Source organism: Perna viridis, chromosome 8, assembly GCF_037379345.1.
Source record: "Perna viridis isolate PV_CMFRI_1.1 ecotype Kerala chromosome 8, ASM3737934v1, whole genome shotgun sequence".
NCBI lineage: Eukaryota > Metazoa > Mollusca > Bivalvia > Mytilida > Mytilidae > Perna > Perna viridis.
The window spans coordinates 43,567,979-43,628,926 of record NC_142452.1 but is presented as its reverse complement, the minus strand read 5'-3'; the positions used below and the strand labels follow the sequence as shown (position 1 = coordinate 43,628,926).

Below are 60,948 nucleotides of genomic sequence, written 5' to 3'. Positions count from 1 at the left end.
ACCTTTAACACAGCTCCGATGTATTGATTTGATTCTGTATTTGTGCACTTATAAACAACACTACATGTTGTATATTCAATTTATCCATTGTACGGCTGCATTTGATGTAGTACAAGCTACCCAATCATGTTTTCATGTTGATACATGTGCTTTTTAGTGTCTTTCTCACATACGAAACTGATACTGATGTATTTATGTTTCACGTTATCCTTAACTGTGTCGTATGTAATATAGACGTCGCTAAGAACAACCAAAGTAAGCCCATCAATAGCGTCCTGTATTACCCTTAAAAACACAGCTATAGTATTTTATTTTAATTTGCCTGGCTTAAACTGTTTTACACAACACCAACAAAACTACTAGTATTACGTTTTAAATTCGCGTTGTGTTATTATTATTACTTATTTGATCTATCGGAATATCGGATGACAGAATGAAAAATTAACGGATGTAACGTAAATAGTAATAAGAATACAGCACAGTTATAGTTCTTTTCACATATTAATGTCTAAACATAGACAAGTTTGAGATCCTTGAGTCCGAAATTTTGATCCGATTTACTCCCCTTTCGTTAGTTTCTTCAAATACTTTAGTTTGCAGCTTGCGTCAGAGTTCCAGCTATTTGTATTTAACAAAATTACAAAGTTCAGCCGATATGGAACCTACTGAGACAAGTATGAATATTCAATACTTTAACTTAATAGAGCATATACAGAGTAGTATAGGTATGCAACATGTTGCACGTACTTGATAACGCCATTTATTTTTTTTATTACCGAGTATGAGTATTTGCACTGAAATATAATACGACTTTTTTGGTGTATTTTTAGGATACAATCATTACCAATTTTCCTTTAATCATCACAATAGTCATCCTTTTTTCTAAATAATACTGGCCCCGTGCAGGTCCGGGTGTTAAAAGAATAGGCCTGCAGCACCGCTAAGCTTGTCGTAAAAGGCGACTAAATAGTGCTCAAAACCCTAGCCGGGGGCTAGGGCGCTCTGCCCACAGAGCAACTGGGTTGTGTGCTCCATGTGGTGGAATGGGGTACCCCTGGCGTGTTGCATGCTGGGGTAGTCAGGCTATGATACGGAAAACCTGACCGCAAACCATAGTGGTGCACCGTGTTGGGAAAGATGCCACGTTCCTCGCACGTTAAAGAACCCTGCTGCGGTATTCTCCCGGAGTAGGAACCAAAGGGCTCCGCCACAGGAGGCTAAATTGCCCGACCCAACTCACCTCTCCCTATTTCAAGTGACAATCAAAATTTTCGACCCCATTATCATTTTGTCCCATCTCTTTTTCATTTCATCATCATTTCATGTTAATTTTATCATCAAATTCATGTTCATCGTCTGAATATAGCTGAAATATTGCTGCTCGGACGTTAAACCCCAACCAACAAACAAACAAACTAAATAATTCTGAATGTTTCATGAAACTCTATCACTTACCAAAACGTCTGAGTTTTGATGAAAACTGATTTGTTCAACGAGTCATAGTAATTCGGCGGGTGTTTCGAGAAAAGCAGATGACTCTTACACTTCTGGTGCACCTTGTCTATGCTCCCAGTTTTTAGTGGAGTCCGAGTTGCTCGTTTACTTTTGTTACTTTTATGTATTGTTTTGCTTATTTTATGTTCTTTGCTGTGTTTTCTATTTTCCATGTTTGGTCTTTGTCCCTGGATTATATTTTTTTATATTTCCGCTAGAATCTTGGTCCCATTGACTATTCTTCCTAAAAATATAGTTCCACTACACAATGAAATGAAAGTTTTTTTGGTTTTTTTTTTGTTTATTTGTTTTTTTGTTTTTGTTTTTTTGTTTGTTTCTTTTTTGGCTTGCAAAAACCAAACAAAGAAACAAACTAACTAACAAACAACACCAAACAAAAACAAACTAAGAGCAAATCAATTAGGATACAATTATGCACTGTTTCGTTTTGTGCAAATAAATCAACTTTGGTCAATAACGAAGTGTTTTTTATTTTTGCTATTTTCGTTGAAATTGCATTTATTGCATTATTGGTATTGTCTATTTACAAAGTTAATTCATGCAACAATCTGATAGTTTTCGTTGTAGCCAGGACATGTTCAGGGGTGTTCTTTTGAGTTGGTAATATTCCATGTTTATCACAAATTGTGTCACGAACTGAGATGGTTACAATGTACATACAACTCAGGCGTTCTAAACAATTTTGATTAGTATTAAATGTTTTTATTTTATAAATATACAAAATTTTCCCACAATGGAATAAATTGGAACTTATATTTGAATGCAATAAAAAATGACACATTCTAAGCAGTTATTTAAGTAGAAAAATCTATATTGAACAGAAATGTTAGATATTAAAAACTTCTTATGGTATCTTGTAATATTTACTGCCTAATGATATATTTCGATACCTCAAAGGTCAAGGTCGGCCTTCCATTTCGGACTCTTAAAATTGGAATATTTTTACTATATTCCTATTGATTTTTGTATGAAATGGAATTTGAGCTGATCTGATTTAAAACGTTTGGAATTTCTCTTACCAGAAAAAAGGAAGTCATCCAAACATGATATAACATTTTTTTCATTAAAATTATGATTGACATTTAACCCCATTTGTTCATCGATATTTAATTTAGCCGTATTATAGTCAGGTGCGTTTTCAAAAATCGATAGTCTGCTATCCTACTATTAATAAGTTAACAACCTATGAGCTTTTAGAACATACTCAAAAGATGTCATACACAAAGTTTATTGCACTTATGTTTCATAACTGTGGATAATATTAATGTCAAATATATTCAACTTGCTTGCAGGAGAGAATCATCTTTATTTATACACAAACCTGCCACATAGACTTGTTGAGTTTTATATTCTTGTGAGTTCCATATGCAGACACTTAAGTTGTAAAATGTAGGGAAATTCCCTCTTCAATGACGTCACAGGGTAATTAGTGTACTTTTGGGAAAAATTCCGGAATAAAAATATGGTAAAAATTACAGATCCCTAAAAATCATTTTTAGCCCTTGCAAATAGTATATATCTCAATGAAAAAGTTATTGTAAAAGAAGATATGAATTACAAAATGTGCCCTGGAAATTTTATTTGTTGTAAATATTCGTAGGCATAGCAGTTTTCTTATGGGCACAATAACAGAAATTTCAGAAACATAAAGGTCGGAAACATCCATTGGGCTTATCAAGCTGGATTTTTATTTTCACATTTTACAAAGCGCACAGGAGATCAATTTCGAAAATCGGATCTGGATTCGGTATGACTACGATACAGGACAAATGTGCATATCCGGCAATATCAAAATATGTTAAATAAATCTATACGTTATAAAAGTTTTATTTAATACGGATATAAAATCTATATTTTTTATCAAGCAGATGTACTTTGTGTTGACGTTATTCAATAAAAAATAAATATACATAGTTTATTTCGATTTAAATATATAACGCCTATTTATTTTATTACACGGAAAAGAACGAAAATTAAAGTAAAATAAAATGATATAGAAAAACAAAAGTAAAAATGAAATAATTTATATGATCATAAAACACGTGATTAAGTCTCATTATTCCATGAATAATACTCCAAATGTTAGTTTGAAATACTCACCATTCGAAATCGTTTTTGGAACAAGACCACAATTTCCAATTTCATTGTACATTTCGGACACTGACCTAACTTCTTTGTCGAAAGATTGCCATAGCTATATTACGCGTCATTTCGAGAAATTGAACATCATTCGTCAGGAAGTCGAGAAAAATGCACGAAACAACCAGGTAAAAATGTCTAGGGAAATGGAGTTTGTGCAGGCGGTGTTGCCATAGATGTCACAGCGGTACGAGTTCGAGTCCGCTGAAGGAACGATCAAAAATTTGCAAATTTGACAGTTCGAGCAAAGTTGGGAATTTTTAGACCTAGAAAGTTTACAATATCTTCCCTGTATCAATTTGGACTGCTGTTCACCGTTAATCTCATGAGAATGGTCAATTGGACTGCTGCTGACCCTTGAGGTCATAAGAATGATCAATTGGAACACTGAAACAAATTTGGATTTTAGCCCCCTTAACTTCGTACGGTCAGCAGGAATCGTGTGGAATTTAGTCCATTTGAAATAATTATTCTTACAACGTATTGCATCTTCTTTGATTATTTTGTAGTTAATTAGAAATAAACTATAAAAGGAATTTAAAATAAATGTGTGGATTGTTCAGAAGTAATAAGCCAATTAATTGCGATACATAGAAAACAAGTTTATTGAAGCTTTACTAGCTATGTCACATAGTATCAATTAACAACAGATATTTCCTTTTGAATTGCGTGTGAAAATTATACAGTAACAGAATTATTTTTTTAGATAACAGTTAAAACAGTTGATCTTTATAGTAAGAAAAGTACATTTAACAAACCACCAGGTTTTATAAGCACAGAAATATAAGATACTAAAAAAATAAATATTTTTACATTTGTTTCTGTATTGCTTCTCTATGAAGTGAGTTAAGATTGAATACATACTAAAACTTAGGTTAAGTTTTATTCAAAGAAAATTTCACGATATTAAAGATACAAATATGAAAAATGACCCTCATTCGTTGTCTCTAGCACGACCCTGAAAAATTGAAACTGAGAAGGAAAAATGAAACAAATAACATCAATTACACCGTTAGTCTCGATGGAAGGCTCATAAACTGATGTCGATTGTCATTTCCACATTGTTTGATATAAAGACTTATTGTATAAAGAAAATGCATATACATTTAGAATGTGTGTGAAGTGGATTTCTTTATAAGAATTATTTGATCAAATTGCATATAATTTGTGATATTGTTTGATATAAGGGTAGCTTAATATAATTGCATTTAGAATGTTTGCAGAGTGGTTGGATATAAGAATTATTTAATAAAATTTCATGTAGAATTTGAGTGCAGAAATTTCGTATAAGAATATGTTTTTTGTTAAAAAAAAGTGCCACATTCTTGAAAGAACTGATTCATTTGAAAATCGAATATTTAACAAGAAAGATATTCCGCATTATTTCTTATTCTATCTATATTAAATTCTGGTGAGGAAAGGGAGGTCTCAAAGTTTAAAATTAACTGTAAGTTCTATAGGCGAATGATTACTGGACATAAACTGATAAAACTTGAAGATTTACTTAAGTTGTAGGTAATATTTTTGTAAAGATTAATGACTTGTCGGGTGAGGTGAGAGAAATCAAAGTACTGTTTCGCCATACATACAACATTTAATTGGATATTCTTTTTTCCCTTTTATTTTCTGCCAGACTTATTTTTAAATTTTTGTCTTGTTTCTTTCAATCTTTTCCTTAACCTCTATATCCCGTTTCTTGATACTCTCGCCTATTGCAATGTCAATATGATATACATGTGTGAAGAAATTTCAAAATAAAGCCATACTCGGATGTCATAAATACAGTACAGTGTGTCAAAATTACGACATAAAGTGTAGTAATTACTAAATTACGACAAACAATATCGTAATTTCGATATCATGTGTTGAAATGAATTATGATTTACTGTGTCGTTATTTCGACATACGATGTCGTGATTACAACAAAAGTTGATTGTACTTGGAACATTCGATTACATTCACAACACAGTACATAAAGTAGCTAAAATCATACATATAAAGTAACTAAAGCAAATTGTTGTGACATGAATACTCCATACCCAGGTGTTGAAGGGATGTTGCCACAGATTAAAGGAAAGTTGACGATTCTGAATAAAAAGGTCATCACGTTTGTTGTAAAATTTTGTCAATAGTTTTCCTTTACCATCGATTTTCAAGATATGAGGCTGACTGTGTATATAGTATCCTTTATCTCAAGTTCTTTGGGGTAGATGCGATGTATCAAATCCCCGAAATTAGGATTGTTTAAAGATAATACGTCATCTATATACAGGAAACTGAGATTTAAGGATCTAGCCAAACGATATTCCCTCTATTGGATCAGATCAGCTATAAAGTCAGCCTCATAAGAGTGAAGGAAAAGGTCAGCAAGTAAAGGAGAACATTTTGTACCCATTGGAATGCCGACCGTTTGTTGAAAAAACATGTCCACCACTGGACAAATATGGTGTCGATTAACAATTCCAGCATTTTGTAAACATCTTTTTCTGTATATTTGGAAAATGATTTCGGATTATTTCGTACAATTTATGGGCAATCTCTACCAAGAACTATATATTTGTATCTAGGTGTACCATCATTTTTTTGGAAAAAAACAACGATGTATAATTTCTTTGAGTCGGGATTTTAACTGAGTATGGAAAATAGAAGTATAACAGTGTTGAAAAATCATAGGTTTTGATGCTATTATATTCAGATAATAGTCTCGATTGTTTCCAAAAAATCTTTCGAATTTTTCCGGATTCATATTGAATTAATACCACTACGGGAGTAACAAGTGTTGTGGTAGGACTGCAGACCCTTTTTGACAGTTGTGAGTACAGAAGTTAAAAGTTCTGAAAGTGGTTTGGTGGTACATTTTGCAGATCCAGCTATGTAAGATTGATGGTGTGGATTCTTGTGTTGTTTAGGAATCCAGTACGTAGTAAATCACAATCATCGTCCTTGGTACAGACCAACAAGAGGATAGCACAGATTTATGGTTTTCACAATCACAGTTGGAGAGTGTGATAGCAGTATAGGTCTTATCACTGCTATTATTTTCTACGTCTACCTCTGATAATAAACATTGGATGTAAAACGTTTTGCAGACAAAAACAATGTTATTTGGGGCTTTGTCTGCTGATACGACAACATGTTTTTCATGTATAGTAGACAATATTTTAGCTACATCGGCGTTTTTGAAAACTGATGTAGCCTTGGCACTTATTGACCTACTTAAAACTTTCATTCGTTTCAAAAGTAAAGACCTCACGGTCTTTAACCACTCTGACAGAGAATCAATGTCTTCTTGTTCTCGTTTAATCCATTTTCTTGCATAGTCTTCGACGGCATCCATAAGAACTTTAAAGTTATAACTCTAATTTATGGAGCATGGTTCACGGTACTTGGGACCTTTTAGAAAGGATATTACGCAGAAATTCGTTTTCTTCCGTAACGACGTGACCAGAAGGACCATATTTGAATGGAGAGTTTTTGCAAGAACAGTCAGGTGGTTTAGTCTTAAAGTCCTCAATCTCGAGGTTCTGCAATAGTCTTTTATAATTGATAATTATGGATTCAGTGGGTGAAGTATAGGAATATAAAATAACTGGTATGGATTTGTCTTTGGAATATGGGGGAATTTAGTTTGTAACGTTTTTGTGATGGAGGATGTTAGCCAAATGTATTGCATATATACCTTTGTTGACAAACGGTAGTGGAAGAAATGATCGTTTTTCTTCATCTTGACTTTTCACACAAACTGTTTTAAAGAGTTTGTGGAAACCAATATCCAAAATGATAGCAACAAGTCTGTATAATGATAAGGTGGTGCCAGTACCAGGAGTGTCAAGACCTGTTTTGTAAAGGGAGTGTAGTAAAGGGAGAGGAATAGAATAAGTTTGGTTTTAATATGATGAAGTCAAAGAGGTTTTTGTACTGAAGAAAGGAGACCATTTATGGAGACATCATGTAACTTAGGTGACGTACAGTGGCGATGGCCATGACTCCTTTCCCGTCTTGGATTTTTGTCAAATAAATTCATCACATTTATGCTATATTTATATTGGCTTGAAAGGTTTCCTATACTTTTGATGTTGTCATTGCATCCGTAAGGTATTGCAGTACCTAGTATGCGTAGTCTGTTGTTTCGTTTTCAATTTCGGCTTACTACGTATCAATGGAGTATATATGGGCTACTTTTTACTTAACCTGTTTATAATATTGTTTTTGGGCTAACTGTACCCTGTCCTATGGTGTAAAGGTTTCTTCGTCGTTCATTGCAGACCCATTTATGACTTTGAGTTTAACTGTTCACCCCTAAAGGTTGTTGTCTCGATCCTAGACATATTCAACACCTTCATTTTCGTTATATCAAAAAGTACACATAGCATTTGGGACAACATAATGTGTCAATTGGTGAAGGGGTGGATCTAGGATTTCTGGTAATGGACATAAATAGGGCGAAGCAATGCCCGAAAGTTTGTGGATAGAATGTGTGAAATTTCAATATTTCATACAAAACAAATTCTTTTTAGGGGTAGGGAGGTCGTATGCTTTGAATCCACGCCCGGGTTTGGTTATAAAATTAAACTATTGCTGTGGACTCAGTCTTATTATATCCTGTCTGTCTGTCTGTCTGTCTGTCTGTCTGTCCACCTGTCCAATTTTTTTTTCAAATAGACAGTTTTGTTACGAGACTTTGAAGTATGTAACATAACAACATGGTTACACATACTTGGACAAAACATGTCGAAATGACGGCTCTTGAACTTACGCGTTTTTAAGGCATGTTATCATGCGTTGTCCGCAAATCCTCCTCAACGACTTGCAAGATGTTGTGTCAAAAATGCTTAGTCCATCTGCCATAAATTCATTGTGTCCAATATGAATCATTATGCATACAGTGGTTCCTAAATGTAACGGGTTCATCAGGCTTCTTCGGAGGATATAAGTCAAGTAAAAGGCGATGTCCAGTTATTGATACTTACACTTTAATATGTTAAAGGCCTGAACAAATTATTGAGATCCCTACTAACTCACTATGTATAATGTTGTTCTTAGTTCTGATTGTCCTTTAGACATTTTGGTTCCTTGGACTCAGCATAATATATATATAAGGTGTTAAACAATGCAAACTGACGTACCAGTGAAGAGGTTTCTGTAGATTTGACATAAAAGACCTAAATTGAGACAACGATATAAGTACCCATTCAAATGAAACATGATATTAACTTGAACAGGTATGCTTTTGTCCTTATAAAAAAAATAATCATCAAGTTATCAAATTCTTAACCACTTAGGTTTTTTTGAAAAATCAAATGTCAGGTCTTCTATTTGTATATATGATGATTCACTTTAAGGTTTTTGATAGTTTAAAATAATGAGGAAAGCAAGATGAAAAAAAACAACATAAAAACAAAAGAAAAGTTTCACTGATCATTAACCTAAACTTACCAAAAATAGTTGATGAATTACCTGTAAGAAATACCTTTTCTGTCATGAAAATATACATGTTATAAACGTGCAAATTGTAAGTCATTAGAACAAAATTGAGGTTGCAATGTTGACTTTCTTTTGGATCTTATCAAATCTTCTTCTGCCTGTAGCTATTGAAAGCAAATTGACAATCCTTGGCAACGATGAAATTTCTGTTTCACTCTAACAAGCATTGGAGCAGTTAAATGAAATATCTGGTGCTAAAGGTACAGTTTGATTAAAATACATAAGGAAACCTCTTTTTAATTTCAATTTGAATTAAATAACATCATGTACATTCATTCAATTAAAAAAACTATGATCAAATAACATTTGAAAGAATCTGTTTTAAAACAATATTATTAAGGTAAGCCGTTATTTTTTAATTAATATTTTGAGAAGTATACACTCAACAATTAGTCCAAAATTATCTAACAAATTTTGTGTAAAGGATAGATGAACAGATTAAGCTTTCAACGAATAGTTTTATATAATGATTTTAAAATCTTGTAAATCAAAATAGACTAATCATTTCTTCATATAAAGACATATGTAAAGCTAAGATAAATGCTTTCAGGAAAACGATAAATTGTAAACGTTTATTTAACAACGAACAACAATTAAATGACTGGAAGCCATTAACTGTATTACTCAGTTGCATGTTATATAACGTTGAACTGGTTCCAAATTTTCTGAAGTCTCCTATCGTAGAATACATTTTTGAAGACCAATGCATTTCCAGTTTTAAAACTTTGTAAATAGGATTTGATGTTTCCACTGAGTTTGTCAAAAGCTATATGTATTAAAATCTGCTCATTACATTACGGAATATTATGTAATGCATTATGGTATACATTTTTTTTTAGTTTTATGAGATATTTGAGAAAATGTAATAAACATTACCGAAAATCGACATTTAAATCACTTTAAATCTTCATTAATCGATCTTTATACTAAACCCTATAATCTTAATATCAGTTTGTTTTTTCTGCGAATATTGTTTTAGATTTCTTTTTAATTTGTTTTTCTTTTTTTCGAATGCATCTTATAACGTTAACGCGATGTCGCGGAATTTCCGTTCAAGAACGTGGTCGACGTTTAGGTCAGACTGTTTATCAAAAATGAAAATGATATACCAAAGGATATTATTAAGACTAGTATCCAACTTGAACCGCTGATTGTAATTTTGAGACAAAATATTTCCCATTATTGATCAAAAGGAAAAAGTGTGCAATTAAGAATACGCGTATCTAATGAAAATATAAAATGGTTTGCATTCAACGTACATTAATAGCTTAATTTAAAACGATGGTTGGGTCCAAAAACGGACGTGTCGTGATTACGCACCCTCTAAAAGCAGGAGAAAATTATTTTGCATGAAATTTTGATTTTTATCCAAATTAACCCTAAAATTTATTCTCGATTCGCTTCCCTCGGCACCTATTTTTTTTGTTATCTACGACACATTAACCTGAAATCATGGGTCCATTCCTATACGATTTTATTATTTTCATACACTTTTGCTGTAAATTTCGTAAATTAGAGAGAGAAAAAAAACATTTTATTGACATAAAAAAATATTTGATCGAAAATTTACTATTCCGATGTCTGTCTTTATGTATTTTTAAAGAAATTTCCGTATGAAAGTGTATAAAGTTGGTGTAACACGGTTCCTAACCGAAGCTCACGAATGTAAATACTATCTCTCCGATGGGTTTAAAGGCCACAGTTTTCCTAAAAGAAAAATTTAAATGAGTTTTTTTTCTGGCCACAATCTAACATGGCAATTCAGACAACTAACAAACAGATGAATAGGGGCTGCCATAGTTTTCCTGTCCATTAAGTAATCTTTATATAGTAATGGCAAGTATCTTTTTCATTAAATGAGTGACCATACATATTTATATCTTGATAGTAGAATTATGCAACTCTATTATTCGTTATAGATGAAATGAGTTTTTGTTGTCATATATTTGCGATGAAAAAGGTTTACATATACAGATTCGAGTAAGAATAACTTATAGAAAACAATTTTTGCCAACACTGTCATTTCATTTTTATCAATGACTTATAATTGTTTCATATGCCGAACTCGGAGCTAGCTGTGAAAAATGTCCAGAAAATAATGTTAGGGCTAATCTATTTACTCTGTGCACTAGAAACATTGTGATTAAAATGACGTCATACAGTTGCTATCACTACTAACCTGTCTTTGATTATGTCAGGGCTCGCTGTCGTAGAACAGTTCAGAAACTGTTCTTACTCACGACACATCTTATCAGAATCTTTCAGGGCTTAGGAAAAACTCTGTCATGATATGTCTTGGGTCGTGATACTCCCCTGCCATGATCCATTGTAGGTAGAACAGTTACTGTGACGTGGATTAGAAGACTTCCTGGCACACCCTGACAGATTTTGACGGTCACCGGCTCGAAAATATTTCTCTGACATGTACGTGATTCAGAAAAAAGAGGCATAGCACCCGAATTCCGATTTTTAGGACTTGTTTTTTTTTTTTTTTTTATTTTTGACCAGACGTTTATGTACGGCATGCAGTACCGACAAAATCTATGGATACAGCCCTAGGTACCTTACCTGCCGTACCATTCGGGAATGCGCTAACCACCTAACTAAAAAGAAATTTGATTGAAATTTATGTGTCGTAATCCAAAGTATGTTATAGAGTACTTATATTGACAATTTTTAGCATTTTATACAAAATTTTTCAGACCTGATTGAAATTTTAAAATGTTCACACTCATATATTTTGCAAGAAAATGACATTTTAGGTTGATAGTTATGTAGGAGAATTTAGCATTTTAGTCATTATTTTTATCCATATTGAAACTAAATGCGCTTGCACTCATACGTTTTGCAAAAAATATGTCAATATTTAGAATTGAATTGAAATATATGTATAGCAGTAACCACTATGATATTACGCTTACACTTATTACATTTTATGCAATAAATTAATACCCTGTGGGATTTTAAAAGGTGCTCGCACTCATACATTTTGCAAGAATATGACACTTATGAAGAGTTTTGACTGAAGTATATGTTTTGCAGTCACTCACTTGATAGTTAAGTGGCAGAATTTAGCATTTAAGTCATTAATTTAATACCCTTATGGATATTAAAAGTGCTCGACTCCTATATTTTGCAAGAATGTGACATTTTTTAAAGAATTTTGAGTCAAATTTATGTGTTGCAGCCACTGACATGATTGTAATATGGAATAAAAATTAGTATTTAAGTCATTAATTTTAGACTCTTATGGAAATTAAAAGTGCTCACACCCATACATTTTGCAATAATATGAAATTGTAAATTTTGACTGAAATATATGTACATGTATCCCAGTCATCCACATGATAGTTATATGCATTTTAGTCAATAATTTTAGACCCTTATGGAAATTAAAAATGCTCGCACTTATACATTTTGCAAGAATATGCCTTTTTTTAAGTATGTCGCAGTCAGATGACACGATACATTAATGAAAAAAATGCATTTTAGTCATTATTAAATTTAGACCCTTATAGCGTTAAAAGTGCTCGCACTCATACATTTCGAAATAATATGACATTTTAATTTTTTTAAAGAATTTTGACTGATATATATGTACTACAGTCATCCACATGATAATTGCATTATAGTAATTTTAGACCCTTATTGAAATTAAAAGTGATGGCACTCATAAAAATTGCAAAAACATGTCACTTTTAAGCATTTTAATTGGAATATATGTGTCACAGTTACCAGTATCATTTTTGTATTGACAACTTTTACATTTCATACAATAATTAAAGACTCTTATCGATATCGAATTTAAAAGTGCTAGCACTCATACATTTTGCAAGAATATGAAGTTTTCAAAGAATTTTGACTCAAATGTATTTGTCGCATTCACCCACATGGTTGTATCGAAAATGTAGCATTTTCAGCATTAATTGTTTAACCTTATGGAAATTAGAACTTCTCGCACTCATCCATTTTGCAGAAATATGTCATTTTTCAGCATTTTGACTGAAATACATGTGACATAGTCCTAATATGAAACTAATATTTACAATTTCTACATTGATTCACGACAATTTGGTGAATTGGAAGTGCTCACACTAATATTTTTGCTACAAAATGGCATTTTAAAGAATTTTGACAGAAATATATAGATAGCAGTCATCCCTTGCAGTTAATGCTAAAAATATCGATTTCATATTTAAATTACCAAATATCTGAACGTTATCGGTTACCGTTATTTCACTGAGAACAGAATCATAGACTTGTAATTAAATGAATAAAATTTGATTACGGGTCTATGACAAAATGTATGAAAAGTATGAAATTATATATGTACATGTAAACAATGATAATTTTGAGCCACGAGCGCTGATTTTCTTGAAAAATGAACCACGATCGAATGATTGTGTCCGATGATTATATATAATCGGAAATTTTAATCAGTCAACGAAAATTTTGAGATCAAGATTTTATTCTAATCCGATTTGCTAATTTACATTTCACTGTACATCACACAGTTTCCATATTTGCATGCAAATTCGGTACAATGTGATACACCAAAAAAAAATAGGTTACGGTTTTTTTTTTATTATGTAGCTTTATATGTCTATATGATGAAATGTATAATTATTCGTTCCAATCTGTTTTCTGTTGTATTTTAGTGTCATTTATAGAGTTATCTCCCTTAATGTTGAATTCTACTGTACATTCTATATAGTTTTATCTCCTATAAACAAAGGTTATATGAAAAACCACACGTAACTCTTTGTTTACTATGACATTTTAAACAAAATACCATGAATCACATTTTGCATGATTCTTATATGGAGTGCTACTTATTTAAATTGCGTCACGCAGAATATATACATTTAATGTCAAGAACTGTTCAGGGATATGACAGTTTAGAACAGCCTTTCGTTTTTCTTTGTCACGACCCAGGACAGTTTCTTTCTGGATCTGTCATAGCGTAGGGCAAAATGTGTCCTGACCCAGGACAGCCTGTGTCAGACCTGATAGGATTTCTGTTCTATCTGCTGTCGCAGAACAGTTTTCCTGACAGATTCTTACAGAATTTAAGAAAGGTTAAAAGTAATCGCAACTGTCACTCTTTGAATAGGACTTTTACCCTTTATTTATAATAACATTTAATGACAGAAGAAATATTTTCAAAAACATTAACACATATCAAAAAGATATTATTGGAAGATGAAAATAAAAGAATCACCTAAACAGATTGGCGAGTAATCAGGGGATCGAATATTTGAGCGAAAATCAAAAGCAATTATTCCAAAGAAAGGATTAGGACTTGATATGGAAAACAAACACACACAACAAAGAACATGGTATAACCAAAATAACAAGTACAAAAAAAACATAAGTTAGAGAGACCCGGCCTCCATAAAATATTGAGAGCAAGGACCAGGTTTACCGGTATGGTAAGCAATCTCAGTTTTTCTAGTATTAAAAATATTTATATAAGACTAAGATGCTTTTTCAGTCGTAATATTTCATTTTAAATGTTTTGAATAGTAAATAAAAAAACATAATTAATTACTATGTAAAGCTTGTCTATACATTTTTGTAATATAGTTGGGTTATGTGAATGATTAGTACAGCCAAACACCAAAGTCGTTGATATTATTGTGTAATATAATTGATGGTTTTTCTGTTTATTTTAACAAGAAAATCACACAATTTGTTTTTGAAATGTTGAATAATATTATGGAAATATTAAGAATTTGTTCAGCAAAACATTGCATATCAATCCGACGTTCGGAAGATCCGATAACATGCAATTTACCATGATAATTGAAGATAATGTCAGATGTGGTTTTAAAAGAAAATATGCAATGTTTCTTTTCGTTTGTTATTATGATAATTGATGCATTGTATTCGAATGCTCACTTAGTCGATTAATCATAATGTTGAAAAAGGTGTATACATATTTTTTACATGTTTGAGCTTGTGAATAAAACAGTGTATTTCAGACATTCCCTGTTATAACTTGCTTGTCAAAATTCTTGTGATAATGTAAAATATACCTGCATCTGGATAGTTTAAATCACAGCTCTTACATTATACTAAGCCTACCGAAGCCACAGGAATGGATTTGTCCATGCTTATTGTCTTACAAGTAAGCTCTTAGAGCAAGATTCATGTAATAAGTTATTAGCTACAAAATTCATCACTTTAAAAGTTCAACGGTCGATATCGTGTTTGCCATCTTTTCCATGAGGACTTCTATATTACACGGATTTTAAACCACGTGATAAACTCGGTTTTACCAGAAATTATGTTCGGTAAAGGAAGAACAATATTGTTTTGTCTGCAAAATGTTTTACATCCAATGTTTATTATCAGAGGTAGACGTAGAAAATAATAGCTGTGATAAGACCTATACTGCTACCACACTCTCCAAAGAAGAGATTGTGGAAAACCATAAATCTATGCTGTCCTTTTTTGGTCTCTCTACCAAGGACGATGATTGTGATTTACCGTCTATGTACTGAATTCCTAAACAACACAAGAATCCACACCATCAATGTTACATAGCTGGATCTGCAAAATGTACCACCAAACCTCTTTCAAAGCATTTAACTTCTATACTCACAACTGTCAAAGAGGGTCTGCAGTCCTACCACAACACTTGTTACTCCCGTAGTGGTATTAATTCAATATGGAGCCGGAAAAATTCGAAAGATATTTTGGAGACAATCAGTTTAAGACTATTATCTGAATATAACAGTATTAAAACCTATGATTTTTCAACACTGTATACTTCTTGTCCCATATTCAGTTAAAATTCAGATTCAAAAACTTTATACATCGTTGTATTTCTAAAAAAAAATGGTAAACCTAGATATAAATATATAGTCCTCATACTTTGTAAAATAAAATTCCAAATCATCTTCCAAACATACAGAAGAATATGTTTACAAAATGCTGGAATTTTTAATCGACAACATAATTGTCCAGTGTTGTGGACGCGTTTTTCAACAAACGGTCGGCATTCCAATGGGAACAATTGTGCTCCTCTACTTGCTGACCTATTCCTTCACTCTTATGAGGCTGACTTTATAGCTGATTTGATCAGAAAGAAAAAATATTGTTTAGCTAGATCCTTTAATCTCAGTTTCCGCTATATATATGACGTATTATCTTTAAACAATCATAATTTCGGGGATTTGATACATCGCATCAACCCCAAAGAAGATGAGATAAAGGATACTACAGACACTGTGAAGTCAGCATCATATCTTGACCTACACTTAGAAATCGATGGTAAAGGAAAACTATTGACCACATTTTACGACAAACGTGATGACTTTCATTCAGAATTGTCGACTTTCCTTTCATCTGTGGCAACACCCCTTCAGCACCTGCTTATGGTGTGTTCATATCACAACTCATACGTTATGCCAGAGCTTGCCGAAACTACGCAGACGTATTGTATCGCGCTAGACTTCTAACAAATAGGCTTCTGGAACAGGGTTATGTTGCTACAAGATTGATGTCATCACTACAGGTCGTCATCATAAACTCGTGGATCGCTATACTGTATCCTTCTGCGCCATAAAAACTAATTTGTTAATCGTGTCATATTTTCGTCTTTCCTCTTTCGTCTACCCTGGATATGACTTTTTATGAACAACTCGGCGGGTGTATCTAGAAAAAGCAGAGGCCGCTTACCCTACCGATGCACCTGGTCCATGCTCCCAGTTTTTAGTGGAGTGGCCCATTTGCTTTTGTTACTTTGTATGTATAATTTTAGTTACTATATGTTCTTTGTTGTGTATGCCTGTTTTCCATGTCTGGTCTTTGTCCCTGGATTACATTCTTTTGATTACCGCTGCAACCTTGGTTCCCTTGATTACTCTCAAACATTTTTACGATTTAAGAGTTTGATGTTTTGATTTTTTGGGGTTTGCTTGTTTGCTTTTTTTTAAATCTGATTATACATCATTGTTTTGTATTTTTTTCAGTTCAGATTCAAATTATTTTCTTCTTACATAGATTCCTTTGTAAGAATACATTCAAGCGATCCACAGGATAAAAAAGTACGTCCATCATTATTGATGATTATTGATAAAAAACATACACAAAATCATTCCTTAAAAAACAAATATATTATAAATGAAACAAAAGGGAGGGTCTGTCGGTCACAATTTATGGAATATTACCATCTTTTGTCATTAATCCGCTTATTTATATATCATTTTGTAATGCGTTTTATCTACATAATTTCAACTGTTTCCTTTCAATTAGGATTTGCTGCAAGTTCTGGTACAAGCATACCAGAAAATAGCCCTGCTGGTTACCATGCTCTCTTTAGCAAGTTAGACAACTCCAATTCCAAGGTAGCTGAATATGGTTTTGCTGGCGAGGTAGTGGCCAGAACAGCCAGATTATTTGCAGAAAGGTATGATGAATGTTGAATGAACATAAAAATAAGTTAAAAATCGTATTTCTGTAAATCGGTATTAAATAGTATCTACTCAAGTACACCATATCAATTCCTAATAGCTCATATACATATATAAAGAACAGATCAGTTCCAACCTCCAAGACAAATAGTCGGAACAGACAGTTCTTGGGCAGGTCTAAAAGTGTCATAGAGCAGTTCTATATCCGGTTCTTCTGACAGTTCTAGTAGTGCTAGCTCTCATTCTTTTCTCGTAGAGCCAGCTCTGCGGTAACTGTTCTATTATAGCTAGACCTTCTCAGCGATAAATGCTCTACATCTAACGCAAGCTCTACAAAAAATGTGCTACTAATAGGAATGCAGGGGTAGCCAGCTCCGCCAAAGATATTTTCCTATAATCATCTCTACAGGAACTTTCAGAAAAAAAATCTTCTTACGAAGAAGTGTTTTATTTCTAGAACCAACTAGTACAAGAACTGTTCTTCGAGGTCCAGCTTTACGAGAACCGGCTCTGTTATGTATGTCAGGAAGGCTGACCCTAGAAGTATCCTAGAACAGTTCTATATCTGTCATAGGACTGTTCTGACAACTCTGAGACCGTTTGTGAGAGGTTAGAACTGATCACATCACTAATGTATAACTTTGCCAAATACAATATTTTTCATCTAAAACCAAAGTTTGCAATGTTCTTTATAGCATTACGTAGATATTAATTGTATTTGAATATTATCATATTAAACGTTATCTTTGAACTCTTGAGCTATGCCTAAAAATATCAATTTTACTACATTACGTTAAAGTTGTTCATGATATAGTAAACTATATGAATAAAGGGAAAATAATAGTTTTTGGCTTTAGTTCATTGTAATGATCTCAAAACGGTACCACGATGTTAAGCCATTTAGCAAAAAACTCCTTAGAATTGTAAATTTTGTTGTTTTTCTTTCGGGTATATTTACATCAAAAAATAAATATGTCCAAACCAAAGAAAGGACTACATATTTTTACATTTGATGAACAATGTAATGATAAATGTATTAATTAAATATGAAGTAGTTTCTTGGGTGTGGACGACACCATTTCCTTGCCAAAAATATGAAAAAAAAATACCCAAAAATAACAGATTTTGACAGAATATCTGAATATTTGTAAATTCAAGAATTTTTTTCTGTCGTTTAAATGCAAGAATAATCAGACGTCTTTATGTTTCCCCATTTGTTATGGATTCAAGTCTCTAAATTCACAATTAAATCATTCAACACTTTATGATTTATTTTCATTCGAATTTTAAGTCAATGTTTCCCTTTTTCGCCCCTTCTCCTTAATTATGTTTCGAATCAAATTTAGCACATCCTTTCCCATATTTAAATAATTGTTTCTATCGTCCCATTTGCAGCCCTCTTTCCAACCTTCATATAGTATTCTTTTAGGAATGAACTCTTTATAAAGTAGAAAACATATTAGAAAAAAAAACAAACTAATGCATCCAAAATCTAGTGAAAGGAATGATACTCTTTTAATATTGTTTCTCTATATTTTAAACCTAATATGTATGTTGTAACAGTATACACCAATTATTTCATTAATACAAATACATGTAACATTTTGATTTTTTCCAACATTAAAGTAAGAAATGCAAGCAATATAGTTGATACCTAATTATGCGTTTCTAATTTGTAAGGAATGGTGGACGATCCCTGGACCCAGTTGATTTAAGTAATCGTGTCATTCACATTTGTCCAAATTCTGCTGTAAAATGTGACCCAAAAGCCCCTTACAGGACTGCTGATGGCTCATGTAATAATCTGAGATATCCATCATGGGGAAAAGCAGTCACCAACCAAGCCAGATTTCTACCTCCAGATTATGGGGATGGTACGTTCATTATATATATATATATATATATATATATATATATATATATATATATATATATATATATATATATATATATATATATATATATATATATATATATATATATATATATATATATATATGTTTATAATTCGCCCACAAAAGAAAAGTGTAATATTATAATGCATTTATGTACATTAACATAAACAATGTTTATCACGTTTGACGTGCACAAAAAGAGCTTTGAAAGGAGATAAAGAAAATTAAAATAAAGCATATAGTTACCAGACAAAAAATGTCATATTGTGTTTTGGGTTCCAGAAGTAACAAAATCGTTAAAATGAGAAAATATTACAAGATTGAGAACGAAAAATTACACTAGATGAAAAAAATAACAATTTGTACATTGTCCTTGGTATGTTTGATTTGAACTATTATGTAAGATAAACCACATTTTATGAATACTCAACAATAGATCTGTCTTTGCCCTTTATAATAAATCACAATAAACTACATAATTCATAATGAATGAACACCAAAAAAAAAAAACAAAAACAAACAAAAACAAAAAAAAAAAAACACAAAAAGAAAAATGATAAATTCATAGAAATTATCTAAAAGTAAAGAAAAATCTGGAACAAGTATAAGTTGCTCACCGTTATCATTTCTATTGTCTTGATAATGCAGCATGTCCTGGTAGCTTTAACTTTGTTCATTACCAAATTGTATTTTAAACTATTGAAGGATTTGTGGAAATTAAGATAGTTCATGAGACCCAGTTGGCATCGTTTGGCAATAGTTTTGCTTTCAAATTGAAAATCATAGTGAGTTTCTTATTGTCTCCTACTGATAAATAAAGTAAATATACATGATATATGCATAGCATTCAAAAGTGTTGGAAAAGTCGAATACTCGACTTTTTGAGTATTGTAATGCATATATTGTAGTGTTACAATGCACTATTGAACGTTTTTTATTGCGTATGGTGAATGGCTGTCACATGTCACATGTCACAATGCAATTGTACACCTCTAAATTTAATTTGTTCTTCCATTTCATTGCTTATGACTTCTGGGGGGTTTCCGAATTGAAAATGTTGACTGCGATTGCAGTCAAAAATGAAACCATCCTCTTATTTGGATCTCCTCCAAAAGAACCGAATACGATTTACTTGAACTTTAAAGGGCCTATACCACAGGACACAGTTGTGCACCATCTATTTTTTTTTCATTCTGAAGGACTTGTGTATGTCCTGATACACAACCCAGACTTAATATTTGGGAGACCAGGGGAATACATATTCCATAATCAGCAAAGCAAAAAAAAAACAAAAAAACAAAAAAACAAAAAAACAGCTGAATGGAGTTCTTGAATTCTTCTCAACTATATATTATCATTGTGCAACTCTTACTTTGTGTATACATTTTCCATCTAAGCGTTATCAAAATGTTGGAAATTCTCCCGTCATAATACATAACGCACTTACATCTGCACTTTACCAAAGTTCAATTCTTATTCCCGCAAAAGTGGCCACACTTGATAAATGTTTGAGAAAAGGTTTCAATTTTTTTTTCAAATCTGCATGACCGTTGCATTTGGTCTACCGTTATAAAAGTTTGTGAAAAGGTTTTAAACTTTAAAAAAATCTGCATGACCGTTGCATTTTTTGTGTTTAGCATGCAGAACAGACTGGCATATACAAATCGTTAATCATGGTCGACGGAACCAACCGAATGATTGAATAGAGGTAACTAAGCCACTTCACAATAAAGTCGTGTCCCTGATCAATTCAACGGAATATCATTCACATCCAAGCTTTTGTAGTATTATCTATTAGAACTCAATAGTATTACTTAAACGAGGTAGTGTATCTGCATTCAATCTACCAAAAAATGATAACATATATATGTATATGAAATCAAATTTAATTAATGATTTGGGTAATAGCGAAACAAAAACTTGAATTCACGTTTATACATTTAATACACAAAGAGGTTTTCAACACAATTTCAAAATAAGTATTCTATTGGAAGGAGGCAGAAACTTTAGAGTCCAGGTTTGACTTGTTATCAAGGTGTCGGTTCGACCAGGTTATGATTCAACCAAATTTATTATCAACCAACACAGGTTCCGATACAACCAAATGCCGATATAACGTACATAGCAATCAGGCAATCAGTGTATTATTTTTGTAGGGAATGAAATAAGGCTCACCGACCAAGATCGGTGAGCAAAGATGTATCTCGGTGTATTTATATCCTTCGTTTTATCAAATGGCGATATTCGAAGACAAATGTATTACAAAACCGAAGGAATATCATGAAAGATGAAATAGCATACAAAACCACAAAGTGATATGGATTTTGTATTGAATGTTTGACGAGTATGATGCTTACCCTACCGGTGCACCTTGCCCATGCTCCCAGTTTTTATTGTGTGTTTGTTTGTTCGGGTTTAACGTCCGAACAGCAATATTTCAGCTATATTAAGACGATGAACATGAAATTGATGATAAAATGAACATGAAATGATTATGAAATGAAAAAGGGATGGGACAAAAGAACAATGGGGTCGACAAATTTTGATTGCCACTGGAAATAGGGAGAGGTGGGTAGGGTTGGGCAATTTAGCCTCCTGTGGTGGAGCCCTACGGTTCCTACTCCGGGAGAATACCACAGTAGGGTTATTTAACGTGCGAGGAACGTGGCATCTTTCACAACACGGTGCACCACTATGGTTTGCGGTCAGGTTTTCCGTATTTTAGCCTGACAACCCCAGCATGTAACACGCCAGGGGTACCCCAATCCACCACCTGGGGCACACATCTCAGTTGCTCTGTGGGCAGAGCGCCCTAGCCCCCGGCTAGGGTTCTGAACACTATTTAGTCGCCTTTTACGACAAGTTTAGCGCTGCTTCAGGTCTATTCTTTTAACACCCGGACCTACACGGGGCTCACAGTTTTTATTGGAGTCTGAGTTGCTCATTTGCTTTTGTTACTTTGTATGTATGATTTTAGGTTCTTTATGTTCTTTGTTGTGTATGTCTGTTTTCCATGTCTGGTCTTTGTCCCTAGATTGCATTCTTTTGATTAGCGCTATAACCTTGGTTCCTTTGTTCCTTTGATTACTCTCTCACACAAAATGCATCTTTGTTTATTTCCGTGGATATTTTCGTAATTTCATTTTTTAATTGCTCTTCTTCACTTGTTATTTTGTCTCGTCTTGGAAAAGTTAAAATTGAGATTCACTTTTTTTTGTATCTTTGTTTTCACTTATAACTAAAATATGAAGTTTGTACACTCGTTGATAATTCGAAACCGGGATTTAGTTGATGAATTAGGAAATATGTTTACTTATATTTTTCTTTGGTTGCTGGAACCTTAATATGTAATGAATCAGTTTATTATGCAAAACATATTGTAGTTTGAAAACATAGAACGTCTAAGAATTATAGGATTTATTTCTTATTAACAAATAACGGTAATTAGTTTCAATCAAGTGTTGAAATCATTAAAAACTATTCATTTGTCTATGACAGACTATTCAAAGGTACAAGATCAGTAAACCTTCTCACAATGACCTGTAGGCCCTTCAGTAGAGTCTTATTTTTTGTCTTATATTTTCGTAGACGACAATATTGGAACAATACCACGAGTGAAAAGCATGACGGGAAAACCTCTGCCAAGTCCAAGATACGTTTCTAATGCTGTATTTGATGGCGGAGAGTCACCACCTAGAAGCAAGATTTTTAACGTTGCATTGACACACTTTGGGCAGTTTGTTGACCATGACATTATTTCTACTCCTACCATGAATGGTATGTAACTGATGTATAAAACTTACATCGTTGTTAAGAAAGTCAGTTTAAGTGATTTACGGCTATGATATTTTTTTAAGCTTAAGATTTGAGGTTGGAGTTATTGGAAATGACCAATAAAATACATATAATTGTAGAAAAATTAAAAATATGTGAAATTGCAACAAATAATCAATCAAGTCAACTAATACAATACATTGTATTAAAGTTAGTAACCGTTTTCTTTATTTCTAGTTTCGGAGGAATGCTGCATTGGAAACGAGCCAATTGATAGGTAAGACACGGATGTTAAAGATGTTGATATATGATGATTTACTTATTTACTTTATTAATTTACTTAAAATACTCCATATTTTCTGACTTGGTGCAATCCTAACCTCTAGCTTCTAATACGTTGGAAGTCACCGTAAATGTGTATTATGCTAAACGTATGTTTCAGTGTATTTCAGGTCTTGTATTTACATACATGACATTTAACCTATGAGAAATTTAGCGTTAGCTATCTTAATTTCCTGTTAAATCCAAAGAAAATATGTCAATAAAGACAGTTAACGAATTGGACAGCCATTTTGAATTTCGAAAGTTTTTTTACGAAACAAAATTTTTAATGATAACAGCAGTTCAATGGTAAATTTAAAAGTTTTGTCTCGCAAATTAACACGCGTCCATTGCCTTACGGAACGTACCGAAGCCAAATGTATAGTTGATTTAAACTCTTTTTTTTTTTTGCAAAGGAGTACCAGGATTGCTCGATGTTCCTCACTAGTTACATGTAGGTCATTTATGTTTCTTCAGCTAAATCACTTTCTCCCGTGTACGGATAAAGAAACGGTATAAAATGCTTCAGATAATAATTGATTATCATAGTTTTGCCGATTTCAAAGAACGTTGAAGCGAGCAGTTTGCAATATGCATGTGGTGCTCATACATGAGATGTTCGGGTATGGAAAGCGGAATTCCAACCTCTTACATTGTAGGAGCACAGTACATTCTCTTCTTTTAGAGGGATTAATTCATTTTGTTCAAATACTTTAATATCCTTTTTTCAGCTTGTTTTATTCTTAAAATCGAGAACATAAGTCATGAATTGAAGAGTTGGAATGTTGTCGTTTCTTTTCAAAAAAATGAATGTCGAACAATTCAGGCATTTTTCGTATTTCACAGTTTTGAGTAATCTTGTAGCATGTCTCACTTTTGAGCTTTTGTTGAAATTTTAATTCTCATATTCTGTTTTTAATATGAAGCCTTTCACAATATGCTCAGGCCCCCACATGTGTAAGTACGAAGGGTTTGAGACACGTACATATATGTACCAAATGTACGAGATTCCTTTATCTATCCAAAGCGGCGTTTATGACGTAAATGCAATAGGACTTAATATAAATGCAAATAGTTCTAGATTACGGCCTAAGTTGGTTAAAGAGTAATCAAGGGAACCAAGGTTGTACGTGTAGCGTCATCAAAAGAATGTAATCCAGGGACAAAGACCAGACATGGAAACAGACATACAAAATAAAGTAACTTAAATCATGCATATAAAGTGACAAGAGCAAATAAGCAACTCAGATTCCACTCAAAACTGAGATCATAGAACAGATACACCAGTAGGGTAAGCGTCCTCTGCTTTTCTAGAAACACCCACCGAGTTGCTCATAAAAAGTCAGTCCGGAGTAGACGAAAGAAGAAAGGAAAATTATGACACGTTGAACAATTCAGTTTTTTATGGTGCAGATAAAAATGTGAAAAACAGAATCAAGCCTCTCCTAACTTTTTCCACTAGAAAACTTGAAATATTACCATTTAAAGTTTGCGATGACACAGTCTCACCATATTTAGGTCTTATTAAGGTCTTTCCCCACAGGGGGAGGACCTTACTGTAATTCTTTTGATTATTATTATTTCTATTTTTCTTCCGTAACTTCTTAAAATGGATTTGGCAAGAAGAGTATGCGACACATTGTTACGACACTTCAGACTGTAAATCTAAATCACCAGGATTATGCGTTACGAAGTTGCGGGGAAATATCATGTCAACGCGTCTTGAGTTATCTCCCCTAACACCGATTTGTCTTTTTGGCATCTATAGGAAAAACCGATATAGATATAGAAAAACTGAAAATTGCCTAATGTTTGTATAGTACTTGGCCAACAAAAATGTCCCGTCGGTCAAGGCGGTCAAACTATTCATTGTAGGAGTTATCTAACTTAAACCGAAATCAATTTCCGTCTATGTTTTTATTTTGAAAACCGTAAGGCGTAAAAAGATAAGACTTTCACCATTCATCCTAGGTGACATATTTGTTTCGAAAAATGTATCACTCGTTGACCTCCGGTGATCTTGAGCAGTGACATTGAGCCTTGTTATGGATAAACCTCGAAAACCGTAATAAATAGAAGCAAACATGAATTGGGAAAAATACTCATCTTGTCAAGATCTACAATAATTTTATTAATCACAAAACCCTCTGACCAACTATAAGCGAGTTATCGCCCATAAATCGATTTTTGACCAAAAATTTCCCATGTACAGAGCCAAAACCATAAGAAATAGAGGGGTAATGTAAATGGCAAAGTTGTTCAGGACAAGAAACTCTACAAGAAAAGTATAAGGTTGCATTCAGTATTTCATAAACTGTAGGAGTAACCGTCCATAAATCGATTTTTGACTAAAAATTTCCCATGTAAAGAGTCAAAACCATAAGAGATAGAGGGATAATGTAAATGGCAAAGTTGTTCAGGACAAGAAGTTCTACAAGAAAAGTAAGACCTCCATTCAGTATGTTCAACGCTGTAGGATTTCTTGGCCAAAAACTGTTTTTTAGTGTTTTTTCCATAGCAACGGCCATTTTCTTGAATGAAAAATACCTAGCAACCACATATATTCTTGATCAGTAAGTTGAATGTTCTTAAAAATACCAAGGTCAAAAGTTTTTTTTCCAATTTCCGCAAATGTGGTAAAAGGAAGATAACTATTATTGCTTTCAATCGATTTTTAGCTTTTCTGCATCGTTTGATGTCATTATGTATACATGTATTTATCTTGAAATATGGTGATTTCAGGAAATTGTTGGGAAAACACCAATTCACGACATTTTGTGAAAATTTAAAAAAATGAAAAAATTTTATCGCCTTGTGGTTGCAACACAAAAATATTGTTTGCTTAGTTAATTCCAGTTTTCGCGACAAATTTTATTAAGGTTTTTCCCAACAGGGGGAAGACCTTACTGTAATTCTTTTGATTGTTATTAATTATTAAGGTCTTTCCCATTTCAATGGGAAGACCTTGTATTTCTTCTGATTATTAAAGTCGTTCCCATTTCAATGGGAAGACCTTCTTGTATCTCTTCTGATTATCATTATTCTTTTTTTTTCTGCAGCCTAATTTCCCCGCTTCTCATTAAATCATATCGCGACAAGATATTGATCATCTTCTGCAATCTGAGATAAGACTTTGGAATTCACTCTAAGAGACGTGATCATTTGTCGTTCCATAGTTATCTGCCCCGTAGCAGAAAAACTAATTTTGGGAAAATTTCTAAAATCCGTTTCAGATACACACAAACCGAAAGCTCAAGGGGCAGTACTATTTAACAAAAACTCGTAAAGATTTGAGGTTTCCCTGGTGACGCGATTTCGCGACCTAAAATGAAATTGTTCGGTTGGTCACTAAACTTTTAAACCGTTAGTCGTATAGACTTGTGACCTTCACTGTTGATCTTAAATGATATCCAGTATGTTATTCAATTCATGGTTCTTTGTCAAACTTTGATAAGATATTTTACCGCATTGGTATGGTCATTTTTGAATCTTTATTAGGCACTTTTTTGCTGTAGATTTTGTTTATGTCTTTATAATCTGAGTTATTACTACTGGTAAGACAGTTTTTATAGTCCAAGTATGTACCTATATAGGAAAAGTCTCCATCGACATCTGGAACTATATTCGTTACAACGAATTCCTTTAGTGGTGTCTTTGTCCGTTTTGGTTATTAAATATCACCTCTCTCTTTGAAAATTGGGGCACACGTTGAAAACAACAGTTCTTACCGTAATTAGTGCATTTGTTTTATAAAACTAATCTAAAAAAAGAATATGGATAAAGATTTTTCTAAAGTAATCCAACAATCATGATTTATGTAATGAAAATGTGATGATGGAGTATGATTGCCTCGTGCTCAAGGGTATTTTCTGAGCTGCTTTTAATCAGAAACCTTCACTACTTTTATTCAAAGCTTCAAATGAATTCATGAATGCATATTTAGTTCCATGACAAGTATTTATTTTGTTTGAAACATCTTACGTAATCATTATAACATATGCGGTCAAAGCGCCGTAACTCTAAATTTTAAGTGGAAAAATGAATCACGGAAATAAAGAATAATGAAGTTTAAATTTCCTTGTATGTTCTTTCTTTTCGAACTGATGACTATCGTTTTCTACGGCAAGGAAAATTTAATTATACTCCAAGTCACCTCAGATTATTTGCGTTTTTTTGCGTTTATTTTTGTAATTACTCGACTGTTCTTTTCAAAAACTTGCCATTTATTTCATGTCGTTCTGTACTACGATTCAATTACAATTATGTGTCGTTCTTACCTCCGAGATTGAAAAAATTCAAAATTTATTTTTCCTATGTGAATTCTGCACTGAATGTATTGTTTATCCACCATCTTGTTTCTATGGATTTTTTTAAATGTTCCCTATTATCTCACAATTGAAGAGCTGAAATACCATGATTTCCCGCCATATTTCTGCTCTTTACATAAAAGACAAAACCAGAAGTTCCGAATGAAAATGCTACAACTGGTACTTAATATCAGTCTTACCACATAAAGTAATATATTAGCAGGGAACCAGAAATATGGCGGGAAATCATGGCATTTCAGTTCTTCAATTGTGAAATAATAGGGAACATTTCAAAATATCCATAGAAACAAGATGGCGGATAAACAATACATTCAGTGTAGAATTCACGTAGGAAAAATACATTTTGAATTTTTTTCAATCTCGGAGGTAAGAACGAAAAATAATTGTAAGGGAATCGTAGTACAGAACGACATGAATAAAATGGCAAGATTTTGAAAGGAACCGTCGAGTAATTACAAAAATAAACGCAAAAAACCGCAAACAATCTGAGGTGACTTAGCATGCGACCTCCAGTATTACTTTTTTGTTACCTCTCCCCTTCGTCGATGTGTTCAAAAAGTTGTAATATGTATTCACCATTTGCGTATCGTTTCGATAAATAGAACAAATCAAAATATTTTATTTTGAAAATATTAGTGAAGTAATAATTATGCAAAAGATTATAATGAATTTTGAGCATTTCTAATATTCTCACACTTATCCTTTCAAAATAAAAACAATAACAAAATCAAGTACCATACTTGAGTAACGATGAACCATGGTGCAATATTATAAAATAGCCGCAGTAAGACTTTGTCATCTCTTAAACAGAGATACGATAAATCTTCTTATTATATAGTAATATATATTTTCATATTCAAATCAATAGAAAACAAAGCATGCAATATACATGTATGCAGGTATTTGCACGCAAACTTTCATTCGCATCCGGAAAAATTCGGAGACGGTCCGGATACGTTTTTAAATTTATTGTACTGTTGTCGTCTGCTTAAAAAATGGCTGAACGGGATATTGACAGGTTGTTACAAAATGCGGAATTTGAAGAAATACCACAAGAGGAGGCAAATAATGCTGCTTTAAATGTTGACAGACAAGGAGTCAAAGACTTTATAGACAAGCAGAAAAAAAATCTGTATGTGAAGATCAGCGTCAGTGCCCGGCGAACCTTAAACCGTTACCACCACCCGTAAAAAAGTTCAAGCGAATACTTCCACTAAATTTACCACAGTTCCCTGGAATAAAACTCACTTAAAATGTGTTTTGAACTGTTCAACATATTTCCGTGTTTGGTGACAGTTATTGTGATTCCATTTTTCTTTCAAATAATACAAACAAAAAAATGCATTCCTTTCAATTTTACTACAATTTATCAAACATTCATAAATTCATATTGCACTAGTTCATATATTTATTATGCATCATATTTGAACTAGTGCAATAAAACACATACAACGTTGTAAAATGCATCATATCCAACAAATTAGTATAATGTTAACTGAAATATTTATTACTATATAATAAGTAAATAATGTTAATACATGCGTGAATGTTAGTTTCTGAAAACTGTCCACAAAAGTATACTTCCAATACATTTTTTAAAAAGTGGTCTTAGACCTATCATTGGCACCTAAATCGGGGATGTCCAGTTTTTTTATCAGTAAAAACCACTGTTTACGATCTTTAAATGCGAAACAACCCCATGTATGGCCTAACATATATAAAAAATAGCATAGCGAGAATATCACAAAAATAAACATGTATTGATAAATTTCAATTGTCATTAAAATAGAAAAATCAAAGTACTCATGTACTGAATCAATTTACATTGACTCTTTTAGTTGCCTTAAAATAGCATGAACAGAGACCGACTTCTAGGTTATCAAAATATTTAAACAGTTATTGTACAGTAATTTTGTAAAGTCAATTTGTTCCGACATTGTTGTTCCAACTTACACAATGGAGGCACATTATTCACACTTGTACACAATACTCATAAAGACTTAAAAGCACGAATTTAGAGTTTACAATCAAAATTTTATTTTGACCACATTTGTTCAATACACACTCAAGTAATACCTTTACAATGCATTTTTCAAGGTTAAGTGTTTTTAGTACTTCATACAGGGGTGGCCATTTGACCTGGAAGTGACAATTGAGACCTTTTGCTTTGGGATACTTTATAATAATTTCCCTTTGAATTTATCTATTTTCATGAAAATCACAAGTTCATTTTGTTCTCAACTATGTGTATTGATGAAATTGACAAGAAAAAAATAGTTTATAACAACACAGTTACTACAGAATTCATCTTTCTTATAAGAATTAGAACTATTTTGCAAATTTAATAATTGTCAAAAACCTCGCCTTTTAAAATATATACAAGAAATAAATACTGTCGATCGAGCCGTCTAGAACACAATAAGCCATTAGCCTTGAGGCAAAGGTCATTTCTCATGAACATGATTGTTGTTAGGAGGGAATTGGTGGGAAAGACCTTTCAATTGTTCTGGAACAATTGACCTTTTAATATTATTTATGTATTTTGTTTTTCTTTACAGAAAAGACAATAATATTCTTCACTTCTAATAATCAAAACCATTTTTCAGTCCAGAATGTTTTCCCATCAAAACTCCACCTGGAGACTTCCGCACAACCTGCATGCATTTCGTGAGATCAGCTGTTGGTCCGAATGAAAAATGCACACCAGGTAAAGCATGTGTACTTTTACAGAGGAAGACGTACTACACATCGTTTTATTTTCAAAATAATTCCTGCTGCTAAATGTCAGTAGTCGGGGATTCAAATGAATTTTTAAGTTATAAATTTTGTTGTTGTTGAAAAGTGGTCTTATCTAAGGTTACTTTTTTATATTATTTATTCTTAACTGTAAAAAAAAATGTGTCTTTAAAGAGTGCTCCCGCTAATCTTAATTATAGTACTTACCGTCTAAGGTCACTCCTTATATTTAGTTTGTAAAACGTGTAAAAATATAGTATCATAGATATTTGCTTCGATATTGTTTAATTTTTTGTTTCCAAATCGATTTTTAGACGAAATTGTTCGTTTGATGTCCTTTTTAGCTCAACTGACTGAAAGCGTCTGTCGTCGTCGTCCTCCGTCATCGTTTACAATTTTTCGAATCTCTTCTCCTCTGACACTACTTGACTAATTGGAACCAAACTTTGTATGCATGTTCTTTGGGATATTCTTCATAGAAATAACGTGGGCATTTTTGATCCGTTGAAAAACATGGACACCTTAACTTATAATATAATATGGGGTCAGACAGTGGTTTTTCGCATAAAGCTCCAAAATCCTGAGGTATAACCAAATTCAGACTAGATCAAAGTTTTCAGCATGATATGATCTATGTGTGGTCAAATTTACGTTTTAATTTGTTAAGCCAAATAAGAGTTATTGCCCTTTTTTGACATCTGTTTTACTTTTCTTTTTTTTTCTTTTCTTTTTTTTTTAATGTTATATTTTTTCGAAAATTCTTCTCTTCTGACTCACTCTACCAATTGGAACCAAACTTGGTATAAATATTACTTCGGGTATCCTGCATAAAACTCTTATTGGGATTTTCTATCTGTCAAAAAACATGACTACCGTTACTAAAAATATAGCATAGGGCTCAGACAGTAGTTATTCTCATATATCTCCAAAACTGTAAGGTTTAGCCAAATTCTTTCAATAGCTTATATGACCCTCATTATAAAGCCTAGAAAGGTCCCCAATGGGTCAAAGTTATTTTTTTTCCTTGGTTTTCAGCCAATATTTTGAAAACTATGATTGATAGAACGAAACTGTTTTTGCTGAGATGATCTTTATGATAAGTACAATGTATTACCAAAAGCTTTTTGAGTAAAAATTATTGGACAACTCCTTGAAATTATTGCCCTAGAAAGGCAAAATTTAACCAGGTGAACGAATCAGGCTCCTGGGGCCTCTTGTTAGTCTTCCGTGCGCTTGAAAGAAATATTCAATAAATCTATATGGCTTTGTTTTCATATCAGGCACAAGGAACCAAATAAACCAGAGGACCTCATTTCTAGATCTATCGGTTACCTATGGTGATTCTGATGAAAGACAGGACCAATTGAAGGAAAAAGGGACAGGTATATGTACATTTTGTAAACTTATGGCTGATGGATAGTCTTGAATTAATTGAATCATATTATAATGTGTCGGTATCACAGAATGTAAATGTCTCCAAAGTCTTATACATGTAGTTTACAAAAAAAAAGCAAAAAACAAATAAACAAACAAAAAACAATAAAATAAAATAAATACAAATAACATATTCAATAAATCAGACAAACAGCAGACATAAAATGCATTTTAGCAATCAAGCAAAACTGTATACCAAATTTTGAGACTTAAGATAAAAATTTACACTCCCTGAATCAATCAGCATTTCCAATATTACGCGTACCGTGTCCCGTGTTCCGTGTACTATATTCCGCGTGCATTCCGTGTAACGTGATCGACTTCGAGAAGACAGAAAACATATAAAAACATTTAAATTCTAAGGCTTTTTTCACTCTACACGTTGACGTACTCCCAAACAGTATGTGGGAAAACGCTCTCGGACCAATGTGGGGTTTGGGAGTAAGCCAGAGCGTCAACACAGCAGCCCAACCGCTAGTAGAGCATATTCTGACGAAGTTCTTCGGTCAAGTATCACGAATGCTGGTCTCCGACACCAACACCAGTTCGTTCTACTAACCCACTAACATCGACCGTGAGAGGCCAGTATTGGTATTCAAAGTCATTAAATATCCCCAATTATCATCCTTGGGCTTTTTATTATATATCATAAATAATACATGTAAAAGTATAAATAATACATGTACAAGTATAAATAATACATGCACAAGTGCACATATTAACTTTACAAAGACGACAGACTAATGTAAATTTTTAAAATCTGTAATTTTATCAACCGGAATTGCACACTCAAAAAGCTAAAATCCGAAATATGAAGCTCGACAAAGGATTTCCAGGATTGCTGGATTTGTTCATCAAGTAGATCATTTGTTTTTCTTCAGTCCAGTCACCCCCTGCCGTGTTATGATAAATAAGCTATATAAAACGTTTTGATGGCAAATAGTTAACTATAATTCTACCGATGTTCAAGAACGGCGGAACGAGCTTTATATGCAATATTTCGCTCGAAAGAAAGAGGTTGGGGTACAGTATTCCAACCTCTTACGTTGTAGGAGTACATCTCTATATACATCTTTTGTAATTCCATTACTATTTATAAAAAAAAACATATTTGTCCAGTGTGGTGGACGTGTTTATCAACAAACGGTCAGCATTCCAATGGGAACAAATTGTGCTCCTTTACTTGCTGACCTGTTCATTTTACTCTTATGACGCTGACTTTCTGGCTGATCTGATCAGAAAGAAAGAATATCGTTTGGCTAGATCCTTCAATCTCAGTTTCCGCTATGTAGATAACGTATTATCTTTAAACAATCCTAATTTCGGTGATTTGATACATCGCATCTACCCAGAAGAACTTGAGATTAAGGATACTACGGACACTGTGAAGTCAGCCTCTTATCTTGACCTACGCTTAGAAATCGATAGTAAAAGGAAGACTATTGACCAAACTTTACGACAAACGTGATGACTTTTCTTTCAGAATTGTCAACTTTCCTTTCATCTGTGGCAACATCCCTTCAGCACCTGCGTATGGAATGTTCATATCACAACTTATACGTTATGCCAGAGTTTGCGGAGACTACACAGACTTTTTGTATCGCACAAGAACTTTAACAAATAGGCTTCTGGAACAGGGTTATGTTGCTACAAGATTGAAGTCATCACTACAGAAGTTCTTTGGTCGTCATCATGAACTCGTGGATCGTTATGGTATATCCATCTGCACCATGGAAACTGATTTATTCAACGGGTCGTAGTTTTCCTTTCCTCGTTTGTTTACTCCGGATTTGACTTTTTATGAGCAACTCGGCGGGTGTTTCTAGAAAAGCAGAGGACGCTTACCCTACCGGTGCATCTGGTCCATGCTCCCAGTTTATAGTGGTGTCCGAGTTGCTCATTTGCTTCTGTTATTTTGTATGTATGATTTTAGTTACTGTGTGTTCTTTGTTGTGTATGTCTGTTTTCCATGTCGGGTCTTTGTCCCTGGATTACATTCTTTTGATTACCGCTATAACCTTGGTTCCCTTGATTACTCTTTCAATTGTTTACTTGCGTAGAATAGATCAAATTGAAAATTCCAAGAAGTGAAGAATCAATTGTCTAAAATTAGGACTGCACACGTAAGTTTTAAAATAACGGTATTAGTCGCGGTTAAGTGACCATAGGGTATTGTTATGTACATATTAACGGAAAACTCGACTTCTACACCATGTATTTATAGATTTTGAGATATTGATATGAGTAACATTGAGGCGTACTAGACACTTTATTCCCTTATCAGATATTTTTTTATATGTGTCTTATCCATTAGGGATCAGTTTTCAGAGGTTACAAAGTAAAGTACAGATTGGGTTTTGAAGATTTGTGTCATTATTCAGCTTTAGTTCAATACATACTTGTGAAACTTAACTTAAGACGTACCCAGGGCTCAAAACAACTCCAAAGGTATACCAAACCGACTCTTCATGGTATAGATGTACTTCATGTCGGACTGGTCAGGTGTTGACAGATTTTCTATTGCACGAATCTTACCCAGGAGTATTAGGAGAATGGATCCACTCTTGGAACGGTTTCAGTTATCTTGAACATGCCACAGTCTGAATCAGTGAACATCCGTTGTCCGTTTATCTAAGATTTTTTGTCTTCTCTTCATGCATGTATATACAATAAAGGAAAGTGTTAAACTGGACAAAAAAGTTGTCAGACGCGTACAAAATGTAATATTCGATACTAATTTATGATCATTTTAAAAAAAAAATCAAAAGCAAAATATTGTCCTTAATATATACTACATGTACAAAGATTCATTGTAACTCACAGCCACTTTCATGAGGGCCATCTTCACAGGAATTATTTTTGGATAAAATTTAATGTATTGCAAACACAGAAAAAATAAGATATAAAAATCAAACGACTTGGTTCATTTATATTTATGGCAATATATTACACAACTAATAAAGTCGAGGATGTCTTGAGCATAATTTCTTAATCGAATGTTCAACCTGTAATTATTAGAGAGATGATCTCTAAGTACATGTATACAGTGAAACCTGTCTAAACTGAACCCTGAATAATCCGAAAACCTGTCTAAACCAGACACTTTTAAATTGCTCTGTATCAATTTTTATGTATTCTAATCTGGGTAAACCGAACTCCTTTCTTAACGGAACAAATTTAAAGTCCGAAAGAGTTCACTTTAAACATATTGTATCACTTATAAGATAATCATTATGCATCTGTGACAAGTTACACCAACTTATGTTGTCTTCTCCAATATAACACATTTAACAATAGTACGACCATGACAAACATGTACAAGTTTATAAACATTTTATCAACAAAAGAATGCATGAAAAATAAAACTAAATACACCCGTATATACATGTAGATGTTTTTTTCGATGAAGACGATGATAATGACGGCGATGGCGTCCAAATTGGTGATGAAAATGTCTTCAATACCAAATATTTAACACCTATTAAGCTAGAAGAAAACGTTTACTTTTCTTGATATATTCATAGACGCGTCTACAAACTAGTTCGGTCTGTTCCACAGTTAACAAATCACAACTTCCACTAGTCAGGAAATCGACGTCCATAAAGCAGTTTTGAAGGAGTCATCTCAAATTTTGTGTCTCGCGTCAGTTTACCGGGAACATTCAAGGAAGTAATGATAAACATCTGAAAAATGTATCTTTTTTTCTGAAGAGTTTGAGCAAATTATTTGTGTAATACCGTACCATCTCTGTTAACCATGTTTTTTCCCTTTATGTGTTTGTATTTTGTTCTTTATCAATGTATATATGTTTGTAGTTAAAATGCTGTATTGTATTCTCATGTTGCACTCTGTGCCTGAGTTATTAAATAAAGTCTTTGAATCATCTTCTCTTTCGTGCCCAAATTGGCAGCTACAATTGCAAATGATGTTGAGGCGAAACTTTAAAACTCAGATGAATCTTCATTTTCTTTTCTGGCTGTTAACACAAGAAAACTTCTCTGTTATTGAGGAAATCGGTATTTGTTTTTACCTTAATATTATAGTATTTCCTTATTGGCTTAGTTACATGTATTGGTCCGAGGTGAGCCATATTAGACTGAAACGTAACCGAAGTCCAATATGACAAGCCGATGACCAATAACTGAGCCAAGTATTTTAACAACATTTTTTATTTCAAAAAGTTTGAATATTTACACTACCTTATGTAACATCTATAATGAAGTTATTCATCAGTTTGTGAGATTTGTTATTTCATAACAAATGTGGACACATACTGGTATTGTCCGAAGGGCAAAATTTGGACGCAGACAGATATTGCCCGATTTCAGAACCGCTTTTGAAAACCCTAAACCTAAACCTCATATGGATTCTCCTACAATGTAAGAGGTTGGAATTCCGTTTATCCATACCTTACCTAAGTCAGGAAATAGCTTGCCGGACAACCTCTAACACTGCTGGAGTAATATATAGACCATCCGTTTAAGCCTAAAATGTTCTGTTTCCGGTCACCCTACTGACCCTCCTTCAGACGTCCTACCCAAAAGTTTTTATTTGTGATCTTGAAAATAAAATAATTAAACTGTCTTTAAGAAATAAAAGAAAATAAAGCCAAAGATTTTTTTCTATTCTAGATGGGAAAAAAGAGTTAGAAATACTGATTGTTTATATTTATAATCGATTGTAAACACACACTCCGGGAGTGTGCTCTTGGCCGTGGATAATCCCTTTTGGGATTCAGCTTTTGAGATATACATGTATTTTTTTGAAGACAGACAGACAGACTGACAGACATAATTATTACGCATTTAGATACACAAAGCTCAGAACCCGAGCTTGTTTTGCTGTAAATAAGAAATCATTAATTCTGCATATAAAAATATCAATTAAGTAATATCAAATTGCTACAAAAATAAAACATATATAAAATTATAAAAACATATTAGCAAAGGCGAGGAGAAACATTCTGCCTCATTAGCAAAATTAAGATATGAAATAAAATTAAAATAAATAAGAAAGTTATGTGGTAAGATAACCAAATTGCGAACCAGCACATATGTATTCATGCCAAGATATCTATTAAAACTGATGGTAATGAGGGATCCCACAATATGACATGATAATATAAAGCCAAAGATTTTTTGTTCTATTCTAGATTGAAAAACAAGGAGTGTGCTGTTGCCTGTGGATAATCCTTTTCGGAATTCAGCGCTTGAGATATTTCTTTGTTATTGTTTTCACCAACACCGTAAAAACAAAAACAAATATCTGCAGGGCTAGATCCCAAAAGGGATTAGGCCGTGAACTACGCCTATTTCATGTTTAGTCTTTGCAGATTTGGTTTACATTGTATACTGACTTGGTGTCACTATGAATTGTTTCATATCAAAATTTAAATAAAAAAAAATAAATCACTACCTTCCGACTCTACAGTGTTTTAGAATGGTGATCGCAAGAATAACATTATATTTTGTGGCCTTGCCTGAAAATTTCTCAACAATTGGCTGGCATGCACCAATAAGCTGTCTTACCAATGTGCCATTCATGCACTAGAAAGAATTGATTTATCCCAAAAAGTATTTTGCTTGGTCAAAGATTCAACAAATGCTTTAGGCTGTACAGCGTGCAGATCACAGTTAGATCACTAGGTCACGGATCGACATTAAAATCACGTGCGATGCTTTCAATGAATTTAATGATTGAACGTGGTCACATGACAACTAATTTCCCCGAATACACCATGACCCACATTCACGGGTATGCCCATGCCGGGGGACTGTGTAAAAAGTTTGTTGCTTTACACCGTCCGTGATGGATCCTAAATGATAGCTTTAAGATACCCCTAAGTATCGTCATGTTTTACACATATCATATATAAATGCAAAATAGTTCTAACAGTATTGAGTATGTATGTTAGCACGAAAACGACAATTAAAGACCAAGTAAAGGAACAGTCAGCTGATGGTCAGCTTCACTCATGTCGTGCAGTTGATTGGTTGACTGTGTTGCGAAAGATTTTTTTTTGAATTTCACTGGTTTTATATCCAAAAAGATAGTCAAATTACATGCAAGAAGTCACGAAATTCTAGCTTTATAACGCACGAAATGAAGGTTGTAACAGATATACGGAAAGTGCTAGTTTTTTCAACTTAATTGTTATAGTGTTATTTAAATAGCTAGAACACAATTGGCAAGTACTGTATGCCCATGTTCAAAACCATTCAGACTTAATCCAGTAAATCATATATATGAAGTAATGAAAATTATATCATATTTCTTCACGCACCATTGGCACACGCTTTGAGATATTTCGCTTGTCGAGTAATTGAGTGGCGGATTCGTGGGGTTTATGGAAATACCACTCATTGAATATCAGTTTTTATTTCAAAATAAAATAATAGACAAATATCCACATTATTTGATAAAATATATTCAACAAATCTAATTCGAGGCTGCATGGGCGTTCTGTTTGAGGTGGAATACATTGTTTTCGTGTTTGCCGGCTTTAAGGGTTGTGGTTGGCATAGTTAGATGTATATATCTTTATCAACTTTGATAATACATTTATAAGTTTATACAACTACATGTTTATTACTCTGTTACAAAATATGTAAAACAAAACTACTTAAAACAACTTTATTTTCCATTTCAAATTAATTTCGTTTTTCTTGTGCGGTGTCTGTCTCGCGTACCATGTACCGTAAACCTTGTTCCTTGGCTTTCCGTGTACCTTCTGTGTACCCGTGTATTGTGTTCATTCCGTGTTTCGTGTGATTTGGTATGTTGACTGATTCAGGGAGTGTATTACGACTGATCTAATCAATGAACAAACGTATCGTTTAATGTCACTATATCATGAATAAGCATCCCAGAGATTAATCTGGGTTCATACTAAAATCGTTATGTTACCGTTCTGATGGCACTAGTTGAAGAGCTTTGTAAAATATATAAAACGATCAGATATGGTGAAACGCAATAAATGCAACAGCGTATTACCTACATATAAAGTAGAAAAAAAAACTTATGAGATCACCAAAATGTCTTCAACAGGTGAGACATACTTTTCAATAAGCTTTCCAGCATCAACATCGAGATTATACCTAATAGTATAATTGATTTGTAGGCAGACTTTTAGAAGGAAAGAACAGAATTTTACCTGATGGTGAACCAGGGACAGACTGCTTGATAGACTGTTTCAAGACAGGTAAATGACTATAAATTCAGAAAGTACAGTGGTGATTTAATGACCGCGACGTGTATACCAGAAACACCACTAAATATAAAATTATGTTTTTCACTTGTTTAATTTTGTTGATGATATAAGATTGAGATTAAGTTAACAGTTGTCAATATTTTTTGTCCACAGTGTTTTGTTAAATCAAGTTTTTAAATTGCACATTGCCAAAAAGTCATGTATCACAAGCTGATCAAGTTACCTTTAACTGGTTACGTTACAACAATCTGCCACAAGCTAAATATTTATCTCGAACACTGAGCTTCTCATAACAAGAAGCACATAGTGGAGTTTTTTTTCTCAATAACATATCCTTAAATAACAGCAAAATGCTTTTTTTTAAGTTCAAAAATGGTTTACGTTTTAAATGTTTTTAAAGTCTGATGTCTGAACCAACAGCTCTTATCATACATGTAAACGCACTGGGCTAAATTTCTCAAAGGAGTGTCGTGGCACGTACATTCTTACACAACTAGTTTAAAGTATGATTTTCGTTTTATTGAAGGTGACAATAGACCTTCAGAAATTCCGATGCTCACAGTTATACATATCGTTTTTCTCCGTGAGCACAACAATATTGTTGAAGGTCTTCACAAGATAAATTCCCATTGGGATGGGGAGAGATTATACCAAGAAGCAAAAAAGATTTTGACAGGCATCTATCAACACATAATTTATACCGAATACCTTCCAATTATACTTGGTCCCAAAGCAATGAAGTTTTTCGGCCTAAATAGCACACCATTTGGTCACAGCACGAGCTATGATATATATGCAGATCCGTCAACAAGAAATGCATTTGGGGCTGCTGCTTTTAGATTTGGGCATTCCCTAGTTGGTGAGTTTGTTGGTTCTTCTAATCAATATCTGCAACCAAAAGCATTAGAAGCCCTTGAGGATCACTTTTTTAGAACCCAGCTTGTTCGAGATAAGAAAATATTTGGACCAGATGGTATAGGGCGCTGGATGACATCTCAGTTCAAGAGTGCTTCTGACCAATTTCTAACCCCAGCTATCAGAAACAGATTATTTCAAACAAAACCCGGTAACGGGTTTGACCTTAGTGCATTGAACATTCAACGAGGAAGGGATCATGGAATTCCGGGATATAACCGATGGCGGCAATTCTGTGGATTTGAGCCTGCCTATCATTTTAAAGTTGGAAAATTAGGGCTGCTTGATCATTCACCAAAGACTGCAAAAGCACTGCTATCTGTCTACAAGTACGTTTATGTAGACAGTTTATTATTATCTTTTAAATTGTATTTATTTTTCTTTACATGTAACTTTAATGCTGCTGAGAGGTTACTCCTTGAAACACATGTACATCATTTCGAAATTTGAAATATAAATGATTGGTATTTTGTGTATTTCTTTTGTTTGACTTTGCTTCTTTATGGTTCCGTTTATAACTACCGACGATGTAAATATACATGTCTTAAACTTATTCAATGTGATGTTTAAATACAATTCTAAATTTATTATCCTCATTAAAACAAGTAAGATGTGAAAAAAAAATAAACTTCTTACCAATTTATTTAGGTAAAACTAAAATAATAAGGTCTTAGTTGAGGTCCGACAGTGTGTGATTTCTGTTTATACAGGCATCCAGATGATATAGATCTATTTGCTGGAGGCCTTTCTGAAAGAAGAGCACCCGGAGCACTTGTAGGACCCACGTTTAGATGTATTATTGGACTTCAATTTCAATCATATAAAACGGGTGATCGTTTCTTTTACGAAAACAATTTTGAACAGACTGGATTTAATCCTGGTAAGATTAAAATTATGGTACATTTAACACATTCTAACAGTCAAATTTCAAACATCAATAGGGTTTGTAAGTCTCGTTCTAGTTTCAGTTTCTGTTCTGGAATTTCCGATGTAGAACACATTAAAATCCGAAGACCGATCTGCATTTTAATGTTTACGTCCGGGAAATCGAAATGCTGCATCACAATGCAAAATCTTATATTTCATGCTTTACTGAACATTTTTGTCTTGTAGTCTAAGAACTGAACTCGATATTTGTATTGTTTTATCAGTATTTTTACACAAACAAAGATATTTGGCTTTTATTTTGAACTCAGTGCTATGTTAATGACGAATCCCCATGCATTTAAATGGTAGACGAGGACCTATCCTCGTGATACCACGGAGTCACGTGACGAGAGTTGAAGGGAAAGGGAATAATGTAACTATATAAATACTCAACCAGTATAGTGTTATCGATAAAATAAACCTATAAAAGTTGATTTTTTGACGCAACAATGAAATGTAAAATGCGTAACATTTATAATAAATACAAGTCCTTACCAACTTATAATTTCAATGAATATAAAATATTATGTCAACCAAAACTATATTATTTTTAACTTGCTTCCATGTTTGCAGCTCAGTTGAGGGAGATTAAAAGCCAGACGTTGTCGGCCCTATATTGCCGGACTATAAACACTGGTGCAATGCCAGTAAATGCATTTGTGTCACCAAATTCAGGGTAGGTTCCTTTGTTGATTCACAATATGTTTATTGTCGCTATCAGATAGAAAAAAATGAAATCAAAGCAACCTGAAGGTGTTAACTTTACATATGCAAACATATAATATTTAAAAAAAACCTCTAGATCTAATAGTTTTGTTCCATGCAGTATAGACATCATTTATCTGGTCTAAAAACTGGTTTTGTTTTGTTTTGTTTTTGTTTTTGTTTTTGTTTTTGTTTTTGTTTTTATTTTTCGTCGATGTTCAAATATGGGCTTAGAAATGTTCTGAAGAAAAGGCCTTCATTCTGAAATTAATATAGAGGAATTCTACATGCTATACGTGTATTTCAAAGAGCACTTCCTCATTTAATAATCACGAGTATCCTGTATGTACGAAAGTGTTGTCATTTTATTGTTCAATACATTTTTAAAGTAGTCAAAAATACAATAATAACAGGTCTAATAGTACTGAATGAATGAATGAATATTTATTGCATAAGCAACATGATTGATATAGCACAATACATATAGTACATATACAACAAATGGCAGATAACAAACAAAGCTGAATAAAATACTAGCTAAGGTAGCTGTAACAATGCAGTTCTATGTTTCCAAGCTATTTTTAGATACAAATATAATTTTCTTATCAAATTGTCAGATTTGGCAGTAATTAAAGTTTTAAGATTATAGGCATTTAGCCATGAGCAATAATATCTTGGTAAAAAACGAAATCTAAAAAGTCTTAATCCTGGACAAACTGATATAAAGTGGTATTCGTTCTCAATGGAGTTCATATTACAAAATTTACAAATACGATTGACTCTTTCTATATTTCCATAACGACCAACCTCTAACTGTAGCTTCAAAGTACCACTACGTAACTTACATTGTAAAGAAGTATCAAAATCATGATTCAGATATGGTTCAAATTCAAAACAATATTTGTAAGACATATGCATAGTTTTTCGCTATCAGCAATACTAGCACTCCAAGTTTGATAATATTGGTCTACAGTACGAGACTTGATGTGCTCATATGATACATTTATGTTTTCTTGGTTCAACCATATATATAATTTAAACTTAGGTCAAACAACAAATCACGAACATTTGAAGCCCATTTTCTTTTACCAGTATTTGCATCATTTAGTAATAAAATGTAAACATTATACATTATATTATGTCTATCATTTAACAAATGTAACCAATATTTAATTATCTTTATTCTTCGTACAATAAACATAGGTAAATGACCTAGTTCTCCAAATAAAAAAGATATAGGAGCAGTTCTACTAAGTTTTAATGCATATCGACAAAAACGGCTATGTACTAGTTCCACATCACGTGCTCTGTGAAAACCCCATATCTCTAAGGCGTAACTCAAAATTGTGCTAACCATAGTGTCGAAAAGGAAACACTTACAATTTGTATTGATAAATAAGATTTTAAGCGAGTTCATTATAGACGATAACGCTCGTCCTCCTTGCTGAGACGCTCGTTTCTGTGTGAGAGCGAACTTCCCATTGTAATGTAATAACATTCCCAGGTAAATATAGGAGTCAACTATTTCCAATTCGCTTCCTTCAAAATTAAACGATGTTCTAACCGTCGCCATCCATTTCGGAAAACAACAACTTTTATGTTGTCAGAATTCACAAATATATTCCATTTTCGGCAGTATTCAGAAAGTTTGTCGATTAGAGCTTGTACAGTTTCAGGCGATTTCGCAAACAAGACCATGTCGTCAGCGAACAGAATTAAGTATATCAAATACCCATTTAAGTCAATGGCATCATTTGCTGCTGTTTGAATATCGTTAGCAGTGTCATTTATGAAAAATAAGAATAACAGAGGAGAGAGTGGTTCCCTTTGTTTTACACCCAGAAAATTGTCAAAAGCATCGGAAAGTCCTCCTTCTGTCCGGATTCGCAAGCGAACAGACGTATACACGGCTTTGATCATTGTTAAGAATTTATTACTCAAGCCATATTTGAAAAGTTTATACCACAGGAGTCGTCTCAAGACCTTATCGAAAGCCAAAAAAATACACTATATAATTTCTGTTTGTTTTGAAGAACGTGAGAAATTATCCCATGTAAAACGAATTTCGCATTTATTGTCGAACGGCCCGGTCGGAAACCGAATTGATTGTCTATCAGTATCTCCTCCTCTTCAGCCCAAGTAAGCAAGCGGTTGGTTAAGATTGAAGTAAAAAGTTTTGACATGATGCGAACCAGTATAATTGGCCGGTAATTATTCGGATCAGTGAGGTCTCCACTCTTGGGAAGTGGTATCACAATACTCTGGGTCCACAAATCCGGAAATAGTCCATTATTGAGGATATGATTAAACAGTATCTTGAGGAACGGAGCAAAAAAGTTCGGATTCGATAGAAATATTTCACCGATGATTTTGTCGCTCCCAGCGCTTTTACCAGTTTTCATTCGTTTCATCGATAAAACTTCGTCTTCGGATATTTCGGTATCAAGTGGGTCAATATGAATATCATTCAGAAACTGGTCATTTTCTAAAAGGTTTGGCACTTCCTCACAAATATCGGGAGAATTACCACCAAGAATATTTTCAAAATGTATTAATAGGTTGTCACTGTCTACCGGACCCTTAGATTTGCGCCTCGGTTTCACTGCTGGCCAAAATTTAGTTTTTGCGAGTTCTATAACTTTTCTGCGATTGAAGTTGGTTTTTGCCCTCCTTTTTACACCATTATAACGGTTTTGGGTTGCTCCGAACTGTTCGCAGTTAGCATCCGTAGGATAGCGCTGGAAAAAGTTCCGACGCACATGAAATTCGGTACGTAGACGCATACATTCCTGTTTGAACCAATCATTATTGTTCTTTCGCGAAGCACGTGTATTGTTCATTATAACAGTTCTACCGCAAATAGAAAAAGCGCAATCAAATATGAGTTTACTTAGTGTTTGAACGGCTTCGTGCATATCGGATGCATCACATATGTTATTTGTGGTCGCCATTATATCGTCTCTGTGTCGCGGAAGTAATTGTACAAATGCCTTGTTATTGCTTGCATCCCATTTAGGTATTTATGAACATTAGGTAAATTATGTGTACATTCCGATGGTAAATTAAACGAAAATTCAAGCGGAGCATGATCGGAAAACTCTGTAAAGTCATAAATACAAAAAGCTTGCCAAAACTACGCAGACATTTTGTATCGCGTTACAACTCTAACAAATAGGCCACTGGAACAGGGTTATGTTGCTACAAGATTGAAGTCATCACTACAGAAGTTTTATGGTGGTCATCATGAACTCGTGGATCGTTATGATGTATCCATCAGCATCATGAAAACTGATTTATTGAACGGGTCATAGTTTGCCTTTCCTCGTTTGTCTACCCAGGACTTGACTTTTATGAGCAACTCGGCTGGTGTTTCTAGAAAAGCAGAGGACGCTTACCCTACCGGTGCACCTGGTCCATGCTCCCAGTTTTTAGTGGAGTCCGAGTTGCTCATTTACTTTTGTTACTTTGTATGTCAGATTTTAGTTACCTTTTGTTCTTTGTTGTATGTGTCTGTTTTCCATGTCTGGTCTTTGTCCCTGGATTATATTATTTTGATTACCGCTATAACCTTGGTTCCCTTGATTACTCTTTCACACCACTGGGTCGATACCTCTGCTGGTGGATTTTGTCCCCGAGGGTATCATCAACCCAGTAATACAATTTTTTTTAAAAATTAATGGTTTTAACAAGAGGAATGAAAGAAAAACTGGCTCGGACGTCGCCCAGTATAAGAAGGTCCGAACCTGACAGCAGATCGGACACTCTGTTGTCTTGTAAGTATGTGGTGTCCCCAGATTGGATTCTTGGCACAGTCACATCTGGTATGGAAAGTGCCCCGACCAATAAAAGTACCCAATCACACGTTCAGTCTGCAGACCATCTGTTCCAATACAAAAATTCTGACTATTTTAAAATAATCAAACCATGTTTCATCACTTTAAAGGATATATTTGACTACAACGATGACGAACCATCAAAATGTGGTATTAAAAATTGCAAAGCATGCAACATTCTTATAACCGACCCTTACTTCTCCAGTTCCCTTACAAACAAAACCTTCCATACAAGAAGTCACGATGACTTAAGTTGCAAATCAACAAACTTAATATATGGATTAAAATGCAACTTATGTGGTTTAATATATGTCGGAGAAACGCAAGAACGATTAAATAAAAGAATGTGCGGTCATCGTTCGGGAATTAACACCACCAAATTCCCGACAGTTTATCAACACTTTAATCAACAAGATCATTCAATCCTCTCCATGAAAGTTCGTATTTTAGAAAAAAATTACCATCATACGAACAGTCCCGTTCTAAGTAAAAACTATCGTAGGGAAAGAGAGGAGTACTGGATACGCAGACGAGGTACTGCAATACCTTACGGATGCAATGACAACATCAAAAGTATAGGAAACCTTTCAAGCCAATATAACAATAGCATGAATGTGATGAATTTATTTGACAAAAATCCAAGACGGGAAAGGAGTCATGGCCATCGCCACTATACGTCACCTAAGTTACATGACGTCTCCATAGATGGTCTCCTTCCTTTCATACAAAAACCTCTTGGACTTCATCACATTAGAACCAAACTTTATTCTATACCTCTCACTCTACTACACTCCCTTTACAAAACAAATCTTGACACTCCTGTTTCTGACCCCACCTCATCATTATACAGACTTGTTGCCATCATTTTGGATATTGGTTTCAACAGACTCCTTAAACCAGTTTGTGTGAAAAGGATATCGTTTGGCTAGATCCTTCAATCTCAGTTTCCGCCATATAGATGACGTACTATCTTTAAACAATCCTAATTTCGGTGATTTGATACATTGCATCTACCCAAAAGAACTTGAGATAAAGGATACTACAGACACTGTGAAGTCAGCCTCATATTTTGACCTACACTTAGAAATCGATGGTAAAGGAAAACTATTGACCAAACTTTACGACAAACGTGATGACTTTTCACTACAGAAGTTTTATGGTGGTCATCATGAACTCGTGGATTGGTATGATGTATCCATCAGCATCATGAAAACTGATTTATTGAACGGGTCATAGTTTGCCTTTCCTCGTTTGTCTACCCAAGACTTGACTTTTATGAGCAACTCGGCTGGTGTTTCTAGAAAAGCAGAGGACGCTTACCCTACCGGTGCACCTGGTCCATGCTCCCAGTTTTTAGTGGAGTCCGAGATGCTCATTTACTTTTGTTACTTCGTATGTATGATTTTAGTTACTGTGTGTTCTTTGTTGTATGTGTCTGTTTTCCATGTCTGGTCTGCCTGGATTATATTCTTTTGATTACTGCTATATCCTTGGTTCCCTTGATTACTCTTCCAGGAAGTCCGTAACCACCGCGATGCAGTTTTCATCGTTCGTTTCAGGAATATTGTAAAACATCAAAGTGTTGGCCATAGCCCGCATTTGGGTATCAAGAACACTTTCTTTTAATCTCTCATTTTCTTTTTGTAGCGAGGTGAGTGACGCACGGACTTCATCGTCAAGTTTGTTTTTATTATTATTTTTATCTCGCATATTTTTGTGTAATGCTTTCTATTTCAGTTCGAAGTTCCCGCAGATCGCTTTTCTGTTTATTAAAGTCCTCTCCGACACGTTTCGTATACCTTTCGACCTCTGTTTTTAAGTTTTGCACCTCTGCTCTCTAATTATCATAGTCATCACTTACGAGTTGGGTACATCTTTCGACCTGCTCAAGTCTAGAATCTAAAGATTTGGACCCTTCTTCAAGCGAAATAACTTTTGCATTTATAGTCGTCACAAGTTTATCAATCTGGTCTTGTTTGTTAAGTTTTTTTTATCAAAATTATCCATCCGTCTAAACAATTCATCTACCCATGGCGGCTTCTGTGCGCTTGCTATAGGCGAAACCTGGTGAAACCCTGGGATTGTATTAGGAAGCATATTGGTAGTAGGACTAGAACATAAGTGCTGCTAAGGGAACGGAACCATAGGTACTTGACTATACATATGGTGCGGGTCAGTCATACCAAACTGTTATTGATTGTTTATATTGTTTACATTATTCATATTAGACATTTTTGTGTTCGCGGTCGCTGTACCGTGGCTATTGTGTGAATATGTGTAACTGACACCTGTATTTTCACCTGTGTTGTTGTTATTGACCGATTTTTTCTTCTTTTTTGAATTCTTCTTCTTTTGCAATTTTATACTGTAATTGTCTATTTGCAGTGCTGCTCGACGTATCCCTTGCCCATTTTTCCGGGGTATTGATCTTCGTCTATGGAAGGAAAGACCCCCAATGGAAGATTGGTGGTAGAATCAAGTTTTACTTCGTCTTGGTGGGCTGATATTTCTTACATATATAAGATTTTTTTTTACAGTTGGGAACTACAAAGTCATTTAAAAGAGTAATTAAGCAGTCTGTTTTAAGTTTAACCCTATTTTAAAAATTATGTTGTATTATCAATCACTCATGGCATTTACACAAAATAAAATGCTTGGCTCATTGATACCTATCAAATAATTGATTGAAAAAAATGGTTTGTACGAATGATATGTGTATAAATTTTTAACGCTAAATTATGCGTGTTGTAAAATAATAAAGCACAAAACTTAAACTGCTTTGATTGTTTGCGTTCTTCCTTTTTCCATTTCCATGTTCATAACTTGGTATACAATAAAAATGATGAGTTACACAAATAACATCTTTATACTATGCATTCCTTAGAAGGAAATATCCTGTCTGAATCCGTATTTACTTTTCTATAAACGGCATTAAATCGCAACATTTCAAACTCTGCACACCACAAATCTTGGAACCAATTTCATCATACAATCGTAGAACAATATTTGGCGAAAGATTCGTGTCAGTAAAACATTCAATTAAAACATCGCAGAATAATATTCATAAAGAGAATGATTCTGCTTGACGAGATATCACGATCTAGTTATACGGTAACTGTCCGTGTTTATTCTGGAACAAAACGGAAATTCCAACTTATTCGCGTAATGTTGTTTTCAATAGCTACTAGAAACGTTATTCTAGGATGCTTACCCTATCAGTACACCTGGTCCTTGCTTCCAAGTTTAGAAAAGTTTGACTAGCTCATTTACTTTCGTTGCTTTGTACATATTATTTTTGTTATTTTATATAATGTGTCTGTTTTTCCTATCTGGTTTTTGTCCCTGTAATACATTCTTTGGTCAATATGTCTTATTAATTTAGTGAAAATGAACAACATTACAAATGATATATTATTATTATACCCATATTTTTGAAACGGAAAATCCATGTTATATTTGATTTAATTGATGATGATGTTTGTATTTTGTATTGCACTAGAATTCTAACAAAATATGCTTCTGGAACAGGGTTATGTTGCTATAAGATTGAAGTCATCACTACAGACGTTTTATGGTCGTCATCATGAACTCGTATATCGTTACGGTGTATCCATCTTCGCCATGAAAACTGATTTGTTCAACGAGTCATAGTTTTCCTTTCCTCATTCGTCTACCTTGACATTATTTTTTGTGAGCAACACGGCGGATGTTTCTAGACATGCTCCCAATTTCATACATAACTACAGAAATATTTCAAAAAGTATTTTTGGAATTGAAATAAATTGTGAGTTTTTTCATTATCATGTAACAGAGCCGAATATTAAACAATATTCAAAGGAATCAAGACTTTAGCGGAAATCAAAAGAATGTTATCCAGAAACCAAGACCAGACAGTAGTAAATCAGTAGGGTCTACGCAAAAAGTAGTGAAACAATCTCAGCAAACGCAATTATACCAAACACGACGTCGCTCTGAAAATTTTCAGTACATTTGAAAGAGTTATCTGCCCTTTAAATATTAATTTTCAGTGCATTTCAATGAAATATTCCACATTTTACCTAAGTGAAATTAGGAAATCCTGACTTTTTTCGTTAATTTTCATTGTTCAAATAGCAAAATTAAATTTTCAAAATCAGCGTTTTTTTTTTTCATACAATGTTACATTTACTGTCTGGATATATAAGAGACTAACACTTAACCAAGAAACAGATTTGCAAAAAAAAGTTAACATAATATAATATTGTTGAATCGATTAGTGTATACATGCACCATTTATGTAATATTTACACATTTCCTCGGTTTAAATTATGAACTATCGAAAAAAATTATATAATATATATAGGCAGACAAATTATTACCCATAATTGATAACGGTATTTAGTTTTAATTACAGAACTCACATGCATAATCCGTAGGAAATTATATTGCATTGTCTTTAATATCATCATTAGTAAGTTAACAAACCACACATTCAACCAATGAGCTTTAAGAACGTACGCATAAATAGTCCTACATAAAGTTTATTGCGCTTGTATTTCATAACTCTGGATCAATTGCATTAAAAAATCTGCATAAATGAACCAGCGTGAGCAGATAATCTTATTCGTTTCAATGGTACGCAAACATGTCATAGAAACTTGATGAGTTTTATCTTCTTGCAAGGTTGGTATGTTGACCCTTAGTTTTGAAATATAAGGATATTCCCGTTTTCTATTTTCAGATCATTGACGTGTAGGAGTCGGTGTTTCTTGCATTGCAAAGAAGTTAACATAATATAATATTTTTGAATCGATTTATTAGTGTATACATGCACCATTTATGTAATATTTACACTTTTCTTCGCCTTAAATCAAGTGCGAGAACGTCATATATGTAACACATTCATCTTTATGAAAGCTTGCATCAAAGCCTTTTATAAAGGGAAATTACTAAGCTTTGGAACCAAAATTTTAAGCACCAGTTCTCAGAAAAGTTTTGTCATAATTTGAGTTTTTTCTAGAACAGAAGGATGAAGAAATTAAAACTCGATTGATTTGAAACAAGATACCTATGATTTTTGTTATGATCAAGAAAATTTTGCAAGATTACGTTAGTAGAACAACGATAGATTTCCAAACATTTTCGGGTATATAAACTAATAATCCCGTAATGTATTGAACACAGTGAATTCTGTTATGCTCTCACTGCCACTTGCTGTGACGGTTTTTGCTGGTCTTATCAGACCGGAGTACTTGTCCTCTGGCCTCGTTAGCCTGTTTAACCTCTTAGACCGGGTGATGCTGCACCACACAGTTGAAACAATTATGAACTATCGAAAAAAAATATATAATATATATAGACAGACAAATTATTACACATAATTGATAACGGTATTTTTTTTTAATTACAGAACTCACATGCATAATCCGTAGGAAATTATATTGCATTGTCCTTAATATCATCATTAGTAAGTTAACAAACCAAACATTCAACCAATGATCTTTAAGAACGTACGCATAAATAGTCCTACATAAAGTTTATTGCGCTTGTATTTCATAACTCTGGATCAATTGCATTAAAAAATCTGCATAAATGAACCAGCGTGAGCAGATAATCTTATTCGTTTCATTGGTACGCAAACATGTCATTGAAACTTGATGAGTTTTATCTTCTTGCCAGGTTGGTATGTTGACCCTTAGTTTTGAAATATAAGGGAATTCCCGTTTTCTATTTTAAGATCATTGACGTGTAGGAGTCGGTGTTTCTTGCATTGCAAAGAAGTTAACATAATATAATATTGTCGAATCGATTTATTAGTGTATACATGCACCATTTATGTAATATTTACACTTTTCTTCGGCTTAAATTAAGTGCGAGAACGTCATATATGTAACACATTCACCTTTATGAAAGCTTGCATCAAAGCCTTTGATAAAGGGAAATTACTAAGCTTTGGAACCAAAATTTTAAGCACCAGTTCTCAGAAGAGTTTTGTCATAATTTGAGTTTTTTCTAGAAATGAGGGATGAAGAAATTAAAACTCGATTGATTTGAAACAAGATACCTATGATTTTTGTTATGATCAAGAAAATTTTGCAAGATTACGTTAGTAGAACACCGAGAGATTTTCAAACATTTTCGGGTATATAAGCTAATTATCCCGCAATGTGTTGAACACAGTGAATTCTGTTGTGCTCTCACTGCCACTTGCTGTGGCTGTTTCTGCTGGTCTTATCACACCGGAGTACTTGTTCTCTGGCCTCGTTAGCCTGGTTAACCTCTTGGACCGGGTGATGCTGCACCACACAGTTGAAACAATTATAAACTATCGAAAAAAATTATATAATATATATAGACAGACAAATTATTACACATAATTAATAACGGTTTTTTCTTTTAATTACAGAACTCACATGCATAATCCGTAGGAAATTATATTGCATTGTCTTTAATATCATCATTAGTAAGTTAACAAACCACATATTCAACCAATGAGCTTTAAGAACGTACGCATAAATAGTCCTACATAAAGTTTATTGCGCTTGTATTTCATAACTCTGGATCAATTGCATTCAAAAATCTGCATAAATGAACCAGCGTGAGTAGATAATCTTATTCGTTTTATTGGTACGCAAACATGTCATAGAAACTTGATGAGTTTTATCTTCTTGCCAGTTTGGTATGTTGACCCTTAGTTTTGAAATATAAGGATATTCCCGTTTTCTATTTTAAGATCATTGACGTGTAGGAGTGGGTGTTTCTTGCATTGCAAAGAAGTTAACATAATATAATATTGTCGAATCGATTTATTAGTGTGTACATGCACCATTTATGTAATATTTACACTTTTCTTCGGCTTAAATCAAGTGCGAGAACGTCATATATGTAACACATTCACCTTTATGAAAGCTTGCATCAAAGCCTTTTATAAAGGGAAATTACTAAGCTTTGGAACCAAAATTTTAAGCACCAGTTTTCAGAAGAGTTTTGTCATAATTTGAGTTTTTTCTAGAACAGAAGGATGAAGAAATTAAAACTCGATTGATTGGAAACAAGATACCTATGATTTTTGTCATGATCAAGAAAATTTTGCAAGATTACGTTAGTAGAACACCGAGAGATTTTCAAACATTTTCGGGAATAAAAGCTAATTATCCCGTATTGTGTTGAACACAGTGAATTCTGTTGTGCTCTCACTGCCACTTGCTGTGGCGGTTTTGTTGGTCTTATCAGACTCGAGTACTTGTTCTCTGGCCTCGTTAGGCTGGTTAACCTCTTGGACCGGGTGATGCTGCATCACACAGTTGAAACAATTATGAACTATCGAAAAAAATTATATAAAATATATAGACAGACAAATTATTACACATAATTGATAACGGTATTTTCTTTTAATTACAGAACTCACATGCATAATCCGTAGGAAATTATATTGCATTGTCTTTAATATCATCATTAGTAAGTTAACACACCACACATTCAACCAATGAGCTTTAAAAACGTACGCATAAATAGTCCTACATAAAGTTTATTGCGCTTGTATTTCATAACTCTGGATCAATTGCATTAAAAAATCTGCATAAATGAACCAGCGTGAGCAGATAAACTTATTCGTTTTATTGGTACGCAAACATGTCATAGAAACTTGATGAGTTTTATCTTCTTACAAGTTTGGTATGTTGACCCTTAGTTTTGAAATATAAGGGAATTCCCGTTTTCTATTTTAAGATCATTGACGTGTAGGAGTCGGTGTTTCTTGCATTGCAAAGAAGTTAACATAATATAATATTGTCGAATCGATTTATTAGTGTATACATGCACCATTTATGTAATATTTACACTTTTCTTCGGCTTAAATCAAGTGCGAGAACGTCATATATGTGACACATTCACCTTTATGAAAACTTGCATCAAAGCCTTTTATAAAGAGACATTACTAAGCTTTGGAACCAAAGTTTTAAGCACCAGTTTTCAGAAGAGTTTTGTCATAATTTGGGTTTTTTCTAGAACAGAAGGATGAAGAAAGTAAAACTCGATTTATTTGAAACAAGATACCTATTATTTGTGTCATAATAAAGAAAATTTTGCAAGATTACGTTAGTAGAACACCGAGAGATTTTCAAACATTTTCGGGTATATAAGCTAATTATCCCGTAATGTGTTGAACACAGTGAATTCTGTTGTGCTCTCACTGCCACTTGCTGTGGCGGTTTTGCTGGTCTTATCAGACTCGAGTACTTGTTCTCTGGCCTTGTTAGGCTGGTTAACCTCTTGGACCGGGTGATGCTGCATCACACAGTTGAAACAATTATGAACTATCGAAAAAAATTATATAATATATATAGACAGACAAATTATTACACATAATTGATAACGGTATTTTCTTTTAATTACAGAACTCACATGCATAATCCGTAGGAAATTATATTGCATTGTCTTTAATATTATCATTAGTAAGTTAACACACCACACATTCAACCAATGAGCTTCAAAAACATACGCATAAATAGCCCTACATAAAGTTTATTGCGCTTGTATTTCATAACTCTGGATCAATTGCATTCAAAAATCTGCATAAATGAACCAGCGTGAGCAGATAATCTTATTCGTTTTATTGGTACGCAAACATGTCATAGAAACTTGATGAGTTTTATCTTCTTACAAGTTTGGTATGTTGACCCTTAGTTTTGAAATATAAGGGAATTCCCGTGTTCTATTTTAAGATCATTGACGTGTAGGAGTCGGTGTTTCTTGCATTGCAAAGAAGTTAACATAATATAATATTGTCGACTGGATTTATTAGTGTATACATGCACCATTTATGTAATATTTACCCTTTTCTTCGGCTTAAATCAAGTGCGAGAACGTCATATATGTAACACATTCACCATTATGAAAACTTGCATCAAAGCCTTTTATAAGGGAAATTACTAAGTTTTGGAACCAAAATTTTAAGCACCAGTTTTCAGAAGAGTTTTGTCATAATTTGAGTTTTTTCTAGAACAGAAGGATGAAGAAAGTAAAACTCAATTTATTTGAAACAAGATACCTATGATTTTTGTCATAATAAAGAAAATTTTGCAAGATTACGTCAGTAGAACACCGAGAGATTTTCAAACATTTTCGGGTATATAAGCTAATTATCCCGTAATGTGTTGAACACAGTGAATTCTGTTGTGCTCTCACTGCCACTTGCTGTGGCGGTTTTTGCTGGTCTTATCAGACCGGAGTACTTGTTCTCTGGCCTCGTTAGCCTGGTTAACGTATTAGACCGGGTGATGCTGCACCACACAGTTGAAACAATTATGAACTATCGAAAAAAATTATATAATAAATATAGGCAAACAAATTATTATACATAATTGATAACGGTATTTTCTTTTAATTACAGAACTCACATGCATAATCCGTAGGAAATTATATTGCATTGTCTTTAATATCATCATTAGTAAGTTAACAAACCACACATTCAACCAATGAGCCTTTAGAACGTACGCATAAAAAGTCCTACATAAAGTTTATTGCGCTTGTATTTCATAACTCTGGATCAATTGCATTCAAAAATCTGCATAAATGAACCAGCGTGAGCAGATAATCTTATTCGTTTCATTGGTACGCAAACATGTCATAGAAACTTGATGAATTTTATCTTCTTGCATGTTTGGTATGTTGACCCTTACTTTTGAAATATAAGGATATTCCCGTTTTCTATTTTAAGATCATTGACGTGTAGGAGTCGGTGTTTCTTGCATTGCAAAGAAGTTAACATAATATAATATTGTCGAATCGATTTATTAGTGTATACATGCACCATTTATGTAATATTTACCCTTTTCTTCGGCTTAAATCAAGTGCGAGAACGTCATATATGTAACACATTCACCTTTATGAAAGCTTTCATCAAAGCCTTTTATAAAGGGAAATTACTCAGCTTTGGAACCAAAATTTTAAGCACCAGTTTTCAGAAGAGTTTTGTCATAATTTGAGTTTTTTCTAGAACAGAAGGATGAAGAAATTAAAACTCGATTGATTTCAAAGAAGATACCTATGATTTTTGTCATGATAAAGAAAATTTTGCAAGATTACTTTAGTAGAACACCGAGAGATTTTCAAACATTTTCGGGAATAAAAGTTAATTATCCCGTATTGTGTAGAACACAGTGAATTCTGTTGTGCTCTCACTGCCACTTGCTGTGGCGGTTTTGCTAGTCTCATCAGACCGGAGTACTTGTTCTCTGGCCTCGTTAGGCTGGTTAATCTCTTAGACCGGGTGATGCTGCACCACACAGTTGAAACAATTATAAACTATCGAAAAAAAATATATAATATCTATAGACAGACAAATTATTACACATAATTGATAACGGTATTTTCTTTTAATTACAGAACTCACATGCATAATCCGTAGGAAATTATATTGCATTGTCTTTAATATCATCATTAGTAAGTTAACAAACCACACATTCAACCAATGAGCCTTAAGAACGTACGCATAAATAGTCCTACATAAAGTTTATTGCGCTTGTATTTCATAACTCTAAATCAATTGCATTTAAAAAATCTGCATAAATGAACCAGCGTGAGCAGATAATCTTATTCGCTTCATTGGTACGCAAACATGTCATAGAAACTTGATGAGTTTTATCTTCTTGCCAGTTTTGTATGTTGACCCTTAGTTTTGAAATATAAGGATATTCCCGTTTTCTATTTTAAGATCATTGACGTGTAGGAGTCGGTGTTTCTTGCATTGCAAAGAAGTTAACATAATATAATATTGTCGAATCGATTTATTAGTGTATACATGCACCATTTATGTAATATTTACCCTTTTCTTCGGCTTAAATCAAGTGCGAGAACGTCATATATGTAACACATTCACCTTTATGAAAGCTTTCATCAAAGCCTTTTATAAAGGGAAATTACTCAGCTTTGGAACCAAAATTTTAAGCACCAGTTTTCAGAAGAGTTTTGTCATAATTTGAGTTTTTTCTAGAACAGAGGGATGAAGAAATTAAAACTCGATTGATTTGAAACAAGATACCTATGATTTTTGTCATGATAAAGAAAATTTTGCAAGATTATTTTAGTAGAACACCGAGAGATTTTCAAACATTTTCGGGAATAAAAGTTAATTATCCCGTATTGTGTTGAACACAGTGAATTCTGTTGTGCTCTCACTGCCACTTGCTGTGGCGGTTTTGCTAGTCTCATCAGACCGGAGTACTTGTTCTCTGGCCTCGTTTGGCTGGTTAATCTCTTAGACCGGGTGATGCTGCACCACACAGTTGAAACAATTATAAACTATCGAAAAAAAATATATAATATCTATAGACAGACAAATTATTACACATAATTGATAACGGTATTTTCTTTTAATTACAGAACTCACATGCATAATCCGTAGGAAATTATATTGCATTGTCTTTAATATCATCATTAGTAAGTTAACAAACCACACATTCAACCAATGAGCCTTAAGAACGTACGCATAAATAGTCCTACATAAAGTTTATTGCGCTTGTATTTCATAACTCTGGATCAATTGCATTAAAAAATCTGCATAAATGAACCAGCGTGAGCAGATAATCTTATTCGTTTTATTGGTACGCAAACATGTCATAGAAACTTGATGAGTTTTATCTTCTTGCCAGTTTTGTATGTTGACCCTTAGTTTTGAAATATAAGGATATTCCCGTTTTCTATTTTAAGATCATTGACGTGTAGGAGTCGGTGTTTCTTGCATTGCAAAGAAGTTAACATAATATAATATTGTCGAATCGATTTATTAGTGTATACATGCACCATTTATGTAATATTTACCCTTTTCTTCGGCTTAAATCAAGTGCGAGAACGTCATATATGTAACACATTCACCTTTATGAAAGCTTTCATCAAAGCCTTTTATAAAGGGAAATTACTCAGCTTTGGAACCAAAATTTTAAGCACCAGTTTTCAGAAGAGTTTTGTCATAATTTGAGTTTTTTCTAGAACAGAAGGATGAAGAAATTAAAACTCGATTGATTTGAAACAAGATACCTATGATTTTTGTCATGATAAAGAAAATTTTGCAAGATTATTTTAGTAGAACACCGAGAGATTTTCAAACATTTTCGGGAATAAAAGTTAATTATCCCGTATTGTGTTGAACACAGTGAATTCTGTTGTGCTCTCACTGCCACTTGCTGTGGCGGTTTTGCTAGTCTCATCAGACCGGAGTACTTGTTCTCTGGCCTCGTTTGGCTGGTTAATCTCTTAGACCGGGTGATGCTGCACCACACAGTTGAAACAATTATAAACTATCGAAAAAAAATATATAATATCTATAGACAGACAAATTATTACACATAATTGATAACGGTATTTTCTTTTAATTACAGAACTCACATGCATAATCCGTAGGAAATTATATTGCATTGTCTTTAATATCATCATTAGTAAGTTAACAAACCACACATTCAACCAATGAGCCTTAAGAACGTACGCATAAATAGTCCTACATAAAGTTTATTGCGCTTGTATTTCATAACTCTGGATCAATTGCATTCAAAAATCTGCATAAATGAACCAGCGTGAGCAGATAATCTTATTCGTTTTATTGGTACGCAAACATGTCATAGAAACTTGATGAGTTTTATCTTCTTGCCAGTTTGGTATGTTGACCCTTAGTTTTGAAATATAAGGGAATTCCCGTTTTCTATTTTAAGATCATTGACGTGTAGGAGTCGGTGTTTCTTGCATTGCAAAGAAGTTAACATAATATAATATTGTCGAATCGATTTATTAGTGTCTACATGCACCATTTATGTAATATTTACCCTTTTCTTCGGCTTAAATTAAGTGCGAGAACGTCATATATGTAACACATTCACCTTTATGAAAGCTTTCATCAAGGCTTTTATAAAGGGAAATTACTCAGCTTTTGAACCAAAATTTTAAGCACCAGTTTTCAGAAGAGTTTTGTCATAATTTGAGTTTTTTCTAGAACAGAAGGATGAAGAAATTAAAACTCGATTGATTTGAAACAAGATACCTATGATTTTTGTCATGATAAAGAAAATTTTGCAAGATTATTTTAGTAGAACACCGAGAGATTTTCAAACATTTTCGGGAATAAAAGTTAATTATCCCGTATTGTGTTGAACACAGTGAATTCTGTTGTGCTCTCACTGCCACTTGCTGTGGCGGTTTTGCTAGTCTCATCAGACCGGAGTACTTGTTCTCTGGCCTCGTTAGGCTGGTTAATCTCTTAGACCGGGTGATGCTGCACTACACAGTTGAAACAATTATAAACTATCGAAAAAAAATATATAATATCTATAGACAGACAAATTATTACACATAATTGATAACGGTATTTTCTTTTAATTACAGAACTCACATGCATAATCCGTAGGAAATTATATTGCATTGTCTTTAATATCATCATTAGTAAGTTAACAAACCACACATTCAACCAATGAGCCTTAAGAACGTACGCATAAATAGTCCTACATAAAGTTTATTGCGCTTGTATTTCATAACTCTGGATCAATTGCATTCAAAAATCTGCATAAATGAACCAGCGTGAGCAGATAATCTTATTCGTTTTATTGGTACGCAAACATGTCATAGAAACTTGATGAGTTTTATCTTCTTGCCAGTTTGGTATGTTGACCCTTAGTTTTGAAATATAAGGGAATTCCCGTTTTCTATTTTAAGATCATTGACGTGTAGGAGTCGGTGTTTCTTGCATTGCAAAGAAGTTAACATAATATAATATTGTCGAATCGATTTATTAGTGTCTACATGCACCATTTATGTAATATTTACCCTTTTCTTCGGCTTAAATCAAGTGCGAGAACGTCATATATGTAACACGTTCACCTTTATGAAAACTTGCATCAAAGCCTTTTATAAAGGGAAATTACTAAGTTTTGGAACCAAAATTTTAAGCACCAGTTTTCAGAAGAGTTTTGTCATAATTTGAGTTTTTTCTAGAACAGAAGAATGAAGAAAGTAAAACTCAATTGATTTGAAACAAGATACCTATGATTTTTGTCATAATAAAGAAAATTTTGGAAGATTACGTTAGTAGAACACCGAGAGATTTTCAAACATTTTCGGGTATATAAGCTAATTATCCCGTAATGTGTTGAACACAGTGAATTCTGTTGTGCTCTCACTGCCACTTGCTGTGGCGGTTTTTGCTGGTCTTATCAGACCGGAGTACTTGTTCTCTGGCCTAGTTAGGATGGTTAATCTCTTAGACCGGGTGATGCTGCACCACACAGTTGAAACAATTATGAACTATCGAAAAAAATTATATAATATATATAGCAAAACAAATTATTATACATAATTGATAACGGTATTTTCTTTTAATTACAGAACTCACATGCATAATCCGTAGGAAATTATATTGCATTGTCTTTAATATCATCATTAGTAAGTTAACAAACCGCACATTCAACTAATGAGCCTTAAGAACGTACGCATAAAAGGTCCTACATAAAGTTTATTGCGCTTGTATTTCATAACTCTGGATCAATTGCATTCAAAAATCTGCATAAATGAACCAGCGTGAGCAGATAATCTTATTCGTTTCATTGGTACGCAAACATGTCATAGAAACTTGATGAATTTTATCTTCTTGCCAGTTTGGTATGTTGACCCTTAGTTTTGAAATATAAGGGAATTCCCGTTTTCTATTTTAAGATCATTGACGTGTAGGAGTCGGTGTTTCTTGCATTGCAAAGAAGTTAACATAATATAATATTGTCGAATCGATTTATTAGTGTATACATGCACCATTTATGTAATATTTACACTTTTCTTCGCCTTAAATCAAGTGCGAGAACGTCATATATGTAACACATTCACCATTAAGAAAGCTTGCATCAAAGCCTTTTATAAAGGGACATTACTAAGCTTTGTAACCAAAATTTTAAGCACCAGTTTTCAGAAGAGTTTTGTCATAATTTGAGTTTTTTCTAGAACAGAAGGATGAAGAAATTAAAACTCGATTGATTTGAAACAAGATACCTATGATTTTTGTCATAATAAAGAAAATTTTGCAAGATTACGTTAGTAGAACACCGAGAGATTTTCAAACATTTTCGGGTATATAAGCTAATTATCCCCTAATGAGTTGAAGACAGTGAATTCTGTTGTGCTCTCACTTCCACTTGCTGGGGCGGTTCTTGCTGGTCTTATCACACCGGAGTACTTGTACTCTGGCCTCGTTAGGCTGGTTAATTTCTTAGACCGGGTGATGCTGCACCACACAGTTGAAACAATTATGAACTATCGAAAAAAATTATATAATATATATAGACAGACAAATTATTACACATA

At 33.5% G+C, this 60,948-nt stretch overlaps 1 protein-coding gene across 1 annotated transcript; it reads left to right on the top strand.

The window, feature by feature from the left end:
• The first annotated feature begins 655 nt into the window (after window positions 1-655).
• LOC148610647 (peroxidase-like protein) lies at window positions 656-48,414 on the top strand. The gene is made up of 12 exons (XM_088543211.1): window positions 656-725; window positions 17,401-17,554; window positions 19,239-19,432; window positions 23,042-23,230; window positions 23,465-23,504; window positions 30,483-30,583; window positions 31,893-31,994; window positions 39,167-39,247; window positions 39,783-40,500; window positions 40,882-41,051; window positions 41,672-41,774; window positions 48,022-48,414. Exons 1-12 carry the CDS (start codon window positions 656-658, stop codon window positions 48,107-48,109), a joined length of 2,010 nt encoding a protein of 669 aa, XP_088399337.1. The 3' UTR covers window positions 48,110-48,414.
• Window positions 48,415-60,948: the final 12,534 nt, after the last annotated feature.

Coding starts and splice junctions, on each gene's coding strand:
- LOC148610647 (XM_088543211.1), top strand. CDS start 656: ATGGAACCTACTGAGACAAGTATGAATATTCAATACTTTAACTTAATA. Junction 726..17,400: donor GCATATACAGAGTAGTATAG/GTATGCAACATG, acceptor CCTTTCAATTAG/GATTTGCTGCAAGTTCTGGT. Junction 23,231..23,464: donor TTCTACTCCTACCATGAATG/GTATGTAACTGA, acceptor CTTTATTTCTAG/TTTCGGAGGAATGCTGCATT.